The following is a 72,089-nucleotide window of genomic DNA, read 5'->3' as shown; positions in this document are numbered from 1 at the left end:
TACACAGGACTATCCAAAATATCTTAGAGCACTGTCCGAATGCTTCTTTAACTCAAGCCAGCTTAGTGGCGTGACCACTGCCTCAGCACTCAGTTGAAGGGCTCAACCACCACTGCTCAATAGCCTTTTCGTACTGCCCAGGTTGATCTTTCTCTGCTGCAGCTCCATGCTGTTCTCTTGGGTCGTATTCACTGTCATCAGAGAGATCAGAAGTGGCCTCTCCTCTTACTTCATGGGGAAGCTTTGGCTGCCATGAGGCCAGCTGTTAGTCTCCTCTTCTTTAGGAAGAACAGCCCAAGAGACCTCAGCCACTCCTAATACATCTTGCCTTCCAGGGGTTCAACAGCAGGTAAGCTGTTATTTTACTCATTTTTTTGTGTCTTTCCTCATTTTGGAGTTGTCTAATATCTTTGTTATTATGATTTGCATTGGTTTTGACATACTTTTTCTTTGCAAAGTGATCTTGTAAGGCATGCCACAGAATAGTTTTGGCTTAAAGATTTCGCATTATCAGAGCATCAGAGCACTGCCCTGAGCCTTGTAGCAGGTGCCAAACAAGCTATCCCACAGATAAAATGTGTTACACAGTACGTTCGCTGATCAAACTTTACAGTGTAATCAAAGCAGTAGGAGGCAATAGATTCAAATACTGCACTGATGAAATCACTGTAGATGGATTATTACTGTCTATATTTCTGCTATAGCACTGGCAATAAATATCTCTCCACCTTAACAAAATATAACTAGCCACATGAACTCTGCAGTCCAATGCTGCTTCTTATTATGAAGACTTAATTTGCTGGAGTGCCATAAATGCAAAGTAAGCTATGCTTTGAGCAGGTATGAGCACTAGCCCATAAACACCAAGAAGTCAAAAGATATTAAGTGAATACATTGCTGATTTTAGTGGAAAACAGGGTATTTTTCATGTAAAGAGAGGGAATTAATCGATTTGAGAGCTAGCAGTGCACAGAACAGCCAGTTCAGTAAAATGAAGTGGAAGGGGTCCTTGACATGCTAAGCAAACCTCAACCTGTAAAGCTCTCAGAGAACCACTGTTTGTTATTTTAGAAGCAGCAGGGCATTTTTTTACTATAATAATGGCTGGACATTCATTGCAGTGGAGCCATGGCAACACTGCTACAACATCCAGCAATAATATAGTCACTCATTTTACTGGGTTCTGAAACTATTCTCAAATATTTCAGAGCACTTGTAATTAGGTCACGATGATGAAAACACTTCCTCATATGAGGGTTTGTTATGGCTGGCATAAAATCAAATATTTAGTTATCTGTCTTCCATTATATACTGAAACATATGATATTTATGATGTAATGAAATATTCAGGCTTAATGTTGAGATGCTTATGTCTTAGCCTCAGAATTCAGTGAGCTCCTGAAAATGTACTCTGCATACACAAAATGTATATTTCATATAAAAAGATGCATTCTGAAATATTAATATCATTTCCCTGAACTCTCTACATTGTATTCTGCAGGATATGACATGTTTAAATGCACTCATTACATTGTGAGCTTTACCAGCTCTCACCAAAATGCACTGTGTCACTCAGCTTACTCACACAATCCATGGTTTGTCATTATGATTTCAGTCATTCTAGGTATTCTACATCTTTGCCAGTTTCCCATACACATGTGCTGATCTTCAACAAAAAGGTCTGCAGTGCGAGGTTCACCATGTGCCTGTTTCTGAAAGCTACTTGTCCCACCATACATGCACATATCTTGCCAAAAGTGGATTTTGTTCTAACAAAAATTTTACTGTTTATTTGTTTGATGAGGTTTTCCTTTTCCCTCCAGTTCATAGAAAAAAAAAACACAAAAAAAAACCCACATTGCTTTAGTGTACAATGAAAGCATATCAAACCAAGATAAAATGTTAAATAGCTTTTAGCCACAGCAATATGGCTACAGTAATATTTCTTATAATTTCTGCTTGAGAATACCTAGTTCTCTTGTTTAATGAAAAGAGAATTGGCTCTTTTATATGTAAAAACACCATTATCTGAAGTTCTTGTTTAGCGAGTAAAGAGATAAATCCTGCATATCTAAAAACCATTATAAAATTAAGAATTTATTAGGAGAGACATAAATATAAGTCAGGAACTGCAGAATTCTATCATATAATATCTGAACATGAACATTTCATTTGAATTGCTTCTTTGGCAATGAATTCAGTCTCCATGAGTTGATTCCACAGTTGGTTTTCAATGAGTCTGTTGTGTTGGTTTTTTTTCAAGGAAGTTCAATTTTATTTTTTTGTTTTCTGCAATTACTGTGGAGATTTCTATAGAATCATAGAATCATTAAGGCTGAAAAAGCTTTTAATATCATGTAGTCCAACCACCAACCCATTGCCACCATGCCCACTGAACCATGTCCCTAAGTGCTGCATGTACACATTTCTTGAATGCCTCCAGGGACGGTGACTCCACCGCTTCTGTGGGCAGCCTGTTCCAGTGCTTCACCCCTCTTTTAGAGGACAATTTTTTCCCAATATCCAACCCAAACCTCCCCTGGCGCAACTTGAGGCCATTACCTCTTGTTCTGTTACTAATCCACTACACTGCTAATACAGAAGACGTTATTAAATCACTTTCAAAAAAGTTTTTTACTCTCTTTTCAAAACAATTTTAACACTTTTCCAACATTACTAAAATGTAGTCCCTTTGGTTTCTTCTCGTTACATTAGCTCAGTCACAGGCAATCAGTTTTTTCTTGTGTTTTCTGATTCTGTTTCAAACAATGTGTGACATTAGCTTTCACTAGGAGAGACAAAAGAAGTGGAATGACTACTGACCATTAATTGTTACATTCCACCACATACAAGCATCATCAAACAATAAAGGAAGACAGCTATATTATGTATTTATTTTCCTCTGTATTACTTGTATATTGAACTATTTGCCTGAGACATTTCATATTTGAGTACACAGTAGCTTGCAGAATACAATGCACCAACTACGTGGTGGCTATATAAATATTTCAGTGTGTTCTGTTGCTTTTTATGTGAAGTATACACTTTCATTAGGTAATGTACATTTTTTCAATATACAGCGAATTCCTTTTGCTTTATGATTTTTCCCCTCTAGCAGTGTCCAGATTTTATTATATCATACATACATTTCAATATATAGTGTAAGAGCTTGCTAAATATTGAGATTCTCATGGAAACCATATGTATTTTATGATAACTTCATATAGCTGTCTGTAGGACCTTAAACTATGTACCTGCAATAGTTGGTGAGACCAGGTCCTAAGGTCAAGCACAATACTAATTACATGCCCTGAAATTATGCCTTACTAAAACAGAATAAATCTTGATCAGGTGAATGCTTTTTATAAATTCCCCAAGACTCCAAACACTTTTATGTATCTACTGTCTTTGAAAAGACAAAGCATGCTGATGACATCCATCAAAACTTAGACTCGGTCATCTGTTAAAGAAATCCCTCTCATACGGAGCCTGGCCAAGGCTACACTTTTTATCTTACTCTTTTTAATAGGCCAATATACAATGAACAGATTCTTCCCACTGGAAATTTGCAGACTCACTGTGTATCTACTTAGCTGTGCCATTCACAGGGCCTGCAAAATGGCAGCATGCTTGCATGTCACCATTTTAAAGCAGGACTGTCCTCACACCCAGCACTCATACAGGCAGACCTAATACATGCACACAGCATTGGTGGACTGGAGCAGGGGTTTTCACAGCTCAGCATGGGGATATTTTTCTTCCTAAAGAATATGTTTCTCAGTGTATGCAAGAAACTGATTGCATTTGCTGCAAGGAAAAATGCTTTCCATTGATACCCAGAGCCTGAAGTAAGAGAGAGTTCATTAGGTTCATTGTTTGATGAGATTTTCCTTTTCCCTCATAGAAAAAAAAATAAACATTGTTTTAGTTCATCATTAGTTCATCATTGCTAAGAGAGGAAGGCTTTGCCTCAGCCAAGGAGGTTCTGGTTAGACATCATACGAGGTGCTCAGAGCACAATGATTCTATTTATAAGACCGGGATTCTGTTCTGATTCTAATGCTGTCCACAAGCCTTTAGCAAAGGAAGTCCGAAAGCACAATATACATTAATTCACAACTCTTTGCTACTTTCTTCTTTCCATGATTTTATTAAACACGCACTCCTGGTTGAATTTAAATACATATATTTATCATCGGGGTCTCAGTTATCAAAGATGAGTCCATAGAACTGCTGAATACCATAATTTTCTTCTCTGACTCAAACACAAGAACAAACTTGCTCATGTCATGTGGCTTTATGACAGCATCTATGCATTCATTTATAGCTCCCATTTGGACACAGTGCCAATAGGATAAAAGCTCTGATCCTATGGAGTTTTGGGAAGGAGGACTAAGGTCAGTGTTAAGGGCCGAAATCTAAACAGCTATGTTCAAACCTTTTCTACTCTTAGTTCAGCGAGGTTCTACCAAAGATAAAGATCTAAACTCAAATCGTCTACAGGAATTCACTGAATTAGCATCAACTCTGTTGTGCTTTGTTGGAGAAGGGAGGAGTAAATGGCAGTGTTCTGCCTCTCACAGGGGTGAATCGCTCTTTTCAGGATTTATGCATGATATAAAACAGGTATTGTTGTTGCCGTGACCCTTTTGTGACACGTATTTCTGTATTATGCTCAGTTGTAAATGGCCTAGAAACTGAATAGACATTTACTATTTTATTCCTTTCTTAAGATGAGCTATTTTTAAGTACTTCTGACTAATATTAATATCCTCAGTAGAGGACAAAGTGGTAAGCTCCAGACCTAAGTCATTCTCTGTGGATTTGACTATGCGTTTTTGTTTTTAAAATCTGTGTGCTTTTTCTTACTGAAGGTTACATTAACATTACGCAGAGAAAGTCAATTAATTTAACAAATTATCAATTTGAGGAGTTTCTTGAACATGCAGTCAAGTGCACACAAAGCAGCTCTTTGTGATCCCACAGCTGGCCTGTCCTCAGTGCACAGATTCATTAATCATGTGCTCTGCATGTTATTGTCTGAGTTGCAGTGTCATTTGAGACAGGGAAAGCACTGGGAAAGAAATGTTGCTTGTGCTTTACACACCAGTACAGATAACAAATAAGCAGAGGGTTTTAAAAGACTATCACATCAGTGCTGTGAAGGTTTCACTTTATTCTTAAAATTGCTGTGGTTCACCCAATGGAAATTTCTTTCACATTGGTTTGTATATTTCTAGTCCAAAATTGTGCACACCTGGTGCGTTATATCCTGTTCAAGCATAAAAAACAACCCTGAAATCTCCTATAATAACAATCCCAAGAACAGATAGGCAAAGGTCTGCTCCTAGAGTTGGGTTATGACTGTAGGAAATCTAAAAAATGCCACTATAGTGCCTGTGATTCTGCTATAGTCAGGCTACACAACATGATCTCTACCCTTGGTGCAATACTGATGTGTGCATTGGACCTATTGTGCTCTATCCCTAAGTGGAGATTGAAATTTAGCCAGGCCAGAAGTACTTCTTTATAGAGATTTTTTAATATATCTGTGTTTGAATGGCCACTACTGGCTTCTAGCTAGGCCCCCGTTTTCCTATGTTGCATAAATGTATAAACAGATGGCTATGTGTAAAAATACAGTGTGAGCTATGCTTTCAAAGAGCCTTAGTAATTTGATATGAAGTGTGAGGAACCTGTTGGCCTAATCCAGGGATATCAGTTTCTTCAGGCAAGGACCTTCTCTGCATCACCAAGCAAGATGTCAGCACTTAAACAAGGGAGAGACAGTGGCTTAAAATGCTTCCCTTCAACTACATCCCTAGCACTCATCAGTCATTTGACCTGAGTACTTTGAAATGGACTGCTGTCTAATATATCCTGTCATAAATCCTTTATAGAGTTTTTCTCAGTTGTAATTCACATATTCCATATTTCACATGTTCCTTGATACCTTTTGCTCAATTGCCTATAACCACAAATAGGATAGATATAGGAAGGGTCATGTTTTCATCTATAAGAGGATGAGAAGCAGGTAGAAGTTTGAAGAAGAAGTAAAATTCGGAGATCTGAAGAGCAAAATGCAGTAAAGTATGCATTTTTTCAACTTAGTAATATTTAAATATTACATGAAGCATCTGCCATTAAAGATGGCGGATTTGGTTTCCTTCTACAAAAAAAGTTGGAAACAAAGAATAAACCAATGAAATAGAGACATTAGAAAATAAAATGCAAAGCAAAACTAAGAAAAAGGCCTCTAAGAAGGGCTTAAGGGAGATGTATGTTAGAGATGTGGATGGAAAGACCTCTCATTCCATGCAACCTTAGCAGTCTGATAGATATCCTCAGGGAAGGAATGTTAGAACTAGACTCCTTGATTTGGAAAGATCTAATAGTTATTTCAGTCAAGATGAACAGTGAGATCAAAAAGTAAAAAAAAAAGAGGTTCACAGAAGCACAGAATGGCCAGGGTTGGAAGGAACCTCAAGGATCATGAACAGCCAACCCCCTGCCACATGCAGGGCCACCAACCTCCACATTTAATACTTAATACTGCCTTTAATACTGCATTTAATACTTTAACACATTTAATACTGCCCAGGGCCCCATCCAACCTGGCCTTGAACACCTCCAGGGATGGGGCATCCACACAGGGTGTTTGGAATCAAGTGTTTTGTTGGGGTAAGAGGTGAGAGAGGGTCATTCAGCCGTCTAAGCTATGGAAGTAACTCTGTACCATTGGTTCAACCCTGACTTCAGCCTGGTACCTTGTCAGCAATTGACACAAATTCACAAATACTTTGTGCTGTTGATTTTGTTGCATTTGTACCACAGAATGTGTGAGGAAACAAAAAATGTGATTGTAGGTTGCAAATGTAGGATGCTTCTAGTAAAGCTGTGTGTTTAAAATATCAGCACATCATACACTTTTAGCACTGCCACTCCATCCCTAAAGGAGGAATAAATGCCTGCCACAAATGCCACAAATGCATGGACCTGTGTCGGAGTGCTACACTTTATCTGTCAGAAGAGCAGAGGAAGCATGAGTGAAAGCATGAAAGCTCCACAGATTACAGACATCCAAAAAGCTAGAGTTCTTCTTTTTCAAGGTTTGTTGATGGAATTAGAGCTGTAATCCCTGTTTTCACAAACATCATATTTGCCAGAGAAATCCAGTTACCAATTAGAACAAATTTTGTACCAGGAAACGAAATTTAGTAAATGTGAGCTGCTTTGTTACAGAATATTTGGATCATACTACATTTTCATTTTGAAATCTTTAAAATATTGAGTAGTAAGATATTTAGCTATTAAAGCTAAAAGTTAGAAAGCTTGAAATGAAAATGTTTCGTGTCAAGTGAAATTCAGTTTTCAGGATTTAACATTTGGCCATTGAACAGAAGCATGCATTTCATACAGTTAGAGATGTACAGAAAAAGTTTTTTATACAAAACGTTCTGTTGATCTTGTATGGAATTTCGAAAGACTACAGAGACTGAAATTTAGAAGAGATAGTAAACTTGTTTACGGTCCTTTTATAAAAATATATTGCTTCTTTTTTTTTCTCCATTCTCTTTCCACACAATGAGAAATACTACTTCGTGAGAAATGGTGCATGGTACTACTTACTTATGGTACAGTGGAACTACTTACCTGAGAAATGGTGCATAAGATATAGTGAATACAAAATGTGTACTTCTTGGAGAATGCAGTCTCTCCACATATTACTCGACAGAATGTACAAATCAAGAAATACACTAATGAAAGAAATGTTTTGTTTTTCCCTTTTATTTTAAAATGGTAGACAGTAGCAACAGTTCTTTACACACACAATTTCACAAAAAAATGGTTATATTCCTTAGTTGAGGAACCAAATGAAATCCTCTAAATGCTATATTCAAATTTCTTTAACTTTTTCACTCATCTGACAACTTCCATTTGTTTGTATGTCTAAATTACTTTTCAGCTGTTTGTAATCACTTGGAAGACAGGAAATGCATTCCCAAATATTTCAAGCCTCAAATTATGTGTATTCAAGACACAACAAGCCAGCTGGGAACAGTAGACACCTTTTCAACACAGCACCATGCCTACATTGTTGTATTCATGCAACTTTTCCTATGGATTCAGAAACACAGGGTAAACTGCTACAGAAATACTACTTAAAAAAGAAAAAATAGAAAAAAAAAAGAAGGCGTACATCAAAAACTTCAGTGCTTTAAGTTCTTTTTCAGGTTGGATATTAGCAAAAACCACTATCTGAAAGAGTGTTCAGGCACTGGAATGGGCTGCCATGGGATGTGCTGGAGTCACCGACCATGGAGGTGTTCAGGAAATGTTTAGATGTTGTACTGAGGGACATGATTTAGTGGGAAATATTGGTGATAGGTGGACGGTTGGACTGGATGATCTTGGGGGTTTCTTCCAACCTTGGTGATTCTGTGATTCTGTGATTCTAAGTAAATGGTATCCATTAAGTGTAATGTCTCTGAGCTAAATCCTGCAGCAAAGAAAATGTTAGTCATTGCTTTGCAATTTGCCAGTTGCTTCCAGATTGTTTTTCTCTTTCCATCACAGTCAAGTTAATCACTTTCAATAGGCCAACCCTGCAATGAAAAGTAAAAGCAACTTCCTTAGACAGTTCCTTTGAGTTTGTTTGCTTTCAAAGAACATTTTGCAGGCAGGAGGTACTGGAGAGTAATGATAGGAAGAAAAAAAAGGAGAGAGAATGTGTTAACAGTGGTTTTATCCCTCTGAAATGTGGTTTTACCACATTTTTCCCATTTTCCTTTACCCATACACAAAAAAAAAACCAAAACAAAAAAAACAAAAAACCCCACTTTTATTACATTTGGGGGGCAGTGGGATCTGAACTAAAATGCAGCAATGATATCAAAAAGCTGACCTGAGCTAGCATGAAATATTGTCCCCTCATTTTCCTTGATAGCAGTTACTAATTCTCAGAGTAAGGATACTGTCTAAACTGGGCTTTAGCATGGAAATAATGACTAAGTGATAGGGCATGTTCAGAAATACAATATACAAAACAAGAGAGAAAAAAGCACAGTGAGCTTAGCTCAGACTACAGAAACAGACCCAGGTCAGCTTGCTAACTGGTTTATTTTAGAATTTTAAATAATCATATTCATTATCCTCCAACTGCTTGAAAAAATATTTCATGGCCACAGATTACACATGGAGAGATTTGAGAGCAGTCAGCTGGTGAACACATTTCTTCTTGGGAAAACCCCAACATACATCAAAATAAAAAATGCAGACATAATTCTAGTGCTGAAAGCCTCCTCAGTTTTCATTGCATAATTATTGTTTTTTAAAAAATCAGACTTTAAAAGAGTCCTTGCCAAAAATAAAGTTTTATGGTAAAATAATGGGTTTTAAATTAGTCACAGGGAGCCCTGAGTATAACTGAGAATTTTCATGTTCACTATCATCTATACTCCTAATGTCTCAGACATCTGTAATATCTTTGGAAAGCTGTCATTATTATAAGGTTTTTACTACTTTATCTACTGAATCCAGCTTTTAAGATTATAGATGTGATGCAGTATTCTGACTTAAAAATACTGAAGAATGTGTGGTATATGTACAGTGATTTCCATGTAGATAAACATATTATCTCTGACGACACACGTGACATGCATAAATATACATACATGCATATATATAATTGAGGGTATCATTAACTAGTGGACACATTTGATTCAATTATACCTCTGAATTTAATTACAGTCTCCTGTGGACAGATCTGAATATGACTCAATCGTCCCAACTCAAAAACAAGAAATATTTTTGTTGATACAGAAAATTTAGTACAAAATGCCACAAAGCTATTAAGTACTAAATAAGTAAGATATGAAACATAGGGCATCTAGAGGCTTCAGAGGCTGCTGCTGGAGGGTAATTTTGTTTATTTCTACATTAAATGCATCATACTTGAGGCATAAATACACATGTTGTTCTTGAAATCAAGATGTATATATAGTTCCAAATAGCTTCTTGAATTATAGCAAGGCTGGGAATGTGAGCTTCATGGCTCAAGCACAGCTCTAATAAGAGAGATAAGAGCAAGTGATTAGTAGCCTTGCTTTCTTTTAGTCCATTTGACTGGGCTGTTTTGCTTTTCAGGGTAGCTCTTGCGCTTCTCTACTTACGCTCTTGCTCTCCCCATACCTATTGTGTTACTTCAGAGGCTGCAAAATGAAGGAGCAAACTCAGGCCTCCAGCCCCCTCTGTTCCTCTCAGTGTAATGCCGTACCAAGTCTTAAAATATGCAATCAGGTTTTAGCCCTTGCAACTTGCTTGGGATTTGTTCCATCTGAATTGCCTCTGTTTAGAGGCAATTGAAACTGTTACAGTTTTCAATATAAATAAAATGTGACTTCTTTGTGTGTGTGTAGAGGAGCTTTTTGGTCTTCCCTGGGGGAACTGCTGATAGGAGGAGGTCTGAGCACATCCTCTGAATTAGCCACAGCTGAAGAGGTTTCCAAACTGTTTATACTTGAGAACACTGGAAGACTCCAGTAGGAATAACTGTAAACCTACTCATTACAGTTTGCAGATCTCCTAGTGAGAGAATGGGTGAGTGAATAAGCATATGAAAACAACTGTGCTTTATCCTTTTTCTCACACATCTGCCATGATTTACTTGTGCCTTGGCAGACTGAGCAGCCTGCCTTAGTAAATCAGCAGCAGTCACCTTAGCCTCCTCCCAGAGGGTTCAGACTGAGGTATGTACAGGTTGGGATGATTCATGGAAATTTTTAAAGCCCCCTGAAGGATCTTTCTGTGACTTGATAAATGCACAGATGTGCCAGGTAGAAACCCTTGCATTTGGCAGAACTCTGCTGATGGATTTTACGCTAAACAAGCACGCCACATCAGCACAACGTTCTCCCCTATGGTCCTCCAGAGGCTTGATGCACATGCATGCACACAGAAGGGTCCTTGCCTATCCCACGATTCAGAAGCTGCAAAAAAGTGTCAGAAGAGAATCAGGACACATATATATATAGGATGTGAAGGGGGAGGTTGTTGCACAGACTTTGGTAAAAACCCTAATTTAGCATTTTCAGTGTACATCTAGGATAGGCTGGAGGGCAGAACCCATATACGATTCTGGATGAGAGTAAACTGAATAGGCAGCCAAAAGGGCCTTACTCCTGGAGTGCATCAGCCAGAGCAGTGCTAGCCAGTAGAGGAAAGGGATTGTCCCACTCTGCTCTACGGTGGTGCAGCACTGAGTTCTGTATGCACTTTTGGGTGCTGCAATATAAAACAACACATTGGATACTGTCATAATGACCATCACAGTGGCCTATGCACATCCCAGTGGACACCACTGCCCTGCCTTTATCTCTGGACTCTGTAAGTACAGGAGCACTGGCAGCTGGACCAGCACTTGCTGAGCTTAGGCCTTCTGGTGCCATACAAATGTGGACAGAAGAGGAGTCAAAGCAGGAAGGCAGGTGACAGCCCATGTGGGTGTGGGACAAGAGAGAGGCAATTCCATGAACATCAGGGGTGCCACACTACAAAGAGAAAATGTGGAAGTAGCACAATCATTCCTGACCTCCAGTGAATGATGAAGAATGCTGTGGGGTCGAGGCATGTTCACTATCGTGAATCGTCATGGGGCCAACTCATGCCTGTCAGCTACAGGACAGTGAGAAGCCCATGGAGGTGGATTCTCTAGAGAATGACATGGGGCCAAGGCATGTCTGCTACGAAGTACATGTGGTACCAGGGCGAGCTCATTGCCCAGAGACTGACATGGCACAGAAACTTGCCCACCATCAAGGGAATGGCATTGGACCAAATAATTCCTGACCTCTAGTGAATGACAGGGAGGAGCCCATGGATGTGAGCTCTCCACCAAATGCCAAGAGGCTTAGGCATGCCAAACACCTAGAGAATGGAGTGGATACCAGGCATGCCAATTGGTCACAGAACGATAAGAAGCACAGACATGGATATCATTCAAGAAATGACAAGAAGGATAGACATGGTCACCATTCTTTACCCAGTGATCTGAGGCACAGGTTTTAGCAACAACTCAGAGAAATTCATGGAACATAAGCATATTCATTGTAGAGACCAATATTCAGTGAACGGCGGGGAACCAAGCCATTTCTATCTCTAAAAGAGCAGCAAGAGGCCAAGTTGTGCTTGCTATTAAAAGAACAAAATTCTATAAAGAAAATTTCTGTGTTTTTATGCAGGTTAGCCTCTTGAGTTTGGAGATGTAGAGTGATCAGAAGAGGTTGAGCTTTTTGTCTTCTGTGTAAATCAACAATTTGATGATTAACCAAAGTTTGGCAGGTGAGATAACAAGCAGGGGAGACAAAACTGCACCCTCAAATAGTGTCTGATACCAGAGAAGGACAAAGACTTGTGGGTCTTTTTGTGGAGATGCAGCTATGCAAGAAAAAGTAGTAGACAATGAATTTCTCCTAAGTTTTTTCATTGATGTTTCCTCAGGTAATGTATCAATCCCCAGCTCTTGATAACGCACAATCATCTCTGAACTTGTGGGTTTTCAAAGCACCTTCCCAATTCCTTCATTTTGTATCTTTGCAAAAGGTATCATCTCCAAAGCTTTTTAAAATGATTGCATAAGGATTACTAAATTTAATATTAGAGAATGTTTAAAGAGGGGCTACAAAGATGGTGAAGGAGCCCTAGAGTTCAAGACATATGAGGAACAGCGGAGGTCTCTTGGTTTGTTCAGTCCAAAGAAGAGGAGGCTGAGGAGATGCCTCGTGGTGGCCTACAGCTGCCCCACAAGGAGAGTGCAGGGGCAGCACTGATCTCTTCTCCATGATGAAAATGACAGGATCTGAGGGAAAGGCATGGAGCTGTATCAGGGGAGGGTCAGCCTGCCTTTTAGGTTCTTCACAAGAGGGACACCAGGCTCTGGAACAATCTCCCTGGAGCAATGGTCGTGGAACTTACCTTGTTAAAATTCAAGAAGTATTTGGACAGTGCTCTCAGAGCATTTAAATTTTGTGTGGCCCTGTGTGGAGTCAGGAGTTGGACTCAATAATACTTTTGGGTCCCCTCCAGCTAGGGATATTCTTATGATTCTGTGATTCTGGGATGCTAATACAGTGTATATCCAGGCACAGTTTCTTTTCAGGAAAAAACAAATCAAGTTAGCAAAGAAAAAGAAGAAAAAATGAGAACTGAGGGTATTGATTTGCTAAAGATTGGCTTTACTTAGAGCCTGAGCCAGGATAACAGAACCACAGGACATGTCTGTATGTAAGGAGCAGCTATTCACAGTCCTTCTTGAGATGTATAGATTTAATGGCAGCTGTATCTCATTCTAAAACTGGCTTATGCTATGAGATACAGTATGTACAGTAAAAATAGCACTCTCCACACAGCAGGCTTCTATTATAGGATTAACCAATTGTGCTCACATTGTAAAAACCTGCTAGCAACTACGGAAAGCAAATCTCATCAAAGCAGCAAGGCAATGAAAGAAACTCACAAATGAAAGGCTAATGACCTAAAAATAAAATCCCAACCTGAATATATATTAGAAGATATTGCCTAAAAAGCTATGGCAGAAAACTGCAAGTTGTTCAATTAATCCCAGATAACAAAATTTGTGTTTCTTGTTCCTATATGTCCTTTGCTTCTGCATGTGGTAAAGCCTATAAGATTGTAAAATGGCGAGAGGACAGGTTGCATATAAAGTATGTTTATTAACAAATTCCCTTTTTAAATGAATCTTCAGGTAAAACAGAAGAGGCACGGATGATTCTGACTGACGTGAAAAAGTTATCTTAACATTATACAGTCTTCTGCCAGTTCCTGCAGGGACTGAAGTTTTATTCAGCCCATTTAGAATAAATAACAGAGAAACTGATGTTGTTCACTTCCAGAGCGAACAGAATTTTGTTCCCTTCATGTCCATGTCACTCATTTAATTACACTTCAGTAAGTACAAAAAAATTTGATCATTGCTTTCGGTTCAAATGTTCTGGTGCTATGTCCTGTGGTAGCATAGAGCACCAGGCAGAGAGTTCAGTGCAGAAGGAGAAATTCAGCAATTTCCAGCTCCTCGAACAAAGACTGTTGCCTAAAGTATTCTTTCTTGCCCCTTCTTATTTCCAGAATCTTCACATAAAGTCATCAGCATACGCTCTGTAAGATTGGATTTAATGCATTTCTAGAGCCTCTTATTAACCTTTCAGAAAAACTGACATTTCCTGATTTACCAGACAACTAAGTCTTATTTGATCACGGTAGACGGTCTCTTCTCAGATAATCACTCCTTTCTTCTCCCGTCAACCAGAGCAGACTGGGGCCTCTCCTCCCTTAGCTGTGATGAACTGCCCTCTTGACTGCCTGTGCACAGCACAAAAGCAGAGCTTGAGAAATGATGTTATGCAGCCCCACGGTCCAAAACTCCTGCAGGTAGGCTCTAACCCAGGCATAGGTAGATTGAGTAGTAGATAATTTTTTATTAAGGTACTGACAGAAATTCAGTCCTCCAGGATGTGTATCAGCCTAAGTAAAAACCACTGTTATTCTTGAGTTTCCATTCCTGCTGAGCCAGCACCTGTTTGCACTTTTCCCTCATTCTGGGCAAGAAAAGATTCTCACTTAGTGTGTAATAAAATGTCACTTTATTTCCACTGTAAGCCAAACACACTGACATCATTGGGTGTGTGCCTGGTTTATAGCTGAAGGATTTAGCCTTTCGTATTTACTCAGTTATCTAGATCCTCCCCCCTCCTTCATTTCTTTTCCCAGACAGGTCAAAACAGCAAGTCCCTCAGGTTAACTTTTAAGTAAGTACTTGTGAGACTGTCACATGCTCATAGATATATTTGATTTCTGAAAGATACCAGAAAGCAGGCCACTACTAAGACATTAATTTCTTTTGTAAAATTAGAAAGCATCTTTTTTTTTTTTTTTCCTAAATATTTGACCAACTCGTTCTGTAACTGTGAAAATAAAGTATTTGCAACAAACCAGATACCATAAAAGCAGTGAGTACCTATATAAAGCAATGTATCACTTGACAAAAAAAACTCCTAGAAAATAAAGGATGGTCTTTCGTGATTGATGTTGTGTTTCCTTCCCACAATCTAAGCTGGCTTTCAGAAACATAAATGCTAATTATTTTTCCCACACACATGAAGGACAAAACATATCATCAGGAATTCAAAAACTGACACAAAGTAATATCCCTTTATACTTGCTTGGAGACCACACATGGCTTTTTATGCAACTCATATGTTGGTTATTGGAAGGATGAATCATCTCATTCTATCCCCCATGACAATTTTAACTAAAAGAGTGTGTTCTGCTTTATATGTATCTATATATCTAGGCAGAGCTCTATATCAGTGTAGATACACACTGGTGTATAGCTGTATCTATCAGTATTTATATCTATAGTGCTACTATATGCAGATGTTTATAGGTTACTGCAAAACTAATGCCTCTTATTTATTCCCGTACAAAAAACTAGTTACAAAGAGCACAATAATGCTCCTTGACAGAGCAAATTCTCAGATAAAAAATGCTATTTCTCAACATGGTCACCACTGTCACCACTAGCCAGTTTGCATGGATGAGCTGATGGAGATGGTTTTCACTTTGTGTTGTGACAGCTAAACATGGCCATCTGGAACGTGGCTGATCCTTCACTTCACTGTCAGCACTGCTGAAACACATCACTTACTACCTCACTGTGAAAATACCCACTGTTTGGTCCCAGGAAGCATTCAGCAGCTCCAAAAGCAATGTCTCCAATTTTATTATGTTGCCCCAGGATATCAAAAGTGGATGTTGGTGGTATGGCAGTAGAGGCTGAACCTTCCCACTGTTCCAATACATGTTGTTGCCACGCAACAGATGGCAGCAGAGGGGCAGTCTGACAAAATGCCATCTGACTTGAAGTGCATTGGAAACAAAGTTATGTCACTGAACTCTTCCATGCAGAAATAATCATACCCATTGACATTCATTAAGGCTTGCTGAATGTTTATGGAGACCACACAGTGGATATGAGCACAGTGAGGTAGTGGGTGGTGTGTTTCAACAGTGGTATCTGTGATAGTGTGTCGCCTCCACTGGTACAGATTTTTATGAGCATGGCATGCAGGCTCTTGTTCATCTCTGGGGAAAATGCATAACTAAAGGTGGTGACTATGCTGAAAAAGAGTGCTTTGCAGCTAAGAATTTGCTCTATCAAATAGTGTTGTTGTGCTCTTTGTATCTGTTGTCATATCCATGGAAATAAACAAAAGGCATTAGTTTCAGAGTAGCCTATGTGACTAATGATAAGAGGTATCAATACCTATTGACTTTATACCTAGTATTACCAATGGATACTGGTATCTATCTCTAGGTATTGATGCTATTGACAAGAGTTGTTGTCAACACTTATTCATCTTGATACTCTTTGATAAGAGGCATCATTACTTCTAAAAAAGCTCTTAACAGGTATGCACACTGATTGATAACAGTAAGTCACGATGCCCTATAATACCAACTGATTCCAATAATTGTAATAATGGTAGACATCAGTATCTGTCAAAACTGATACCAATTAATAGGAATTTATACCTATCAATAATTTAAAATCAACACTGCCAGAATTGATACTGATATCTACAGGCATTAATATCAATAAATTTCAAAACCTAATGTTAGGCACCAAAGCTTTTCAATATCAGTACCTATCAGTGTCAGTATGCACAGACACCTACCATTATCAATACCAACCAGCACTGACAAGTGCCAGGAGGCACTGAGATCTACCAATATTGTAAACTATCGATAGGCATCACTACCCACCTATTTTGGTACCTATGAATAGGCATCAATATCATTAGCTATTGATACCTATCAGAACCCACCAAAATTAATATCAGTCAATAGACATCTACACCTATCACTTATTTTTACCCATCAAAAGGCACTGATATTTGTCAAAATCAAAAAGGAGCTACACCTAGTGATACTAACACCTATCTATATTAATAGGCATCAGTAGGTGTCTAATACCTATCATTTTCAATACCAGTTTTGATATAAATAAGGATTGATGCCTACTCATACGCAACATTTGATGTCAATAGCAATCAGTAGTTAAATCAGTACTTATTGATTTTCACATCAATTAGTAATTATATTGATATTATAGGTTTCCCTATCCCCATCAACAAGTATTTTTAGGTATCCATATCTTTCAGTACTGACGTCAATATCTATAGGCATCAGTATCTGTCACTATCAACATCTTAAAATGATGTTAGCCTGTTGAATTTTTGGGCTTGTTTAGGTTGAAGAAGAAAAGGTTTCAGAGAGACCTCACTGTGGTCTTCCAGTGCTTGAACAGAGCTCACAGTGAGGAGGGGGACTTACTTTTTACACTGATAGTGATAGGACAGAGGGAAATCTCTCTAAACTAGAAGAGGGAGATTTAAGTTAGATGTTAGGAAGAAATTTTTTACTCAGAGGGTTGTGAGGCATTGGAATAGGTTGCCCAGAGAGGTTTGTGGATGCCCCATCTCCGAAGGCATTCAAGGCCAGGTGGATGGGATCCTGAACAGCCTGATCTGGTGGCTGTTTACTTTGCCCATGGCAGAGAAGTGGATGATCTTTAAGGTCGCCTCCAACCTAAGCCATTCTATGATTTTTATAATCAATACCACAAAGTATACATACCTCTAAAAATACATTAATTAATGGCAGTGGAATTGCTCTTCATAGCATTGTAAAAAAATGTTTGCAGAGCTAAAGCAGGCACAGTGATTGTCCTGATGCTAAGAAACTGAATGGAGGATTTCTACCTACGAACCACAAGAGAAAGGGAAATAAGAACATACTTTATTTTTGAGACACAGCTATGTAAGATTGTAGGTACCAAGAATTCTCTGAGGAGCAGACCATTGCAAAATATGGATGCATCCTATTCAGTTGACCACTTTGAGCATTAACTTGAGCAGCAGGCACATGGTAATGTTAAAGGTTTATGTACAGCATTTAAGAACACGTGGGTTATGGCATGCTGTATGGTCCCCACTTTCACACCCCTTCACTATTTCAGATGAAGAACATTTAAATAGCACTGAAACAAGTAATTTACATGCAGATGCTGAGGTGTTGTTTCTTAATGAAACAGAGTCACACACATAAAAAAAATCCATGTAAAATTTGCTTGCTGATGTTTTGGATAGAAAGGAATTAACTTGCTACAATAATAAATAGTGAAACAAACTAATATCATCTCAGGATTGTATAAGCAGACTAGGGAATCTCCTTATGTTTATAAAACAGAAACTGTGCTTGTATTCATCCCATACTGACTCTTACATTCAATCAATTCATCTGAGGTAGAGAAACACACCATGCTAAGAATTCCTTCTGGGTGCTTCTGTTTGAAATGAAGGATTGATTTGCTCTAGAATCAAACAGTGCTTTTCTACAATACCACGATGGTAAAAAAATGATACAACAAGGAGACCACGGAGCACTCTCACTTGTCAAAGACAGCTTCAGTAAAGTATGTTGATAACGAAACAGAGTGTTGGACTAAAGTGATTTGATGGTTTGGTTCACATGGTGAAAAATAAATTATTGATACAGGCTACATTTCTAAGACATCTTAATGTAAAGATTTACTTGGCAAATGCCTCCTTGGAGATAACTCATGCATGAGTAGTGTGTATTTTCATTCTTGATTCACTAAAAGGATAATATTTTTACTGCAAATGCAGGAAAAATGTCTCAATAGATTAAACTGCATTTTATGTTTCTTAAAAGAAAGCAACAAATATACATCAGGAATCTTTTCCAGCTCACTTATCTACTTCATTAGAAATACTGTAGCTGGTGGTTCAGCTTTTCCAAAACCATACACTTCTATGTTATGAGCTGCTCTTAAGAAGAGAATAATAAACATAAAAGAGTACTGTCCAAACAACTTAAGCCTTAACTAGAAGTGCTGAGAACTGTGTAGATGTGACTATATTCTCCTGTTGACTAATATGTATAATGACAGAATTCTCCCCCATAAAAGTACTAGACAGAATATAATATATGGCTTTTGAGACTACGTATCTCAATCTATCAGCACTTTCCCACCCATTCTTACAGAATATGATCAATGTTTATGTATTTTCAGAAGACCTCCCTTACACATTGGATGGATTGTAAGGTGAGGGTGGGATTTCTAAAAAGTTCATAACAGATGCAGAGCAAGGCCAGCACTGGGGGTGTACAAACCACCCATCTTGGAGTACACACATCACAACTAGAAAGAAAGATCAGCTATGTAGTTCATTGCATGAACTCATGCCAACATGAGTTCTTCTAGACTTTGAGGTCTTTTGGCATCTGAAATTTTAATGCTGGACTCACACAGTTATCCAAGCTGGAGTAAGTTATATAAAGTGCAACTAGTTTCCGAAGTGAATCATAGAATGGCTTGGGTTGGAAAAGACCTCAAAGATCATCTAGTTCAACTGCCCTACAGGGGCAGGGTTGCCAGTCACTAAATCAGGCTGCCCACAGTCCCACCCAACCTGGCCTCCAGGGATGGGGGAACCACAGCTGCTCTGGGAAACCTGTTCCAATGCCTTATTACTCTCTGAGTAAAAAAATTCCTCATAAAATCTAATCTAAACCTCTGTTCTTTTAGTGTATTACCATTCCTCCTTGTCCTATCACAATCAGACCATTGATCTCCCTCTTGTTTATAAGCTCCCTTTAGGTGCTGGAAGGCTGTAATGAGGTCTCCCTGGAGTCGTCATCCTTTCTTCATAAGGGAGGTGCTCTGATGATGAGCCCTCTGATCATCTTCATGACCGTCCTCTTCTCCAACAGCTCTGCATCCTTCCTCTAGTGGGGCCCCAGACCTGGACACAATGCATGGGGCATCACAAGAGCAGAGTAGAGGGTGGCAATCACCTCCTTCTCCCTACTGGACACTCCTCGTTTGATGCAGCCCAGAACACACTTGGCTTTCTTGGCTGCAAATGCACACTTGCCGACTTATGTCAAGCTTTTCATACACCAGGACTCCCAAGTCCTTCTCCACTTGGCTGCTCTCAGTGAGTTCTCCCTGTCTGTACTCGTATCTGGGATCACCACAACCCAAGTACAACACCTGAATCTCATTATGTGCCCATGAGCCCAGTTTTCAAGCTTGGCTGGGTCCTTTTGGATGGCATCCATTCTTTCATACCAACTGCATGACTCAGTTTGGTGTCATCTGCAAGCTTGATCAGGGTGCACTCTATCCCACTGTCTATGTCATTATGAAGATGTTGAAGAGCACTGGTCACAAGACTAACCCATAAGTAACACCACTTGTGATCAGCCTCCACCTGTACACAGAGCCATTGATTACAGCACTCTCACTGTGACCATCCAGCCAGTTATTTATCTACCAAGTAATGTGCCCTTCAGATCCATCCCTCTCTAAGTGAACAGACATGAAGGAGGTAAGTACTACCATATTTAAACTATATTCAGGTTCCTAATCGCCAAATAATTTCTAAATAAGCAATTTAGAAATCAAAGCTATATAATCACATTTGAAACATTTATAGAATCATAGAATCATAGAATCACTAAGGTTGGAAAAGACCTAAAAGATCACCCAGTCCAACCGTTCACCTATTCCCAATAGCTCCTACTAAACCATGTCCCTCAACACAACATCCAGTCTTTCCTTGAACACCCCCAGGGTCGGTGATTCCACCACCTCCCTGGGCATCCATTCCAGTGCCTGACCACCCTTTCTGAAAAGTAATACTTCCTCATATCCAGCCTGAATCTCCCCTGCCGTAGCTTGAAACCATTCCCCCTGGTCCTATCTACTAATGACACGAGAGAAGAGGCCGACCCCCAGCTCACTACAACCTCCCTTCAGGAAGTTATAGAGAGCAATAAGGTCTCCCCTGAGCCTCCTCTTCTCCAGGCTGAACATTCCCAGCTCCTTCAGCCTCTCCTCATATGGCCTGTGTTCCAGACCCCTCACCAGCTTTGTTGCCCTTCTTTGAACACGTTCCAGGGCCTCAATATCTTTCTTGCAGTGAGGGGCCCAAAACTGGACACAGTACTCGAGGTGCGGCCTCACTAGTGCTGAATATAGGGGAACAATCACCTCTCTGCTCCTGCTTGCAACACTGTTTCTGATGCAAGCCAGGATGCCATTGGCCTTCTTGGCCACCTGGGCACACTGTCGGCTCATGTTCAGCCGAGCATCAGTCAATACCCCCAGGTCCATTTCCTCTACGCAGTCCTCCAGCCACACCGCCCCAAGCCTGTAGCGTCGCCTGGGGTTGTTGTGGCCGAAGTGCAGGACCCGGCATTTGGCCTTGTTGAAACTCATCCCATTGGCTCCAGCCCAGCTCTCCAGCCTGTCCAGATCCCTCTGTAGGGCCTCGCTACCCCCAGGCAGATCCACACTTCCAGCCAATTTGGTGTCATCTGCGAATTTACTGAGGGTGCACTCGATGCCCTCATCCAGGTCATCAATAAAGATATTGAAGAGGACAGGCCCCAGCACCGACCCCCGGGGAACACCACTCACGACCGGTCGCCAGCTGGATTTGACTCCATTCACCACCACTCTCTGTGCCCGGCCCTCCAGCCAGCTCCTTACCCAGCCAAGAGTGTACCCATCCAAGCCTCTGGCTGCCAGCTTCTGCAGGAGAATGCTGTGGGAGACAGTGTCAAAGGCTTTGCTGAAGTCTAGGTAGACCACATCAACAGCCTTTCCTTCATCCACCAGATGAGTCACTAGATCATAGAAGGAGATCAGGTTGGTCAAACAGGACCTGCCCTTCATGAACCCATGCTGGCTAGGCCTGATCCCCCGGTCACCCTGCACATGCCGCATGATCTCCCTCAAGACGATCTGCTCCATAACCTTCCCTGGCACCGAGGTCAGGCTGACAGGCCTGTAGTTCCCCGGATCCTCCTTACGACCTTTCTTATAAATGGGAGTCACGTTGGCAAGCCTCCAGTCTTCTGGGACCTCACCAGTCAACAAGGAGCGCTGACAGATGATGGAAAGCGGCTCGGCTATCACCTCCGCCAGTTCCCTCAGCACTCTCGGGTGGATCTCATCTGGCCCCATCGACTTGTGACAGTCCAGCTGGAGCAGTAGGTCTCTGACTGTTTCTTTCAGAATCACAGGGGGGTTAGTGTGCTCCCCAGCCGAGATTACCAGGTCAGAGAGAGGGGTATCCTGAGGATAACTGGTCTGACTTTTAAAGACAGACGTAAAGAAGGCATTCAGAACCTCCGCCTTTTCCTTATCCTCAGTGGTCACATTCCCAGCCTCATCCAGCAAAGAGTGGATATTCTCCTTTGTCCTCCTCTTACTGTTAATGTATTTATAAAAGAGTTTCTTATTCCTTTTCACACCAGTGGCTAGGTTAAATTCAAGCTGGGCTTTTGCCTTTCTGATTTCACCTCTACACATCCTAACAACTTCCCTGTATTCATTTTGAGTGGCCTGTCCCTCTTTCCACAGGCTTCACTATGTTCACTATGTTCACTATGAAGTAATTACCAACTGCTCATTACCAAATAAAGCAAAACATAATTTTAAACAAGTACTTAGCTACCTAATTGAATCTATCTAGATCTCTGTTCTATTCTCATGATTCTAATAATACATCAGAATTACACTGAAAGGGATAAGTAAACTTTTAAGGAACTTATCTTTCAGTGTACATGTAAGAATTGTTTTTCACCTTTGGAGGAAGCATTTCAAAGGGTTCTGTGAAAGCAGCCAAGAAAAATAGACCCGTTTTCAGAAATGTTGTATTTTGCTATACGCTATACAGCAGATGTACAACACACGTCTAAGATGTCCAGAAACAGCCAAGAGAGTTCTTGCTGTTAAAATATTGTGCATCTCTCCAAGAATTTCCATATAGGAAGAACCATCTTTTTGATCTTCTGCAAATTTCAGGAAAAATAGGCTGTTTAGTTTATGAGTCTGTTCTTAGTGGAATGGCTTGGCTGCTACAGAATGTAACACATGTGGGCCGTGCATGAGTTCCCCAGCCAGATACCATGTATGGGCAACCAAACGACAGGAGCCCAGGCGTTCACAGTGCACTAATCTCTTGGCCTATATGAAACCTTCCTCTTCAGGGGTGAGAAGCAATGAGACAAGTGTGTATGTTCTACCTGAGCCAAGGTTACAGAGTTATCGTCTACATAGGGCTGGAATGCCTTAATAGCAGTATTTCCTAAGCAACCTCTGACAATATTACTGAGAGTGCAGAAGCAGATTTGATTTGGTAATCCATATTTTCCCTACGTGGAAATGAACACAGACTAGTAAGTACATTGGCTTTTTCTAGATAAAAGATTTAAGACCATAGTATGAAAGTTGGGAGATTAATGCTTGCAGGAGTTCAAGGTACTACAAAAAATACTGTTCTTCAATTTTGGATGATTTGGGGTAATTTTGTTATTAGAGAAATAAAAGAAAAATGAGTATTAATGTTTTTTGTTAGCTTGGGTAGCTGGCAAATACTTTAACCTTTATGAACAAAATGCAAGTGAATGAAGGTGAGAAGTTGCTATAGGGCAAAAAGATGTTATTGGAGGGAGCAGACAACACGCTGTTTTATCAAGAGGTGGATCTCAGTGGACCCTCTAGTCATTCTGCTGTGCTGTTCCAGGCTCAGGGGGAAACCTGCCCTTTCTATTTCTTTTCTGTTTCTACACAGGCATCTCCTTTGCTAATATTATATATAAGCAGAGATGCTTATTTCATTCATTTTCTTTCTCAAAACGAAACAAAACAAAACCACAATGGAAAATACTTCGTTGCTGACAACCAATACGTTGTGGAGTACAAAATTAAACTACAAAGCTTCTTACGCCTAGATTAATTCTACTTAATTTTAAGCACACAAATGAGACATGCAATCTGGGCATAATGTCACCCTAGGTACTCTCTGTTGTCAAGACAAAGAGGACATTTCCAGAGGGCACATACATATTATGTGGTTTGAAATCACCCTCAGAAAGTGCCCACCTGGTTGATAGTAGAAGTAGACCAGCCATCCTCTGAATCTGTGTACCTTAATTAGGTGCCTGGAGTTATCTTAGCAGGAAGATGAGTAGGGGAATAGTGAATGCAAGGTAAATGGAAAACAAATCAGTAGCATAGTCAGTTTTGCTTTCTAGACTCCACAGGTCAGTTTAAAGTCACTAAGAGGAGTAAATAAAATTCATATTTTAAAGGTTCTGAAAAATAAATTGATAACATCCATTTACGTTACAACATTTAAAATAGGAGGGTCTGATAAATTGAGTTATTTTTTGCTTTCTTCCCTGCTTCATGTAATATCCTTAAAAGGACACATAGCTTTGCAAAGCTAGTAATTTAGTGTAGTGGCTGGATAACTGAAGCTACTAGTAGTGGAAGCAGAATTTTCACTTCTCTCTTTCTAAAATCATGCAAATGTTTATGCTTTATGATAATCGTTTTTGCCATGATGGAAAGATCACCAAAAATGATGGTTAATTATTCAAGTTAAGCCTTCGTAGTCTTCATTTTTCCATAGATCTTTATTTATGTTCCTTTTTAAGCTCTGTTATTAAAGAAAATAACTATTACCTTTCAAACACAGCTGGAGTAGTGGCGAGGGACAGGGGCTCTCTGTAGCATTCATTTTTAATAAGTCTTTCCACTCTTAAGCTATGACCTTATATTTATAAGATAAAAGTACATTTGAGACAGAGGGTCTCCCTGAGTTATTATTAACTTACTTAATTATTCTTCTTTCCTTAGTGCTGATATTTTAGAAGGCATTTGGAGGATTTATGTGAACACAGTCTGCAGTACTCAGAGCATGCATATCTCTATTGTATCTGCCTATTTCCCCTGGTTCACTGACATCTTCTAAATGCAATTTCCAAACTCTAACAATGTAATTCATTTCGTGCTACAGAGATGTAAAAATCACACATGATCCTAAGGGACCCTAGTCAGGGTCACATTTCATAAGCAAAACTTCAACCTGGCTGACACCGCTTCTGTCTCAACCACCCTTAGCCCACTCGTGCACAGTCCTATATGGGCTACTTTCTAAAGGCACCCAGCATTCACAGTGGTGGCTGCACATCATTGAAGCAGCAGCACATCTGCCCAGAGCAGCTGCCAGAGCAGGAGATCTGTGGCACTGAGCGCAGCCCAGACCTCAAACACCAGCTCTCCCTCTGGAGGACTTCTGGTCTGGGGCTGAGCAAGTAGGCTGCGGTGCTAGCCACAGGCCCCACAGCAGCCAGCATTTCTGGGATCCAGGCTGAGGGTCTCTCTTTGCAGCCTGCTTTTAACAGATTATTCATACACTGCCTGAGATTTTAAAAATCGTCTCTACTGAATGGGACCAAACCACTGCTACCACAAATGTAGATGCAAGTTAGATTGGTACAAATAGAGGGTGGCACTGAAATAACTGCTTTTCTGGCTACTGCAGTGGAAAGCAAATAAAGTTGTTGTATGATATTTGCACTTAGCTTGAGAAACTGGTATGGGTGCAGAAAAACAGAGCCAGCTTTTAATGGTCTGTCCTTTAAAAAAGCACATGCATAGGAACTCATGTGGGAATCATCTGCAATAATGATAGCAGCAATAGCTGTCTCTTTAAGTCTAATACTTATTCCAAAAACTCAGCCTGAAATTAGTCTGCTGCAGCCCAACACAATGCCATTACACTCAGGCTTCTAAATCCACAGAATTTTGTCAGAGGCAGACTGACAGACAGTAAATGCACAGAAACTGCACCAGACATCATCTGTGTGGTGAAAAGCATCTTTAATACTGAAATGTATTTCTTAAAGTGCACAAAAGCTCATATCTACAGAGACAAGCAAAGGCTCTCAGACAGTGGAAGTGACTATAGGTCACTTTCAGATCAGCAAGAAAATTTTGCTAAGGTAAACTTATATATAACATGCTACTACAGTCTTGGAATCAACTAAAGATTCCAAGAGAGAATAACTAAATTGGTTCACATTAAAGTTGGCCTGAAAATTCTTCCAGTTTGAACAGAAATGCCAGATTTTCCTGACTGTTGTTCATGATAGATGCCACACTGAGGTACCTAATGGAGCTCAGATGCAAATTATCTGAAAAAGTATACAGCAATCAGAGAGAAATGGGAAATTCAGATTAATTTGGTGTTTTCTAAGAAGCTATTATTCAAGACAAACAAACAAACAGAAAAACCTCACAACATAATCATTTCCACAAGTAACATGGAGACATTAAGCATGACATGACAGAGGTTATTCACGTTTCACTTGCACTTGGGAGTGCCAGTCTTGATAGCAAGAAACAGCCTCCCTGTGCAAGCTGCTAGTTGGCAAAGAGTTGCATTTACATGTTTTGTATGATAAAACTTTCACTTCTAAAACATTTTTATAGGGAAGATTTTTTTTTCCCAAATATTCCCAATTTCCCAAATATATGCTAGTTTTATTAAAGTTTTCTTAAATGAGCTTTCACTTTTACTGGTGTTTTCATCCTCTGTGTAAAGAGCATGTTTTTAAAAGTCCCTAAAAGACATTACTGACTTCTACGATTCTCTTCTCCTGATGGAGAACAGAAATCTCAACTTTTCTTGTGTTGGTTTCCTGTCCCCTATATTATAACGGGTGTGTGCATGCAGTTGCTAGCCTCTTCTCCTCTGAGGCTGCTTTGCCTCTCTGTTGTTAACTTGACTGCTGTTTTTTTAAATCAACAATTAAAATATTTATGTACACTGCAGTGGTTGTCTGGAGACCTTGGTTCCAAGCACTGGGAAAGACAGGCTGGGAAAGCTGCCCAAAAGAAGCTAACATGACCTCTTTCTCCAAGAAGCTAACTAACACCTAGTCTAAATGCCTTCAGTAAAGGGGACTCTGTATATTCCCAAGCTGCTGGACCCCTGACAAGGTCAAGCTCATATACAACATGTTGTCTCTGCTGTTCAAATTCAAGGCTGGCAATCTCTTACTTCGATGAAACTTGAACCCAAGAGATGCAAGAAAATAACAGTGGAGAGACTTCTAATTTATATCCCACTCTCAACTCACTGCAGAAAAATCAGGCCAACAGTGCAAAGGAGTCTGAGACTTGAAAATGAAACCTGGGCACAGATATTTATTTTTCTGTGGTGGTTTTAAGAGACTGAAAGAGTCTGTAATAGGTGTAAGCCAAGTACTGAGGCTGCTCAAGTTTTAATTGCAGTGAGAATGAGCTTGGATAAAAAGACACAGGAGGACTTCAGGACCTAGCCCCTTGCGGGGTGTTTAGGGGAGACTGGTTGTCAGCAATTGGGTCAAGCTAACAACTTCTGTCTACTTAAAATAAAGCCATTATTCTCAAACCCACAGCAGCGCCTGCTCCTGACGACTGCTGCAGTAACTGATTGAAACCAGAATTAGGCAAAAGCTTTTTTGGCCCCTGCTTCTAATTTAACTTCCTAGCCTTGCTATTTCTGGCTGTAAACATTTTTATTTCTTTGCTCTGAGAGACAGTTCAAAGCTTTCAGCTGATTGTGCCTAAGCAAGTTTTCTAGCCAGGAGCCTGTCCTGCCTCTTGAACTTGCAAATAATTGGTTCAGCCAGGGATTTTTTTTCATTATTGAACAACACTGGAGGAAATGCTCTGTAGGCATTTCTGGGATAATCATGGGCTAACCTGTCCCAGGATATTTAATCTATTAGATTGTGTTTAATATTTATATCATGATAAGATCCAGAGGCCCCACCAAGACCCCCAGTGAGATAGAAACTGTAGAAATGCAGATGTTTACATGGTCTCTTTTCCAAAAGCTAGCAATCTAAAAGCAACAAAGAAAATACATATTTAAATAAAAACCAATAAACTTGGTAAAGCCATTACTGCAGTGAATAATCTTATTTGCCTGTATCAGCCTTACTTTATTTATCTTACCAGTATATCCAGGTAGCGTTCAATCAGCACAGAAATAGGTATTTTTGTGCAGAACTCATAGGAAATCTTGCAAGATCACTTTTTGCTATACTTTTGGATAGCTGCAGTTAGTCCCTGTTAAAATGATTAGAGCTTTAGATGAATGAGATCACCTACCGAATAAAAGCACAGCCAAGCCACACTCATAACATGATCTCATGCAGGCTTGGCTTCAAGAATGCCCCCGAGAGTTTTCTACAATTGTTCATCCAATTGTTGTATGTAACCTCTGTTCAGAAAGGAAATGTGGCTGACAAAATCAACTGAAAAAGAGCTCACTAGTGCCAAGAAAAATATTAAGAAGTGTTTGTGCCTGAGTATTTTAATATATTTTCTTGTCTCATCACTAAAAGTGAATCCACTCATTTTAAACAAATATACATAGCACTAATTTTCAAATACGGGGGCCGTTCATTTATTTCAGAGGGGGTTCCGAGAAATGGCCTTAAATAAGCTGCTCATGAACATCTCCAGGACACAGCTCCAAATATAGCACATTCTCTCTCATTATGGCATCCACAGAGTGCAGCACTGCCTGAGCAGCTCCACCACCAACGGTTTTTGTCTCATCTACAAAGCAAGAAACCACAATCAGTCCTATTTTATCAACAGGCATGGAGGCACTGGGAGAAGAAAACACTCAACTTTCAAAGAGTATTTTGGTGCTAAAGAAGGCAGATGATTCCTTGTTGGATTTTCAGAATTCTTAATATCCAGAAGGCTGCAAGGATCTTTCTGACACTCACAGGGAAATCTTGCAGCAGAGATCTGAACCAGGCCACCAGATCCCCAGCCTAAGCCTCATAATCACAAGCTCATCTTTCTTCCCATTTCACTGCCATGGAGGTCACTGGATTCTCAGACATTACACAGCATTGACTTTCTGTCTCTTTGAAGAAGAACTTTGATCCTTGCAATTGGATGTCTTCTACCCCAGACAGCTCATTGCATTAGCCTGTCCCATTGCCAGCTCTGTGCAGAGGCTGAAGAGAAACCTCCCTGCACAAGACAGTGAAACATGAAGATGTGGTTAGGATGGAAATGCATAAGCGGTCAGAAAAATAAAAATAAAACAAAATACAGGGAAAAGGGAAAGAGAACAGTTACAAGCTTTGTGGCATGTATTCTGAAAGCTTTTCTGTGAGGATTAAAATAGATGGCATATATTGTAGGTATTATGTTACCAGCAATTAGCCCCACAAAGTGACATTACAACTTTAACTGGGACAGCAGGCAGACATGACACTACTGCCGGGATGCAAAAGACTTCATTTAGTACTGGATTTATAGAAAGTCAATCTGATTCTCTTCTATTGCATGAGTTGCAAATTACATTGACAAACTGGTACGTATACTCAGTGGTGGTGGGATCTACCACCTTGTTTGCACAACATACCATCCAATGATACTGTACCTCTTAAGCATACAATTTTCATTCTGAGGAACAGTTTTCTGCATAAAGATAGCCTCCCCACTCTCTCAAACGCAGACTTTCAGGATAACACACACTCTCCGAAGCTGCCTCTTGGTTTTCTGACTTTTTTTTGCTACCTTTCTGAAGACTGCTTTGCTCTTTATGCTTGTTAATGTAAACTGAGTGCTCCCACACTTTTTCAACATAGAGAAGCTACCTGATACCAACAGCATCTGACTCCTCAACCCAAAGGAGTATGAAGACACAGATACAAAACACTGACAAGAAAGGCCCACCACAGCCTGTTTTTGTCAGGCACAGTGCTGGCACAGGTGGCAGAAGGTAAATGTACATGTTTTAGTCACTGAGCAAGGAGATCTCAGAGCAGAGGCACAGAATGGGACTGGGCAATTTTATTTGCTACCAGAGAGTATGAAAGAAAATTCTTGCGCGCAGTTTCAGGAGTTGAATTCATATTTAACTTCACTTTTGCAGGACTGCCATTTTCAATTCTCTTTTCCTCCCTGTAAAGCCTGGGCCTGATTTTCAACTGATGTAATCTGGCACAGCTCCAGCAAAAGCAATGAAGTGCACAGGGGAAGAAGACAGTTTAGCCAGGGACCCTTGAGAAATTTCTGCTTTTAAGTGCTACCACAGACTGACATCCATGCAAAGCAAACAGGATGTCAAATTTTAAATGATTAAACAAGCCACATCCTGTACACTGCATTCTACTCAGCTGACCCAGGATGTAAAACATACTTGGACAGTACCTCTGCTTTGGTAGCACTGCTTTGCTTAAAGTTACAGCTGAAAATCCCTCCTGAGGGCAATCTATTCTATCTCACCTGTCCCTCACTACCTCAACAGGAAGGAAAGGGATGGGAGATGGAGCTCTGTCCTCTCAGCACAGCTTACAGCAGCTCAGAGGTTTGTGGACATTTTGTCTGGAGGCTGTGCCAGAGCTGTGGCAATAAGCATAAGCACTGAGTGGCTTCTACCCTTCAATGAACCGAGTCTCAGACAGATAAAAAGTAAGGAGCTGTCCTTCTAGGGAAAGAAAATTAATATTTAACTGAAATAGATGTAAGAAGTTTGCAAAGTCCTGCCATTTCAAAGACCTTTAAAGAGGCTGTTTACTGGTCTTCTGCTAGTTACCAGCTCTTCATTCATGGACAATCTGCTGTCAGGAGGCTTTTAAAATCCACCCAACCCATCTGAGCCAAACCCAGCTAATCAATAAGCAGAAATTATTTGGGAACAGCTTTTGTACTCAGGCTTACAAATCTACTTTTGATTATGCCTATGCCACATAGGACTAGTTTTGTTCCTAATTTTCTGCTCACCTTAATATTTGGAGATGCAGACGTGTGAAAAAACACTCCTGTTAATTAGTTACAAAGAGTAATGCTAGAATCTGCTGTCTGCAAATAAGTTCGTGAGTGTATGCATGCGTGTGGCTGTGTGTTGTGGGTTAATACCATGTACTGGTATGCTTTAAAGGTTATACATTAATATATGCTTTGCATATTCATTTTATGAGGGTGGAGGAGAAATGGCATTAATCAAAAGGTGTCTAAACCTGAGCAAGATGCAAGATGCACCAAGCAAGATGGGCTCTTCCCCAAGTTATAAATTTACCACAACACTGCAAGTACATGCTTAATTGTTTGCTTGCTTGTAGGACTGGCAGTACATGTTAACAGCTAGCTGTGTACAATAGCTCAGGCTGAAAGCCATCCATCTGATAATAAGAAGGCTGGCAGAAATACTTAGTTGATGATCCCCATCAATGAAGGGCCATCAATGAAGGGACTGCCTTGCTGGGAATTATGGCAGAACAGCCTAACAGCCATTATATCTCCTCCCTGATAGTTATAGGCAAAACAGAATAGGAAGGATGCAGAGAAAGGTCAAGTTTTGCTGAGTAAATGCTTATATTTGGCCACAGGCAACCCAAGGACTCAGACCAGATGTCAGTCACCAAGACCAAATGGAGAGAATTATCCCTAAGGAGACTTTCACTGTGAAGTCATGTGGGCTGGGAATAGCACGCCTAGTGCGAAGTCGTGCTGCTGGGTTATTCTTACGATGGGATGAGTTTCAGTAGGTCGTCTGCTGGTTCATCATGCTGGATTACCCTGTGTACTGTCCCATGAATTCATTTGTGGCAGACTGTGGGAGAATTTGCCTGTTCTCCCTTAGCCCTTGTGTGCAATTGCTCTCAGCTTGCCAGCACTGTAAATTAAACTTCTGGTAGAAAGACACAGATCCTACTCTGGAAGATGAATTCTTCCAGCTTGTTAATGGAAGTCAGATTTGGGGATAAAGAGCAAAAGGGAAAAAGGAGGCAGATGCAGGGTATGAAACTTGGTGGAAGGAATTTTGGCAGTGGGGTTTGCCTTAACAAGCAGCAGGGTGCCTTGCTGAGGAGATCACGCAGGCTGCCTGCAGGCCTGGAGTCATGGAGACAGCTGATGAGAGCTTGGGTTTTGCCAGACAATAGCATTGTAGTGCTCACACTGATGAAAACTCATTAGAAATGACGGGAAAAGTAACTTTCTGGAGAATTCCCCATGGGAGTAATTCCTTACCCCATATATGAAGACACCTGGGGAGAGATCTCTCTTGCTGTCAATGGTGCCACTAGATACCTGCTGCTCCTGTGAAATATTCCAGAGTGCCCATCACATAGTACCTCATGGAAGCCTTAGCTCCACAGCTGCTCTGGCATTCCACAAGACACTGCAGAGCTTATCCCAGTAAGAGCAAACAGTCCTGCCTATAAGCTCCTTCTCCAAGAACTGACAATCCTTCATGATGTTAAGGCCTAAAGTAGTAAAAATACTCACAGAACTGATCTATTTAAACAGAAGAGGAGTTGCCTGTGCAGGAAGAGTTCGGCATAGGTCTCAGATGGAGACATAGATACTGTGAGATAGCAATAACATGAGGGGTTTATATGTTACTCTCCACAGCTTTTAAATATGCACCATCAAAAGCCTCTTAGCCTGCATCAGGCACTGTATCATCAGCAGGCTGAGGTACTCTGCTCAGCTGTGCTGAGATGAATCTCGAGTGCTGGAAACATTCAATTAATTGACGTTAAATATTCCATTTAAATATAAGAAGAAACTACTTCTTTAAAGCGACGATAGTCAAATGCTGGAAGAAGTCTCCTAGATAAGTTGTAGAATCTCCATCCTTGGAGACTGAAAGCCCAATTAGATACAGCTCTAAGAAACTTGCATGTGGTGGGGTTGGATTAGACGGTCTCCAGAAGTCTCTTCTTTTCTTACTCATTCTGGGAGATGCTGTCCTTTGAATGAAGGACAACTATGCTAAAACAGCTTGTTTGATCACAAGACAATTGAACTACAGTGCACCAGGTTTTTTCTTTGTCATCTTTCCATATGAGTGCTTGAAATTGGAGTTAAATCAAGTTGGTGCATTACACTTGGTTGTTAGTGAGATACATAATACCTTGTCTATCATTTCAAACTGTCCTTGAACACTAAAATCAGCATGCTTTATGTCCACTGATATTATTGAACAATTCCTCAGCAAACTTTAAAGGTGGGCCTGGGTGAACCTAATGAGGTTTAACATAGCAAAGCACAAGGTTTTGCACTTTGGTCAGAGTAACTCCAGGTATGTATACAGACTGGGAGAAGAAAACCTTGAGAGCAGCCCAGCAAAGAAGGACTTGGGGGTCCTGGTGGATGAAAAACTGAACATGAACCAGCAGTGTGCTCTTGCAGCTCAGATGGCCAATGGTATTCTGGGCTCCATCAGAAGAGGGGTGGCCAGCAGGGACAGGGAAGTGATTGTCCCTTTCTACTCTACCCTTGTGAGGTCCCATCTGGAGTACTGCATCCAAGTACAGGAAAGATGTAGAGAGGGTTGTTGGAGAGGGTCCAGACGAGGGCCACAGAGATGATCAGAGGGCTGGAGCACCACCCCTACACAGACAGGCTGAGGGATCTGGGCTTGTTCAGCCTGGAGGAGAAAAGGCAGCCTTCCGGTATTTAAAAGGGCATTATAAAAAAAGAGGGGAATCAACTTTTTACAATGGTAGATGGTGATAGGACAAGGGGAAATGATTCTAAGCTCAAGGAAGGAAGGTTTAGATTGGTTGTCAGGGGGGAAGTTCTTTACAGAGAGAGTGGTGAGGTGCTGGAACAGCTGCCCAGAGAGGCTGTGGCATCCCCATCTCTGGAGGCTCTCAAGACTACGTTGGATGGGACTCTGGACAACCTGGTCTAGTACCAGATTTGGAGGTTGGTGGCCCTGCCTGTTCCAGGGCAGTTGGAACTAGATGATCCTTGGGGTCCCTTCCAACCCAAGCCATTCAGCAATTCTATGATTCTATGATTCTAAGTTAAAAGACAGTTTCAGACTATTCAGTTGCAGGCCAAAGACAGGATGTCCAAGACATTTCTGTAAAATAATTTCCTTCTGATGTAAAATACATTCTCTTTTTAATTTTTCCTCATGCAAATACCATTCCTTTCTTACTTATAAAATAAGTCCAAATATAAGCCAGTAGAATGAGAGCCTAATGTGCCCCAAGGTAAGTATCAACTTCTACCCATTATGGAAAGCTTTATGCAAGTCTGTAGAAAAATAAATGTCTCCTTAAGTGAATGTTTTCTAGAAACAAAATAAATACTTTTCAACACCTTCCACAGAGGGTAAAAAGCAAATAAAAATCCATGTCTGTAATATCCCAGATGCAATTCTGCATAATTCTGTAGAGGTTTCAACCCGAATGGCAGCTAAAATAAGCTGAAATAAGAACGGGGAGACTGCTCACCTATTACTGCCATGGGCAAAACAGACTCAGTATAGAAAGACTCATATAATGTATTGCCTATTACTAACAGGCTAGAGCAGTGAGGACTAAACGCAAACTAGAAGCAACTTCTCCTGTTCATTCTCCCCTAGCTTGTTCCCCAAGGAGAACTGGGTGTGGGGAACAGGCACTGCAGTCAGTCCATCATTCTTCATCTCTCCTGCTCCTCCATGGCCACTCTGCCTGTGCTCCTCCATGGCAGCATGTGGAGATGTTGCCATGTGAAGCCTCGATAACAGCAAAGGTTAAACTATCTCCTTATTCTTTTACTGTGCCTTCAGTTGTGCCCTCAGCACAGTGCTGCAGGTTGTTTATTTCTCCAAGGGAACTGCTGCCAAATGCACGCTGTGATTTGGCAAAGAGGGATGGGTGGAGAGGGACGGAGAAATGAACATTCTCTGTAAAATCCCTGTTCCCCCCAAAGTGTTATCCTAGCTGGTATTTTTAGTTTCGGATGCCAAGAGAAAGCAACGAGGCCGAGAAAAGAACAGCCTAACCCTAACCAACGACTCCTGTCCTCAGGAGCACATGGTGCCCTGCTTGCTTCAGAAACCATCGTTTCCACGAAGCTCTGAGAGAAGTGTTCTCATTGCACAGCGCAACTTGCAGTGGCAAAAGCCTCCAAGCCTCCCTTAGGGGCTGCGGTATTCAAAGAGTCTGCACTTCTCTTTGTGCTGGCGGCAAAGAGGGAAGATGGAAATGCAAATGAGGATGTGTTCTGTGACAAAGAAGACTAACTGCACCCAATGTCTGGTTTTTACGAGTGATTATTAGCATTTTTTTCTGCGCTTCCAAATGCAGAGCGCTTATTATTCACACAAATGAATGACAATAAGGTTTAGCACTTATTATTATATCATTCATTTCTAATACAAAGTGTGGAATATAGGATACAGGGAAATATTATGGGAAACCTTGCACTATTACCAGAAAAGAATATGAACGTTTTTCATATAGGACTGTAGAATAATGGCGACCATAATGAATTTAAAAAGCCACAGGTAGTGCACAAAGAACAATAAAACGCTCTGAAAGTAATAAATCCAGGTTATTAGAAGAAGAACAATGATGTAAATGGTTTCAAGTCCCATTTGGCTTGGAGCCTTTTCTTCAGCGGTTTGAATAAGAGATAGGCAAATACTGCAGAAGATTTTGTGTAAACGCTTGTTTAATGCCTTTAATGAATTCACTTAGCTTGTGTTTATTTTCCACCAATACTGTAGTGCAGTGGTTCCCAGTCTGCTTTTCATTTCTGTGTTATAGAAAGCCTGATGCCATGAAGGGGGAGGATGGATTGGTCCCAGGCCATACACCCCTGCTGCATTGTGCATTGTGGCAAGAAAGTTCATGAAGATCATTCATTTTAAACAAATATTGGCAGATGGTCAAAGAAATCCAATTCTGTACTTGTTCACATGAGAATTTGTACCATATGCTTTGAATATAGGAATAGCACTTATTTTGTCCAGGAAAAAGCTTGTATAATCACTGAGTGAGGGAATTAGAATACTCAGAAAAAAATAACATGATTCACAGATACCTGTTCTGATTGTAAATAATTTCAAATAAATACAAGAACACTGATATTTTCATAGGCTATTTTAGTAAGAAAAGACACAAAATATATTTCACAGCCAAGACAGTACAGCTACCTACATGTTATATTACATTTAAAGTTTTCTCTTTAATTATGCTTTGTGCAAGGACGGTTCCTAATATGCAGTGCCTGACGACTGTTCATTGGTGTCTATGGAAAGAGTTCAGCCCAGCTTCTAGAGGCACAATCTCCCAAAAACACACACAAAAAAAACAACACTGCAAACACAATCTGCACTTCCTGGCAATAAAGCAAGAAGCCACAGAGAGGCAACAAATCTTACTTAAATATTTGCTCCTCCACTTCACGTGGCTGTTAAATAATACACTGCTGAAATATCATCAGTGTTAAGTATAGTTTGGGAAGGAAGGGAATATTGGTTACAGTGTTCTTGCAGAATTTCAATACACCACCTTTAAATATGTATGTCGTTCATAAAGTCTACTGCCAGGCTGTGATGTCATAAATTCCTCCTTTTTCCTGAGGCAGGGCTGTCCAAATCAGTTTTAGATTTAGTAATGTTCAAATTCATTACCAAGCTTCATCCCACCACCTGTCCCATGGCTTCTTGCCCAACTAATTTCCTTTTGGAACCTCAGCTCTTCACTGCTCAGCGTGGTTAAGTTGTTGCTGCGAGAGGGATATTTCCACGGCTGGAAAGAAAATGGCAGTGAAGTTCCTATTAAAAAAGATCTTGCTGAAGCTGAGGGCACGGGAAAATGAACAACTAATGTCTAACCTACTATGTTGGCCAAGAGCCTGGTAAAAGAGCGACAGGAATATCCAGAAAGCAATAACTTAAACGATACAATTCCAACCAGGATTTTGGATGTAGAAACAGTAATAAAACTCACCCTTCCCATAAGCATACACAATCTGTCTACCACAGTGGCTAAAGAATGCCTTTTGTTTGTGTGCTGTTGTTATAAGAGCTATTTGTAGTATAAGCATGTATTTTGAAAGGCCACCAGTTCCTGCTGAAACACTGATTTCTCTAACATGTATAAATATAGAAATCCACCTCCTACTTTACAAAATAGTAACTGAATGAACTTCCCAAGTTGAAAGAACATTTTCATAAACTAATATCACATCTCATGATTACCAAGGCAGATCAGTCTATTTGGTAATTAACAAATGATAATATAGACAACTACATTCTATATCTAAAACTGACTTGTAAATTATCTCCAGCAGAAAAATTCCTGGACCTTACTTCATTCAAAAGTAAATCTGTGTACAAATCAGATACAAATCTTTATGTTTCTGTGATGCACAGGCTTGTGGAATTGGTCTATGCTCTGAAATGCTTATGACTAAGAACATGCACACACACAGTCATACAGGAATAAAAACAAAATTTTAGTATACCAGGCTGCAAAATTAAAGAAATGACAGATACAAATTCATTTTGAAAATGGCAGATTTAAGCTTTCCTGCCAGGTAGACAGGTGAATCACCAGATGACTAAAACATTTTAGAAATTCCATTTTCTGTGAGGTAAATATGTGTGTTTATATACATGTATGTATTATTTCTATTTGGGAAAACAAAACAACAATTAAAAATCCACACAAGTTACATCTTGAATGAAAAATGCTGCATTTGCTTCCCTCAAGGGCTGTGGAGAGAAGCATGTTAGTCACAGACTCTTCCAACCAGCCCTTCCCTCTTCTAGCCTCAGTCCATTCCAAACCAGCTGGTAGAATCCATCCCTCCCACACACTGTCTCTGCTGCTCTGTCTCTGTCTTAGTAATGGTTTTCCCAAGTCCTGCCTTCCCATCCCTGCTCCAGTCCATGAGATCTGGCCAGGACCACCGTCTGCATCTCAGTCCCATGTTCCTCACTCATCAAGTTATTTTTCCCTCCTTTCCCTTCCCACTACTAGTACTATTTGTCCATCCCTTTCAGACCGTATCATTTTCAGTTCTGGCTCTACTCTTCTCCTTCTTAAACCTTATGGCAACTTCTTCTATCTCCTTTTCCCACTTTGTATTTTTCCTGCCTCATCATCCATGACTCCCTCTAATCTTCTGCATCTCTTGTAATTTACATGTCCCTTAGCCCGTGGCTTCATTTCCTATCTCTTATTTCAGATCTACGTCCCACAGAACCAAATCATGGATGTTCTTTCTGTTCCTTTCCCTCACTCTTCCCAGCTTCTGCCCTCTGCAGTATCTCTATCACGCTGCAGCATTATCGTCACAAGGAAAATTCCAGTTATGCCCAGCTACCATTGGGCTATAGTTAATGTGGGTGGAAAACTGGGAAAATGCAATTTGCAGAAAATATCCAGAAAAGGCTGCTTCAATTTTATCCATTGAATTTCCAAAGACACTGGGAGACGTAGAATGGCTTTGCCCTGGTGGAAAGGGGTGGATGGGAGTTGGGAAGGTTCATTGATAGAGCTTTAAACTACGTACAGTGGGGAGTAGGGGTGTAACTGGGGTCATTAGTACAGAGCCTGTATGTAACGTGCCAGTGCTTGTAGGAGAGGGATGTGCTGGTAAGATCCCACAGTGTTGTGTCTTGGTGAAGGAAGAGAACGACTCACCCTTTTGTAGGAAAAACACAAGGGTTGGTTTGAGGTCGGTGGCTGTGGAAACACCTGAGCATGGTTATGAAAGTATTAGGACTACTGCCACTCAAAAGGAGGCCCAGCTGTGGTTGGACTCAATGGTCTCTAAGGTCTTTTCCAACCTGAGCAATTCTATGATTCTATGATACATGGAGTTGTGAAAAGGCAGATTAGCTCAAAATTCTGCTCCATACCATAATAATTGTTAAAGGAACTGATGACAGCAGTCACATGGGCAAAGCAGACAACATGATTTTTTTTGTCAGGGAAATGCCGGACGGTATTGTTTTTGGAGTAATAATTATAGCAAGTGATAATAATAGCCTTTTGGAGCCACTGAACACAGAACATTTGAGCCCACAAAGTGAAAATTTGACAAAGTTACTTAAAAAAAAAAAAAGATTGTTTTGCCATGGGGAGTGTTTGGCTTACCAGCTTGGACAATGATCATTATGTGTTTGTGGGTATGGGTTTTTTTGCATTCCTTTTTCACACTTTGCTCTATTTGTTTTAGCCCACGTTTCTTAGTATTACGTATCACAATACTATTGGCACAACAGTAGCATGATTAAAAGCTCTGCAGAGATCAGCCTTGCTGGCAAGCACGCCGTAATTCAGCCTGTGGGATGCTGTCCTGGCTCCTTCAAAATCACTAGGAACCATGCCACGGCCTCCTCATGGGGCCACACTTTATGCACTGGGGCTCAGCTACAGCAGGAATCAGATCGTTTCACTGGCATTCAGGAACATGCTGTCAGCTACTGCAACCAGAGGGTCCTTTTTTTTCTGTGATAATTAGGTTTGTGCTGGTGTTCTTCATGAGTCCCTCTTGGTATCCAGAGCTTTCTTCAGAGAATATGTGTTACTATTATACACGGTGTGCTCGTAGCCAGTAAAGCTACAGATTATGTTTCCTTTGCTTTGCCAAGAATAGCTAGTTACCCACTCCGCAAAGATGATAAAGCTGTAATTATGATGACTGATTCAGAAACTGTTCAGCTTTTAGAAGATCCTCCAGATTTTTTGACGGGAAGAGTCAACAAGAATTTTGTCTAGACATGCTGTTTGATTAAGGAACTGACTATGAGATCAATTATCAGTTACAACCGAGGCTCAATTCTACCATTGCAAATATAATCACCAGCAGACAGATCTGGCAGCTACAGTGCGTTCCTCTGCAACAATATAGCTGTATAAAATAATGATATTTTGGATTACCCAAGCAGCTGGACTACAATTCATAGCTGGAACTGAAGACAGTAATACACATTTAATTTAGAGCAAATCTGGCATCTCAAAGCGTACAAAGATCCTAGCTTTAAAGGTAACAAATATCTTGTCCCAGTGCCACTTATTTTTCTCCTAAAAGAAACATTTTTGGGATGCTGAACAACTTTATCAAATGTGCCCAAGAGACGTTGCAGCCAAAGTCTTAGTAAAAAAGCAATGAGGATAATATTTATTCACAACAGGTGAGACCTTCCTGCAGGCAATTCCTTATGTTTCCCCACATCTCTATTTCTTCACAAACCAAGGCCGAGGAATGTCCTGAAGCTAATAACCTTGTAGACAGAGTTGATTAGTTCTATGCGTGGCAGCCCTGGCTACCTGGATCAGTCTGCCTTTGTATTTTATTTTATTTTTATAAGTATGGAAACTTTAGATGCTGGAAATATTTTGGGCTAGCCTCAACTGAAACTTTAATTATTCTGAGGAATTAATTAGATCATTTATAAAGTTACTTTGATCAATCAGCTGGGATAATGAACTTGATAAGGACCAGTTAAACACTGCTGATTTTAGAATGTCATCATCAAGAAGTCAACGCGTTTAAATGATAAAGCCAGCACCTCCTGGGAGATGTCTGCCTACATCAACAAGCACAGCAACAGGATCACTGTGGAAAAAGCAAAAGGTCCCAAATCCATTTGCAGCTGCTTGGATAAAGTATTCCTGGTATAAAGCCAATGGAGTCAGCTACTCCTGCAGTCACTACAGTACAGTGCTTTTGATAGGTGAGCTATGCCACAGACACAGCTGCTTTCTCTTATGCTGAGACCAAAACAGCTGTGGCTTCAGTACTGGGGAAACCACCAGAAAGCAGATTTGTCTCATCATTATTTAAATCCCAGGAAGGATGACAAGAGCAAAGTAAATGGTAAAGTGAGCAACACGCTTCAAAACATTGGCCAGGCACTGGCAAGAAACCACACTATTGTACCACATGGAGAACTTCCCTGGATGAGGTGGGATGACAATTCGGTGTCTGCAGTTCCATTTGCCCTGGCAGCACATGTGAATCTGTTATATGCACGGGAATTTTTAAAGCAGCAGTTGCAAAGAGGATGAAATAGGTGTCTAAAACTGATGTAAATACAAAGGACGTTGCAAAGTGTAATGGTATAAAGTTAGCAAGGCAGTGATGTGAAAGGAACGAGAAAGAAACAGGGAAAATATTATGCAGCTCTGTAGGTCCTCTGTGCCCTTGAGTTTAAAAGAAATTATTTGGAGTTGGAGCCAGTAGCTTACAATGAAAATGAGATAAGAAATAAAAATTGCTTATTTTGAGCAACATTCACGGGCATGCAGCTTAAGGCTCAGCATTTTCACTTTCTTGTAGAGCTTCTGATGTTTTCACAGTGGTGCAGATATGCCATGTATTTTCATCTGTGCTTTTCCTATTGTATTTCAACTTCATTAGAAACTGAGTTATGCTCAAATGGAATTTAAAGCAATGGAAATGTGTCTAGACAGGATTTCACTAAATGGATTAACTCAATGGGACTTTCAGATAGTGAGACAGCATTTTGCGAGCTCCCACAAGGAAGCAGGAAGGGTTATTTTTGTTGGAGTTCACCAGTCTTCTATTTCAGTAAATATACAATACTCAGAACATCTTTGCAAGTGAATACTGAAGTTGGTAAGAAAATATACTTGTTTTTTTTTTTTCTTCCCTGCTTGTGAAGGAAATTTTGATGTGGAATTAAGATTTTTGCTCTCATTTCCTTATCTATATTCTTTGCAATAAATAAATAAATGAATAAATAAAATCCATCTTCAGACAGTTGGATGAATCCAGCTCTAAATTATTTGATTGTCTGCTATATGTACTTTCAAAATGTCAGAGCTAGGCTTATAATGAACCTCTTGTGAGAATCTTGTTCAGGTCCACAGGAAACTTCCCCTCTTCTTTTTCAGTCTTAAAGGTTTAATGTCCTTCTAAGGAGGGCTTTTCAAGCTCTCTTTAACATTCATAATGATAGATGGATATCTACCAAATAGACTCAGTGTGATTGAAATAGTTCTATAAGCTTAGAGATTTTGACAATGTTATCGGGAAAAATAGGATTTGCTTAAGTGAAAAAATCTTGAGAAACTGCATTTAAAAAACAGCCATATAGGGAAAATCAGACAAACTGAAGAGATTTGAAGCAGAATGAACAGCCACAGGAAGACTAGTGACCTGTTTGAAGAAGAAGAGCATATTTTTCCTTGTTTCTCTAAAGAACGGAACACAAGATAGGATTTCCATTGGATTTACTTGAAACTGGACCTTGAGATGACCAGTGAGCAGGAGTACACTCTTTATATAAATGATGTCAAGCATGCTATACACCATTCTACACTGGAACATGGAAGACTGCGTTTCTGTCCTACTCCATGCACACAATGTGGATAGGAAAAGGCAAAGACAAAGAAGCAGAAGTGCTTTGGAGCCTTCTGCTGTCATTTCAGGAGGGATCTCTGTGCATACCTCCTCTATGAGAGAGGGTACTGATTGTCAGGCTGATCCTGATCTCCACTTTGACTTCAGCAGGCAGCACAGACCAGATCTGCACACCTCTGATGAGTAATTCCACATATTCATTTAACATCTGCCCCTGACTTTCTTTCCCCCTGCTACCCAAGTTGCTTGAGTTATGCTAAATCTTGTTAAATCTCTTTTTGTTATCCTTAATTATATAGTTGTCAATCTTAAAGCACACAAAAGAGAGAAATTTGAAAACATTCTAGGATTTGTATTATACTGTTGAATGAACTGTTATTTTTCCTATTGCACAGGAGAGACAGCTTTAAATGAACTTTTCACAGACAAAAAAAGTGGGTGAGACTTTAACAAGAAAGAAAAAAAATGGCAGGTATATAATTATGTAGTATTTCAAGTCATTAAATAGAGCTCAGATGTATGTATATGACTAGCACCTATTTAATTCTGAGCAGATCTTTGATTATTACCTCTACTTTTGTTACCTTCCTTCCTTACTGTCAGACTTCGCCCCCTCCCCAGCCTGGCTAAAAATAATAACAATAAAATAATTCAGGACCCTTGTTATGCTAAGTTTGTGGGAAGAACTGGAACATCATGCCTTCATTTTACCAGCCAATATGGCACATACGCCTGGGCTGAAAGAATTGCTGCTTCAAGGTGTTCATCAGAGAGTCTGAGGCCTTTGCCAAACTCACACCATCACCAAACACATGCAAAGAGCTCTTTTCTTTGAACAGTTACCCACTGCTAACCACACATCTCTGGACACTCGCACTGGAATTCAGGACTTGGCCACATGACTGAGTTACAACTCAATTATAGCAGCTTAACAAGCTTCAGCCTGTCAACAGGACCTGACAAAATTGTCCAGCCCTTACCGTTCTGTTGCAACACATTCGTTTAAGTCATCGTGAGGTACTTATAGAGCTGATTACCAGCACTCAGCTGACAAATGGTGACTGTTCCACAGTAACTTGAGACTTTCGCTCCAGTTAATCAAGGGGAAAGAAACTGTAGGGTATGCAATAGCAAAACACAGAGTGTAGCCTTCCATTGCTGCTGATGAAGAAAGTGACAACTGAAGAAAAAAAAATCTCATTTAGTCTGTTCTGCTGAAATCATACCTGCGTAGTATCTGCTGATATGGTGGCTTTGGTTCTACCATGAGGAATACAGTCTGCCACAGAAAGAGCACACGAACAGAAAAGTGCACAGCAGAGCCACAGAGAAACTAGACTAAATCCAGTCATGCTGTTGGATCAACATCACTGCTCAGTGAGCAAAGCCATGGCAAGAAGTGGCAATGGCTTTGAAAAGAGACAAAGCACAGAATGACAGAGAGGTGGTAAGGACCCGACGTCATCAGTTCTGGAGAAAGCAATTAAGTTAACAGAAATACTATTTCTAATATTTGCATTGGTATTTCCAGCACTTAGACCTAGTCCATCCAGAGACAAAACACTAATGAGAACTTAAACCCAGACGGGAAACCCTCAATGCTAATATTTTTCCTCCTTGTACACATAGGTTTTCATTGTGTGAATGCTGTTGAAATGAGGCATCTAATCCTTTCATATGTATATTAGTCTCCCTAAAGACACAACACCTACTGTTAACAAAATGTGCAGGATGGAAGGTGCCAGTAAAAACTGTAACATGTAGTATTAAAGTTGCTCTCTTTTTCTCTCCTTTCTTTCTCTTTTTTTTTTTTTAATGCTGGAGGGTATATTGAGAGATTTTAACCAGTTTCCTTGCAACCCTTTCTTTCCCTTTTTCCCTTGGGCTCATATCTAGAGACCTTTATAATGATGCTGTGATTTCTCGAGGTCCATAAAAAGCAGACCTTTGTTCAGCAGGAGATTTCATGAGATGATTTAGTGTTACCCTCAGCAAATCCTTTCCTACCTCTGGGACAGCTTTTTAAATGGCATCATAGCTTTCATAATTATAAACTTCCTTCTGGTAGCTGCTAATTTTTTTCACTCTTTGAATACCCATTCTTGAGACTTTGATTTCCTGCTCCAAGAGTGTGTTTGTTGCGGGATAGGTAATCTATTTAAAACCATTCCCATTATCAAAGAGAGAGAGTAAATAAACCATAATTCTTGTGAGAGAGCTGTCATCTAGAAGTCTTGCGCAGAGTCTTATCAGATTTTAAAAGTAACATTTCTGAGAAACAAAGAACAAAGATGACCTAGAGTAAATATATAAAGCCCTGCAAGTGTTTCAGAGAGGCAGAAACAGAGCCCATAAGCAGACAGCACAGGTGGCAGGTTGTACTTTGCATCTATGTCCTAGAGACCACAACTTCCCAAAATTTATCCTAGTTTTCCAGCCACTTTCCAGCAGGCAAGAATTGACATATCATCTCTCCTGGCCTCAGTGTCTAACCCAAATATTAGCCTTGAATGATTTTCCAGTTTAGAACTGGTGAGAGTTACAGCATCATTGTGGTTACCCACCACTTTCTGTTTACATGACTGTCTTAAGTCGTTGCTTTCTAGAACTATAGGTTCCCATGTTATCTCTGCAAGGCTCTTTCAAACTTAGCACAAAGTCCAGGTGTCCCCAGGTACACATAAACCACTGCAACTTAAACAATTTTAAAGCTCCTTTTTTCTCTCTTTCTAGGATGTTGTGCTCTCCACGCCTGCAGTTGCATTCATCCACACTACGTCCCTTCCCAGATAACATCCGGACAAATTTGGAACATGGTCCTGAGGCACTCTGCAAGTGTCTTTGCTATGAAAGAATCACAAGCCTCACCGTTTCGTGTAGCTCACTCAAACGCTGTGAGAAGACAAGCAAACCAGTTAACCAAGTGTGTCACCATGTACATTTATACCACTGCATTAAGATTCACAGAATCATTCACAAAGTGTATATAAACAACAAGCTTAGTTAAGGTTTGCCTAATCCCACCTGGGACATTTTGTGAGGCACTGTGCTTTGCATTTAGATTTCATTTCAGCCATCAGCTTTCAAACCAGGAACCACTCTAGTCTCCTCTCTCTGCTCAGTTGCTCTAATTAATGTAGACATACATACATGTATATAGGTAGATAATATGGAGCAGTACAATGTATGTATGTATGTACAGAATATATGCATAGTATGTGCATATATCACGTTTCCTTACAATGTACTGGAGCAAACACATAGTTTATTCTGTATCTCTGAAACAAATCATGATTTCAGGCTTTTCATGGTAAGGAAGAGGAATATTGGTATGTTTAACCAAGTCTACTGTCTAGTTCACCTTGTTATTCCTAATAGCCTCTCAGCACATAATGCTGTGCTCCCTAGAAAAAAAACATAGCAAACAGACTTTGGAAAAGAACAGTGAGTAGTCCAATCATCTATCTATATAGGGTATAAAAGCTCTGCCTAAGAAATCATAATGAATGTATGGATCCATTGTCAAAAGACAGAAAAAAAACCAAAAAAAAACCCCAGATTTTTACAGTTTTATATTCTCCCAGTGGAAATACTGAGCTGATTGAGCACGATCTTCTAAAAATAAAATTGAATAAATCCCACTGGTGTTATTACAGACAGACTCCAACTTCTGTAACGAAACTGCTGGCTCCTTAGTTCCCCGTATTTCATGATCTTTCTCTCAGTGGGTGAGAAATCCCATGCTCACACTGACGCCTCCCCTGTTCCCAACTGTCTCAGCATATGCAAATGAAACGATGTACTCAAGCTTACAGTGCTCTTCATAGGGAGCAGCATTTCGGATGGGACACCACGGGCCACGTCCTTTGATTTCTTTTGACACAGTGGGCAGAAAGCCTTGTGAATTTGCCAGTCGTTTTCATTTAGAGAACACCTTGAGCTACCAAAACTGTTTGCGTACCTGAAACCTGCCTGATGTCTCATTTCACATTTGCAATGCAGATGGGGCCACAATTTTGGACACTCACCTTGCTTAAGGCAAGTTTATCCTTCAGCAGCATTTTGCCATGGAAATAAAGAGTCTTACTCTTATCAAAATTACAGAGGTAGAACTAAGACGTAAAACTCTGACATGACCAGGCAAAGACAAACCTAAACATGACAAAGCTGAGTGCAGAATGAAGCTATTCATACTTTATATACTAAGACCTACTACCTGAGAAAGTTAAACTTCTTTCTCCCTAAACCTTTTCCCACTGCTTGTTGATTCCACAAGGAAACATGGTGTAAAAAAGTCTTGACTATTTTTCATTTGACCTCACTAATTACCATCATAGCTCTATCAAAATGGTCTAATTTGAGTGAAAAGCAGGCAAAGTAGCAAAGGAGCTTTTGGGAAGATTTAAACAATCTTTCAAAACGATTTTAAAAAGTCATTTAAAAAGTCATCTTCAATTTGCAGATTTAACACTTATGACCTTATGAAAAATTGATCTGTTTGCTTATACAGAACATATTAGGCAGAATATTAATATACTTACAAGATTGGGCATGCAGAAAATAGCTTTAAAATTAGATTTGTCGATAAATACTTTGAGAATAAGAAGAGTGCTTAGGTGTCCTGGTGGACATCAGTCACATTTCTATCCACAAATGAAGGGTAGTGAAAGTCACTGTCAAATACATTAATTCAAAATTAAGGGCTCTGTTGTAGTGGCAAACTATAGTGATATTCGAAAGGAGGCTTTAAGCAATCTCTCCTGAAGTTCTGTGGCACAGCTGAAGAAGGAACTGCTTGAAGACCCCTTGGTTCCTCTGGAGTTCTCCTTATATCCAACCTAAATCTACTCTCTTTAAGTGTGAAGCCATCTCCCCTTGTCCTATCCCTACAGAACTCCTGGGGGTCTATTAACCTCTCCTGGTCTTTCAAGCTGTATCACAGGAGGCTGTGACTGGGAAATTAAAAAATGTCAACAAAGAGTTTACATCTCTTGGGAAAATCCCTTGCAGGGATTGGGAGCACAGACAGTGCTCTCCTCAGTCCTCCAAGCTGGAGACTGGGATACAGGCAGGAGGACAGACCTGTTGGTTGCACAGATGATGTCATGCCCAGGGCTTTGGATTCCATCACTTAGGACACAGCTTTGATTGACAAGGAATGCTGGTGTTGGATGAGACACAATTGACCAGGAGGGACAAGAATATACTAGGCAGCGAAGTAGCTGGGTTCATCACCAGGGCTTTAAACTCATTTGGTGGAGGAAGGGGATGTACTGCTGAGTGACAAAGACAAGGAACACTCTCACTTTAGGAAGAAGTAGGAGAAAACTTCAGAATTGTCCCAGAAGATTTTGGGAAGGCTCCTCCAGGAAGGTAATCTGACCGATACCCCATCTGAAGTGCCTCTATACTAATGCACACTGCAAGGGACATAAAGCAAGAGGAGATGGAAACCGTGGTGCAATTAGAAAATTATGACCAAATTGCCATCACAGCATGTGGTGGGACAAATCACACAACTGGAGTGTGTGTGCCTTTGACTGAGGCAGGCTACAAGCTTTGTAGAAGGGATAGGCAAAGTAGGAGGGTGGGGGAGTTGTCCTTTGTGTTAAGAAGTGTATAGACTGTGAAGAAGTGCATCTGAGAAACAGCTGACACCAGGTTGAGAGCTTGTGAGTTCACATTAGGGACTGGACCAATAGAGGACATCTGGTGGTCAGGGTCTACTATGAGCTGATCATAGAATCATAGAATCATAGAATCACCAAGGTTGGAAAAGACCTAAAAGATCACCCAGTCCAACCGTTCACCTATTCCCAGTAGCTCCTACTAAACCACGTCCCTCAACACAACATCCAGTCTTTCCTTGAACACCCCCAGGGTCAGTGACTCCACCACCTCCCTGGGCAGTCTATTCCAGTGCCTGACCACCCTTTCTGAAAAGTAATACTTCCTAATGATCATTCAAGTAGAAGCCTTCTTGCTTCAGGTACAAGAGATCTCATGCTCAAAGGCTCTCATCCTGGTTGGGGATTTCAACCACCCAAGTATCTGATGGGAAAACAACAGGGCAGGCTGCAAGCAATCCAGAAGACTCCTGATGTCTGCTGATAATAATTTCCTGATCCAAGTATTGAACAGAACAACCAGAAGTGAAGTATTACTAGACCTGGTACTCACCAGTGCAGAGGAAATCACTAAAGAGGTTAAGAATGGAGGTAGCCTGTGACTTAGTGACAGTGCCCTGGTCGAGTTTGTAATCTCAAGGAATGTGAGCCTGGCGAAGAGAAGTGTCAGGGTCCCGAACTTCAGGAGGGTGAACTTTGGGTTGAGTTTAAAGAGATACTGGATGAGATCACCTAGGAAAGTGTCCTTAGGGACAAAGGAACAGAAGAGATCTGTTAGCACTTTAAGGATGCCTTTCTGAGAACACAAGAGCACTCTGTTCTCCAGCAGAAGAAAGAAAGCAGAGGAGGCAGGAAGGAGGCTGAGCAAGGACCTGCTGGTCAAACTAAGGGAAAAGAAGGGAAAGCATAAGCTGTGAAAGTAGAGATGGGTGGACTAGGAAGAATATAATGATGCAATCTAGATGTTCAGAAAGGGGATCAAGAAAGCCAAGGTGCAGGTGAAATTAAACCTGGTGAGAGTTGTGAAAAATGACACAAAGGGATTGTTTAGATAAATCAGTCAGTAGAGACTGGCAAAGGAGAGTGTACCCCCTCTGATAAATGAGAAGGGAAAACTGGCTTCCTCAGACATGAGGAAGGGGCTGAGGTACTCAATAAGTTCTTTACTTTGGTCTTCACTGACAGTCTGACTTCCCATGCCTCTTGTGTCCCTGAACCTCTATTCAAGGGTCAGGGGAGCAAAATCTCTCACTGTAAGAGCAGAGCGAGTCCAAGACCAACTCATAATTTGTACAAGTCTATGGGACCAGATGGCATGCATCCTAGAGTTCTGAAGGAACTGGCTGATGTGCTTGCCAAGCTGCTCTTCATCATCTTTGAAAAACTGTGACTATGAGGTGAAGTCCCCAGTGATGGGAAGACATCAATCCCATTTTTAAGAAAGGGAGAAAGGAAGACCTGGGGAACTACAGGCCAGCGAGCTTCACCTCTGTGCCTGGGAGTATCATAGAGCAGATCCTTTTGGAAGAGATGTTAAGACATGTGCAAGATGAGGAGGTGATCCAAGATAGCCAAAATGATTTCACTAACAGCCGATCATGCCTGACCAATCTGGTGACTTTCTATGATACAGTGATGGCATCAGTAGACAAAGGAAGGGCAACAGATGTCATCTGCCCGTACTTCTAGAAGGCCTTTGATATGATTCCACACCTCATTCTCATATCTAAATTGGAGAGACAGCAATTGGAAGGCTGAGCTATTTGGTGGATAAAATTTTGTTGGATGGTCACAGCCAGAGTTTGTGGTCAATGGCTCTACGTCCAGGTGGAGGCTAATCGCAAGTTATGTGCCACAGGGGTCTGTCTGGGGTCCGGTGCTCTTCAACATCTTCATCAATGACGTAGACAGTGGGATTGAGTGCACTGTCAACAAGATTTCTGATGACAACAAGCTGACTGGTGCAGTTGACACAATAAAAGAAAGGGACACCATCCAGAGGGACTTGGACAGGCTTGAAAAGTGAGGCCATGTGAAGTTATGGATGCCCCATCCTGAAGGTGATCAAGGATATGTTGGATGAGGCCCTGGGCAACCTGATCCAGTGATTGGTAACCCTGCCTATGGCAAGGAGGATGGAACAAAATGATCCTTAATGTCCCCTTCAACCACAGCCTTGATTCCTTCAGTGACAGAGAAATGTCTCTGTGTATTCTGCCAGGAAGCTCTAACCAAGTCACAGTGGCTCAGCTCTTGTTTAAAATGACTGGAACATGAAACTCAGGTAGTCTGCCTAAGAGAACTGCTAAAGTTAGGAAAACAAAAGTGAAGTCCTCGTAGCTCCCAAAGCAAGCTCAAAGTACTTGAAAAGTGAAAATAAAAATAAAAGATCATGACACGCCATAGACTTTTAAGTAGGCATTATTCAAGGCATTCCCTGGCATCAATCATATTTACCTGGTAATTAACTGCACAAGCCCATCAGAAAGCAAAGAGGACAATGCTGCCCATAGCATTAACTTCTTTCTGCTCAAAAGTAGGGTTGTCACACTCCAGGCAAATTGCATCTGGTCCTTCAGCCCTACGTACTAGCACACACATAGCTGTACCAACTGCTGCTCGCAACCAGATAAAGTGTAAATTGATCCCCACACAGACCAGGCCCCCAGTATCCATGTTAGGAGAGAAATGTCAGTTTCACATTGAGGTAATGACTTTTCATGTTGGACAAAATTCTGAGGGGTTCACACAGTCTTTTCTAAGGAAAATCTCAATCCTGAGATCACTAGAAATTTTAACTAAGAGGTTGATTTGCTTTGCCATATGCAGGAATGTCATGGTTTTATGATTTTTGGTTATATTATTGGTATTCCACATCATAACATCATGTTAAAGTGAGTTAAAGAATTAATGTTCCAGTTCCAGAATGTACCTGTCCCAGAAGAGAAGAGCTACATCCTCTCATTTTGTATGATTTGTTAGCTCCAGTTCTAATTGTTTTGTATTATATTGTATTATAGTGTGTTATCTTGCATTCCCATATCTTATTTAGTAAATTAGTTTGTTTCTCCTCAGATCATTGCCACTGTTTTATTTTTAGGCCCATCTCTCTAACCTTTTCCTTTTTTTTCCCTTTTCCCTTTTAGGGCACTGTGGATGCCTCTGCCCCGCTAGTCAAGGAACCAGCAGAAACCAGCCCGTAAACCATTGACAAGGTAGCATAGAATCCACTATCTCTTGAAAGCCTAATTGAAATATATTACCTCCCATTGGTTCTGTTCTTGTTTCCATCTAATTCACAGACCTTAACGATAGTTTTCATATGTTACACTTTAAAGGACTGACAAATCTTACCTCTGGTAAGAAGGAGTTTAATTTAAAGCAGGATAAAGCAGCGTTGCAGAGCTGAGCTAAAAGAAGTGGCAATTAAAATGCATCTGCTATGATGAAATGAACTTTATTAAATATGTTAATGATGATACTGGAAGTCATGCACGATGTTTTATTCCTTATGCATGGACTAACAGCAAAAATAATAAAAACTCCTTGACAAAAATATGAAATGTGACATTTGTAAGCCTGACAGAACTATGATATTGCAGGCATTTTAATACAATGACAAGAAGAAAAAAAGAAAGATATCCCTCCTCGATTGCCTACGTGTCATTTGAATGAATTTAGCCTAAATTTGCTTTTTCTTCTGTTAAAGGTCATTCTTTTGTGAAGTGATTTTTATAATTGTTGTCATTCTAGATCAGTTATGTCAAATTTAGGGTAGATTAATTTTGAGACAATCACTCTATTAGATGATTAGTTGATTCATGTAATAACTCAGGCACTCATTCAGAGGACTGCTCTCCTGTATGGAGAACATACAAATTAAGCAGAGCTTTCTGTCTTTATGTGTGTAGATATCTGTATTGATCCTTACTCAAAAGTCTTTAATTTGAGCAACAGATATCACTCTAGCAAATCATTCTGTACTCAGATTGTTCTCCACAGATTTTTACTATTGTTGTGCACCAGAAACAAGGCTTTCTTTGAATTGTTCTGGCAAGGACAAATGTTTCCACAAGGTTGACATGGTCAGCTGGTCCTCGGAGCCTGATTTCCTATTTAAGTATTTAACCCACAATGCAGCAAATAGGAACTCCAGGAAGACACATCAAGAAGCCAAACAAAATTAAATCAGTTCTATTCCTGCCCAGCGTGTGCTTGGCTGAGTATTACTTTGTACAGCAACTTGGTGTTCAGCATGAAATTTAAAATTGTTTTCTGACAATATTTTTGCTAGATCTGAGAACAAATAGTGTCACAATCCTACCCTCAGCTCTTCTGTCAGCTCACCAGGACTTCCAGATAGGCATTTAATCTTTCTGGGGCTCAATTTATTCAGTACCATTTTTGACTGTGTGACTGTCTGCCTGTGCCCAGAGTTATCTGTGCTAAACCTTGAAAATCTCAGCCCCTGCAAGGTCTCATATCTCTTCTAGATTAACTCCACCCATGGTTGGTTGCCATCTGGTAATCTGCCCACTGCCTTAATTGCACTGCAGTCAGGCTTCCAAGATGAATACAGTGGGAAGTCTTTGCAAAATTAACATTTCTTTTCCATATGCAAAATGTGGAAAATGTATCTACTCCAGTTTGAAACTTCCCAGTGAGATTTGTCAGTTTTTACCTGATTTCAAAGAAAAATCCATTGGAATGGAAAGGTAGAAAATAATGTAGTATGTTTTTGAGAGGCTTTAACTGCTGTCAGCATGTAGAGATGTAGAATCTCTGTGGTGGCTGCTAATATGGTATTCCTTAATGCTGTCTATATCTATCTTGAAAGATGAATCAAGTGATACTTGAAGCAGTTTGATGCTTAAAAAAAAAGAAAAAAAAGAAGACATTTAAGAACACAGGCATCCTGATTTTGAGCATTTTACCATCAAACTGCAATGGACACTGGATTAGTTCTTAAATGAGTTAGGACCTCAGTTCAGTGAACAACTTGAGCTGCAAATCAACAAGTAATCTCACCAAAGTGAGCAACACCTCTCTACACCCGCTGTTATGCCCTAAGCCAGGCACTTAATTACACCCCATCAGGCTACATTGCAACTTGCCTTGGCTCTCAATGCTGTGTCCAGGCTTTCTATCAGCAATCACCATCAATCAGGCCAATCCAATGTATGACTTCAAGCTAATCTTATGAGGTTAGAGGCTTATTTAATACAAATTCTGTTATTCTTCCCACTTTTGGTTTCTGAGCATTGTGAGAGCATTTCAGTCATGGGTTGTTTGGTTTTTTTTTTTTCTTTTTTTTTTGAACTTCTTTCCAGTAACCACAAGGGTTCAAATCTCACTGTTTTTATTGGTGGTATTCATGAAGTGAAAACTAGGGTTCCCATGCCATTGCTGAGTTCTAAAGGCTGGAGATTATAAGAAAAAGAAGTAAATGCCAAAAATCTTGTGATGAGATGATGTGAGCTGACAATACAGATGTGATTACCCTGGAAGCAAGAGAGCTATCCCTGTGAAACTGGTATGAGATCAAATCCCAATCATTCATTAGGGATTGCATATTTTCTTACCCACTGTTTATAATGGAGCTACCACAAAACTGCCCTCTAGATGCAGGAGGGCTGTTTCTGACATTTTGGACAGCTGTATTTTTAAATACATTTCTTGCTTTCCTTCCCTCTGCAACCTACATTGCCCATTTCCTACATTTACTTCATGAAAACTGAAAAGTTATCAAAACTTCACCTTTTTGCCTTTCCATAACCACATTTTTTCATCAAACCCATAAATTCAAGGCACATCCCTCCTGACCACGAGAAGCTTTCTTGACATGCAGATTGTGTTAATTCCCCCTTTTTAGGTAGCCTTAACAATGTTAAAATGCTGCCACCTTCTGTTAGACGCTTGTGTTGCTAATAGGTTGCAAAAAAAAAAAAAAAAACAACACATTCTTCTATTTCCTTCAGGCTTGTAAGTTGATTTATACTGATCCTCAGCTGCATTGGTACAATATATAACATGACAGGTTAAATGCAGTGCCTGCCAAAAAGTCTTGATAGGCTCAGCTTTCGTGCAGCGGCACTTGAAAAGACCATTACTACTGCCATCCAGCTAAAGTATGCTCAATATTTTTGACAGTGAATTATCTGAACAGCAGTTTATCTCAATGTTCACTTGGTGCTATATAGCAATTTAAGGATTCAAAAGACAGAAGTGGAAAAAAAAGCAAAATCTCCTATTGTTCAAAGTGAAGAAAGTTGGAATGAGTTTTTCTGTGAATTTTAAAACAGTTGGGTATTTACTCTCAAATGCATTTCAGGGCTCACTGACAGGCAGATAATTAGCATAGGTTTAGATTGCATTCAATTTTTGTCATTTGTCCTCAAGATCTCAGGGTTTCAGAAACCCAGCTATGGGCTGCATTCTTGTTTGGAGATGGTTTGTGTATCTTCTCTGGCACTTTAAAATCATGTCAGTGAGTAGAAGTTGTACTGAGATTCCCATCTTCCTTTCTGGAAGGCCTATGTCCTGCCCACTGGGTCACTTCAGAAGATAAAAAATCAATAGCTTTGTGGCTGCTGTGGTGATAGGGCTCACAGAACCCCTTGCCAAGAGAGCGTTGTTCCCACTAACTCACTGTTTACAGCCTTTTGCTCAGTGGAGCACGATGCATTTTTCCCTGCTCTGTTCCTGCAGACCAGAAGCTGTCTCTGGGTGCACTGCCAAGACCCTCCTGACATCATTCTCAAATTTAAGTCTAGAGCTTTGATGACAGGAAGATCCTTCTGCTTACTTATGTGATCATGCAGCTAAGTAAACTTTCCTGCCTGAAATGCATTTATTAAGGAGATAAGGATTTGAGTTGATTTTCAAACTCCTGTAAATTCCAGCAAATCATTTTGGCTGCAGAGAAAGGAATTAAGATAACCAGTAAATCATCAGCTTATTTTGGAATTATTCTGAACCTATGGTGTTGATTTGCAACTCCACAATTGTTTGCTGCAATCTTGGTTATAAAATACTGTTAAAACTTCAGAAAGAAAATGTTGGCTTTCAGGTTAAACTGAACTCTCTTAATTTGATCCCACATTGTTTCACTTTTCTGAAACTCCAGCTGAACCAAAAACATTCTGTTGTTTACTTCTGAGCACTGAAAAGTCCTTTAGCCAGAGGTTACCAGTGATTAGTGGCTTAAGGGCAAAAATACAGAAATAAAAATGTCCCGAGCAAATAATATGATATTCACAATATCATGCTTTGCTCTCTCTCTTTGGTATGCCATGGCCAAGAATAATGTTAGGAGGTGCCACAAACATCATACTGCTTGAAAGCCATACACTGGGGACAGTGGTCTCAACTAGAAAGGGTCTGCGGACTTGTAGTGCTCCCAAAGCAGCTTCTAAGAGATTTCTAAAATACAAATAAGAAAGCAAACCTCATGTCGGTTGGGCTTAAATTATTCAGGCAGGATCTGCACCTCTTTATTTAGTAATCTGTAAAAGAAAAGAAGTTGGAGATTTGCTGGCCTGAGCTGTTATGTTTAGATAGATGCCAATCACTTTGATATTTAAGCCAACAAAGTCCAGCCTCATTCTGTGTGCTTCTTGTGGAAGGAAAATATTTCAAGTGAACTCTACCAGAGTATCTTTATCCTTTCTTCAATTCACTTTGGTTTTATTTTCCTGTACAGCAAGGTATTAACATCAAAAGTGAAACACACCAAGATTTCATGTATTGGTAGTATTGCTGTGAGCCACAGTGGAAGCACACCACAGGGACCAAAATAAGAGTGTATGATGTGAAACTCTGCTGTACAGAATGATATTCCTACATGTGAAGCACCTGAATTATTAAGGCCTATGTTAGTATTAATGTATTCAGTGTGAACCAGGAGGGAGACCTGACAGCAGAGAACTCAAGAGAAAGCAAAATCTTCTGATGACTGTTTACAATATTGTGTCAACAGAGGCAAAAGGGCTTATTTGAGTCCAGGAGAAGAAAAAGAGAAAGAAAAAAAGAAAAAAGAAAAAAAGAGAAGGAAGGGAAGGGGAAGGAAAGGGGAAGGGAAAGGGGAGGGAAGGGGAAGGGAAGGGGAAGGAGGAAAATAAAGAAGTGAGGCATGTTTCTTAACCTTAAGAAATATTGTCCTGCTATGAGGATTGGAAAATGTAAAGAATTCTGTCAATCTGACCCAATTCACTAGACTTCTAGTATATTGGTTTAAAAAAAAATTCAGTGACCACTGTTATTTGGATGTAAAAGCGTCTTGACAGCCATGAGTAGCCAGGATAAAGTAGGTCGCACTTTCTCCTGCTGTCTGAAGGCAGTGGCAATGCCTTGAGGGTCACTGGAGCAGAGGAGACTCTTTCTGTTGTCAATACGTGCAAGCACAGGCTGGAGACCTGACTCAGTCATTTCTGCCTTACATTGTAATTACAAATTCAGTGTTTCTTAGAGGAAACAGCGAATGCTTCACCTCAAACCAAATTAAATTTTAAAAATGTTATTTGACACAAGTCTTTCTGCAAGCTCCTATTTCTGTAAATGAGTGGAAGAAGTTCACACCCATGTCAACAAGAACAAAATTTTCTAGTCAGTGCTATCATATCAGCTTCACCTTCCAAAATTTTAGCTATCTTATTACTTGTAAGAAAGGAGTGTAATACTTTAAAGTTACTGCGACCTACAGAACTGCTCCAAAACACAATGTAAAAATCATGTGAGACATACCCTGTTTTTTTTAGAGAAATACTGTTATTAGCTGCTGTCAGAAGGATCACAATCTTCCTCATTCCCAAACCAGTTGTGATACAGTTCCCTCTCCACATTACAAGCAATAAGACTGTTGAAGCAAGAAGGGCTTTGTGTTCACACCGAGTCCAGGTCCCAGCCTCTGGCTGCTTTAAGGTCACCCCATCTCCATCACCCTATCTCTGCCACCCTGCAAGCATGCACCCAGGGGCTCCTGTTTTGACAACAGCATTGAACACTTCCACAGGCAGATCCTCCTCTTGTGGCTTAAAGGTGTGACCTGGTAGTTGAGATCAATACCTTGTCACTTCATTCTTCTGCTGCTCCTTTATCCTGCAGTGAATTGAGTTTTCCACGTTATTTGTTGTGCTCTTTCTCTTTTCTTAGAGTAGTATTTGTAGCTCATTCTGTCACCTTTCATGCACGAGGTTTTTCTTGCTGACACAGCAGCCATTAGGTACAGTTTAGCTCTTCTAACTCTGTATATCACTTCATTACAAGAGACTTCTTAGAAATCGACCTTCGCACTCTGAATAAAAACTGAACCTGGCCTTTGATTTCTGGAAGGTGTTGGGCTACGGGATGTCAAAGAATCACAGCAATGAGCTGCTACGTGATCCGCAGCTGGCTTTGCTGGGTGCCTTAAGCAATATTGGCTCTGTTTTCTCATTTCCCACTTGGACCCACTTTCAGTAGTGCATTTCTCAGACGCTGGAGCATGTTGCTAGAGTGTAAACACTGTAATATCAAAATCAGCTGCTCCTCCATCTGTAACTAGCATTTAAACTTCCCATGCTCTGTACACAGGAAAAAGAAACATTAACAGATGAGAGGGGCATCATTAGCAGTGCACTGCTTATAAGATCCTCCTGTCCATTCCAGCTGGAGGAGAGCACTGTCCCAGTGGAAGCTTACTTCCTGCACCCATGGCTTTTGAAGGTGTCAGCCCCCCATGTTATTATTTCAAGTTTGGTTGCATTAAATGGGCACACACTGTGCTGAGAATTAATACTCAGGGAAAATATAAATCATCGTGGCTTCAAAAGTACATGACACTGCTTGACACTAAGTTTAGCTGTGAGTACATGTGAGCCTTTCCTGTGGCTACCACTGCACACTGCATGGGCAGAGGGACAGAGAAGCCATGGACATGACCCAGGCAGCTCCTAGTCCTAACAGGTTGCTTTTAGATGTCAACCTATTTATCATCCAGTGCATAATCTGCAAACAGGGGGTACCAGTCCTCTGCTTTCCTTGCTTTAAAAAGAAAGTTTAATTTTTTCATATTGATGAAGCATCGGGTTTTGAGGAAAGTCATAAAAGTAGGTAAAGCTAATACCTAAACGCTCTCTCTATACAAAATTACATGGTGAAGAACAGCAAATGCTACCCAGGACAAAATACTGCCCATTTTGACAGAAAAGAACTTCAAAAATTAAGTTATACACAATATTTTAATTTTTTTTTTTTTTTACATGTCTATGATAGGAAGAGAGAGAGAGAAATGCTTATTTTTCTGCTTGCAAAATTTAAGCGCATTAAAACATTATGAGAAGCTCTTTCATTATTTCCCATATAAACTCTTTGAATAATTTCATTTGCACAAATTTTACAAAATAGGATAATATCCTACTAAAACACTCACTTGAAAATTATTGTATTTGTTAGTATTTCTCAATTTAATAAAACAGAGGAGGTTCTTCCAAAATTGGTACTGAAATATCTACAACTTTTGTTCAAAAACTTGGAGAGAACAAACAAAACAAAAAAAACCTCCTTGAAGGCTGCATTCAGTTATGCTAATGCTTCCCTTCATCCACTGTAAAAAGCAAAAGGATGCCAATACAGAAGCATATGTACTTGGCTGTAAGCTGTAATTCAGAGATCCCTATCTACCAGGTTGAACTGCAAGTACCTGAGCTGCTTATTTGAACAGCAGTAAGGTAAATACAAAAGCAATAAGATAAAATACTGTTAGCTTTCCCCTACTTTCACCCTATCTTTTATTGAACAGTACTTTTCATTTTCTATTAAGGTCAACTGGGCAGACTTTTTGAATCCCCTATATGTTGAAATGTAAATAAAATAAAGCAAATGGGAGGGAGATGGGAAGAGACAACTGGTCCTGATGAATACAAGTTTACACTCCATGGCAGACCCAACAAGAACATCCCACAAGCAGGCTGGGGCACCAAGGGGGTGTTTGTAGCTTCCCCAGACATCACTTGGTTTCCAGCACGGCACCAAGCTTCAGCACTCTGCTTTTGCCAGGCAGCAGCCCACTGCTCCGTGGCTCAGCTCAGCGTCCCCAGGACCCTAGCAACGGGGATGCTCTCTTCCTCCAAGGAGAAGAAAGCAAGGAGGGGCAGCCACCCACCCCTACACACTTCCCCATCTTCCCAAGAAGCTGATGGGGGACTGCTGCCAGCCTTCGCATTAGAAGTTACAGAAAAGGTGAGTTTGTCTCATTTGACTATCGCCGTCAGGCAGCGTTTGCAATTAGTCCACTTCGACCTTATTCAGGCTTTGGATGCCTTTCAGTGGCGAAAAAGGGAACACTTGAGCTCCATTGAATTGGAGCGTGGCATCTGCTGCGCGCTGGGGGGAGAGGCTGGGGGTCAGCGCTTGATTTTGATAAAGCGTGCCAGATTAATTGTCTTCAGTAATCCTGTTTGTCATGGTAGATGTGCAGAGGAGTCTTTGTGGCACAGGCTGACATATGGGCTGGCCGGCTGCTCGCCTATTCAGTCCCTCCCCACACATGCTCTTCACAGTTGGCCTAGTTCCCAGAGCCTTGTTCTCCGGGGAAGCGGGCCTCCTGCACCTATTCAGCCGGCCCCCCCGTGCCACAAACAGGCTCCCTAATCTGCAGGCCTGTCTGGGCTATTCAAAGCAATTGCATTATTCAGAGAGATGGAGAAAGAGGCTGAGGAGGGTGGGGGAAGCGCAAGAGGGAGAGGGAGCAGTGCGATTTTGGAAAGAAAGAAGCAGCCCGGTACTTCAGGCAGAGCTCTTCAGGAGGCTGATTATAGTCCCTCTCCAAATCTGAAATTATACCCTGCCTCATTTGTAAAACAGATGCTAATAAGAGGTAATTTGGACCCTGCTGATTATTAACTTCAATGGAGGCGCTCTTTTTTTCCCCTGTGTTTTTGTTAGGAATTCTTGGATTGTCCCTCACACGCTGCTCTGAAGAAGAGGATGGGACAAGAGGACAAAGGAAACTCTTCAAATAATACAGGAGCAGGATGAATGTGGCCCTGGAGAGGATCAGCGACCATCCAGCCAGGCAATGGAGTCTGGAACTGCTGATGGCACTGATGGCATCAGTCTGGAACTGATGGCCCGAGGGCCCCTGAACACACAGCCTGCCTGCACTGCCCAGGCTGTGACACGGAGCACATAGCACAGCCATCTTACGGCCTGCTTCCCCAGGGAGGGAGATGGATCTAAGCTGATGGGAAAAGGAAGCAGAAAGAAGTGGTGAGAATGAGCAGTTCCTGGGTTTCTTGAGAGCCATTTGATTATGCATTTAACTATGTGGCCATTAATGTTATTTTACAAGCGTTCTTAGGATGCACAGTATTCATGCATGAATGGGAGCACCTACAAGGAAATGTTGACAGTTCAGTATGTCAGCCAATACATTGACTTCTACGGGCCATAACCTGAGCTACTTCAAAGCCTTCACTGCCTTGACAAGTGCCACAGAGGAATCCTCTACAAGTGTGTATATCAAGTAATAGGGAAAAAAAATAATAAAAAAATAAAAATTAAAAAAAAAAAAATGAAAAGAGAGAGCATCCAATATTCTATGTATGTTTTGTCCATGCACCTTGCGCTTAGAATCATAGAATCATAGAATTGCTCAGGTTGGAAAAGACCTTAAAGATCATTGAGTCCAACCACAACCTAACCATACTACCCTCACTCTAACAACCCTCTGCTAAATCATGGCCCTGAGCACCACATCCAAATGGTTTTTAAACACATCCAGGGATGGCGACTCAACCACCTTCCTGGGCAGCCTATTGCAGTGCTCAACCCTTTCTGTAAGAAGTGTTTCCTGATATCCAACCTAAACTTACCCTGGTACAACTCGTGGCCATTTCCCTTCGTCCTGTCACCAGTGAGAAGAGACCAGCCCTGCTCTGCTGTAAGCACCTTTCAGATATTGGGAGAGAGCAATCAGGTTTCCCCTCAGCCTCATGCTAAACAGCCCCAGTTCCTTCAGTCTCTCCTCATAGGGCATATTCTCCAAGCCCTTCACAAGCCTTGGTTACTGTTCAGACAAGAAACAGAAACAGGCAAATGAATTCTGCTGTAAGACATGTCCTGCAAGCTAAAGTACTGTGTCCTGCTCATAATTTCCCCTGAGCTGGAGTACACATACACCAGTTAGTCTTTGTGCCAAAAAATGTGGTGTTACAAAACTTAATGCACATGTGCTGTATGGTCTTCTGATACATCTTACAGTCTTCTGGTTGTGTTTTGTATTTCAACCCGTATTTGCAGGACTACACAAACTTTTCCTACTGCAGGCAGCAACTTGAGGATTAACATTTGGAATACTGCCTTGCAAGAAAACCATGACATACAGGAACCTAACAGTATGTCAGACAAGAGGTGTAGCTCACAAGATTACACTATGCTTATAAGTTTAGTAGTGCTTATAAATTTAACAATGAAGAACAATCTGAAGAATTTCAGACAGGCTCAAAGGTCTTCCTTTCGTTTATTACCCTAACTTTAGTTCTTTATGCCACTCCTGAAATGTCTTCAAGACAATCTTGGATTTTTCTTCAGTCCCTGTCTCCTCATGATCCCCAGCAGTTCCTCTGAACACTGCCATCCGCTATCAGCTGCTTCCAGTTTAATGTTGCCTTAACATTAAGGAAGTCAGGATTTATTTCCCCCACCACGATACTTAACACTCAGAAGTCACCTACGCTGATGCCAATTGCCAACAAAGTATTGCTTTGCTGTTGTTTTCATATCTGCCCTGGAGATCAAATATAAGACTGCACTGTAAATATAGCATCTCACACATTTTAAGAGGGAAAATCATCTGGTTAGGAAATTAATGAAGGGAAAAGTTATTCTCAAGCCAAACCCCGACAAAATGCCTTCTCTCTAGCAAAAACATTGTGAATATTTGTTTGGATACTATCTTTGCTATTTTTGCTGCTGCTCTCACTAAATTTCATTTCCCCTACTCCTTCACTTAATGAAGCAGATATTGTACTATGAAAGAAACATAAAACAACTAACATTTACTGGGTGTCTGATTCTAGGTTGGTGTGTGGTGTGAAAGTGAGTTGTAAAGGGGAATATCCTCTGCTCAGGCAAGATTTTTCCTACTGTTCTTGGTAGGTGATTGGGTCAAAATCAAAATGTTGATTCCTGAAGCTGCTCTTTCAAAATAACCAAGTGTTTTAATAAAGCAAACTGGAATTTCCATGGGGCTGGCAAGGCAAGAGCACATATCAGTTATGATTGCAAAATCATACTAGAAAAACCTTTGAGGACTTTGAGCTGTTGTTGGGCATGAGTGAAAGAGAATTGTGACATGCTCAAGTAAGTAAACTCATCTTTAAATAGAGCATAATCCTTGTAGAGGAAGGATAGCTGAGTTGGCATTTCTCTTACAGACATACAAATCTTCATCCTTTTATGGTTAGGTGAAAAAATGTATTTTTATAAATATGTATTTGATTGGTGAAAGTATCTGCACAGATACTGTTTTATTTATTTGTTTGTTTCCCAAAAGCAGAGCCAGAGGGATTTTATATGTGGAAGCCAGTACATGTGGCAGGAGGATAAATTTCATAGATTTCAATATTTACCAGTTGCCTCAGGTGTTTTTTAATTCCCTAGGACACTGAAATAGTTTCAGCTATCCTTGAAAAATGACCTGGTCTCAGATAAAGATAAAAGGAAACATTAAAAAAGATTTGTCAGAATCCTCTAGCAGCTGAGAAATGACTAAAGCCTCAATAGCTAGTTTTAATCTTTCAGACTAACAAGACCATCCAGGAGATAACATTTTACATGCCTGTCATATTATTTCTCCATAGAGCTTGAGAAGAATCATAGAAGTTACTTACCAGTAAATAATTCAAATGGAATTGCAACCATTTGGTAGACTTGATCAAGGAACTGTATAGTTTACAGCATACCTTAAGAATTCCTTAAGAAAGATGAAGACTTTTTCCTCCAGTATGTCAGTCAGTAAGTTGGTCATTTGCAGGTTGTAGCAATGAAAAGGAGCTTCCAGTATCAGCTGTGCTTGATTCACTTACCTTTGCCCTTTCCCCTTCTTTTATCTCGCCACTGACTAACATTTCTGAGGAGGGAAACACCTTGCTTTAGCCATAGTTGAAAGGAATTCAGTATTTGTTAAGAACTTAATGCACAGGCATGTATTGTCTAAAGATTAAAATGAAGTAAAATCAATGAGACATTTTGAATGAATTTAGTAAAATCCTTTGTTATACCTTCAAAAATGCCCACCATGCATTTTGGTGGAAACCAAGAGCAAAATCCTGACTTAGCATGTGGCCTTAGTATGTGGTACAGTGATATAGTACAGCGGAAAAGAGGATGAATGCATCAGTGCCTCCTAATGTGCAAATTAAAGTTGAATCTGCTTCATTAACAGGCATGAAGATGCTTTTCTGAATTGCTTTTCACTGGCATTAAGAAATTCTTGGAAGAATGTAAGTATAGAGGAGATCACCCCTCAAAACAAACTTGTTCTTAGTGGAGAAGAAATGTGTTCATATTCCCAGTGTCTTAACAATACTGTGCTCCTTCTGTTATCTCTTGCAAAGTTAACTTCTTGTTTCTACAGGGAATAAACAAAGTTCCTGATTCCTCATGGTTACTCAGTCAAACCATCTACCACAACCATTCAAAAAAAAAAAAAAAGTAGTTCAAGAGAGCCACATAATACATGTACACATTCATTGGCTTATGGCACAACCTGCAGTGAATTAAAAGCTGTAAGATAAAAGCAGCAACAAGTCACTGAAAAGACCTGGAAAATCAAAACAATGCTGCAGCCTCGTGACAACTGTAGCAGTGGCATCTTATCAGGATTAGTCATTTGCATCTGAAAGTCCCCAGTGAAGACACACGTAGCCCACTCTATTAAAAATGGATTATACATTTTATATCTTCATGAAAGAATTATAGGTGTGTACATTAATTATATATATTGTACATATTTTCACAATAAATAAATGTGTAGTGGCCCAATTCTTAATTAGTATCAATCCATATCCTTATGAGTAGTCAAGAGATTTACTACTGTCTTGTTATAGGAGCACTCACCACCACACTTTTACTTTGTAGACTGAATATATTTCTGTAACTTACCGTACCACACTTGTAAGGTCTTGTACTGACATGGAAAATGAAACAAGGAAAGCTGAAAGGGGACAATGAGGAGAGAAAAAGAACTTTGTGCTAAGTAGGGAATGCCCTTTTATTTCTACCACTACCAAGATCACTGAGTATCAGAGAAGCAACTTAATCACATTGTATTGTTTTTGATTTCTGCTAATGCCTCCTTTTTAAAGACAAAGGCATTTATCAGGAGTGAGAGCAAGCCCAACAGTATAAGAACAAGAAATGGAGTTGTTCTTGCTCTTGCTCTTGCTCTTCAAGCCTCCTACTTGCTCTCTGTAGCAAGTTTTACATGACACAGAGGCAAAGACTAAAAAAATAATGTCACAAAGTAAATGTCAGTCCAGTGTTTGACGTCTTCCTGTTAATATCACTGTGATGGACAAAAGGACTTCTTTTGGGTTGGAATAACATGAAAGTCTAATAAACACCTATCTAGATCACATTTTTAGAGTGCCCAGCACAACTGAAAGGAACAGTCATCTCCAGAAGGCAATTTGTCCTATTCCATGATGCCTGATTTCAGCTTTAATCTCTAGAATAACATTTTCCATTATTAGATATAGGGGGAGGCAAAATGAGTGATGTTCAAATGATTACATTTTGGGTATGTAAAGCCTTCCTTTAGTAGTATCAGTGGCAATTTTTTTTATAGGAAAATCTTTGAGAAATGGCTATCACACACTTCTGTTGTGTTGTGGAAGCATAATACTCTTTTTACTTTATAAAAAGAACATAATTCTTCCCAACAAGAACTTGATATTTTCATAGATTATACAGTTTTTACCATTGATAATTTTTTGTTTGTTTGTTTTTTTTGTTTATCCCAGAGGTAATAATACATTTCATAGAATGGCTTGAGTTGGGAGAGTCCTCAGAAAGTACCAGTTAGTTTCAACACCACTGCCACAGGAAGAGACAACTCTCACCACACCAGGTTGCTCAAAGCCTCATCCAGACTGACCTTGAACACCTCGAGGGTTGAGACATCCACAGCTTCTCTGTGCAACCTGTTCCAGTGCCTCACCACTCTCACAGTAAAGTCCTCTAAGTCATAGTAGTTAATTATTTATTGCCAAATTATACTCGTACGAGAAACACTCCAATGCATGTAGATTCTGTCTGAGCTAAAGGGGGATCATGTATAGAAAAAAAATATCCTAGCAATGGTAAAGGAATCTGAAAGCATGCATTTTCAGACATTTCTGCAAAGATTCCCTTTTAGCCCCTAATCCTATTCATTCTGGTTTCTCTAATTCCCTTCCCCCATCTCTCCAAAGCTTGCAACCAGTGTTATCATTTCTGTGTTTGGAAATGAGTAGGCAAAGAGTCCTGCTTCTCAGAAATCCCCTTGCAATGAGCTGGCTCCCTCCATCTCCTTGTATTGCCCTCCCACAGCCACCCCTCTCTCCCTGCACTGCGCACAATGTCCTAGTGACAGGTGGCTGCTGGTTTCTGTAATTCTGGGTACAGCTTCAGTCAGATCCAGTGGCCTGTAAAAAACAAAAAAAACCTTAAGCTTATGAAGAGAAAAAGCGCTGGCTGTGAAAGTGCTGAGGCAGGCTGGTACGGGATCTCAGCACAAAAAGCATTTAGCACAAAAAGCCAAACCCAAATGAAAAGAGCTGTTGCCATGATCATCACGAGGTCCTCTGCTGCACAGATGTCTGAACTGAGCTGAAACTGATGAGTCTTTTATGGGGAGCCCCCTCCCCTGTAGATACCCATGGCAAGACTCAGCTGCCTGGCTGAATTAATATTATTTCAAGGGACACAGTATATGTGACAGACATCTGACACTCAGTGAGTTAAGCTCACATGAGACTGACTGACAGAATTCCTTTTTTTTTTTTTTTTTCTAGTTACAACAGAAAGCTGATTAGGAAGTTTCCAGGAATGGATAGGATTCAGGTGCTCTGTGGTAGCAGTAGGAGCAGCATCTTAACAAGCTAATTGCTTTTAGTGTACTTAAGCAGGAATCAGCTAACAAAGGAGGCCCTGCAGCTCAGTACCTAGATACTCAATGTTTTACCACCTCACTCGTATTGATTTGCCATTCCAATTAAATAGAAATGGGAGACTCTTAACTGTGGGTTAACGTGTTTGTTCTGTGATCTGCACATAGCATTTTACCCATTTAATTTGTCATATGCCTGTGAATTTATTACAGTCTCTTCCCACATATTACAAAATGCCTATAAATTATAAACCGGATGTGAGGTTGCAACACATCTTAGAAAGAGCTCAGCATCTTTTGGTCCTCTGCAACGCACAGCTGATGTTTATTTTCCAGTAAGACTGAAGCACACATCTGTTTTCATTGTCTTGTTTTTAAGCACAGAACACATATTTTGTTACATCAGTGCACCTGTACAACACCTGTTAGTTTTTCTGAAAGCAGTAGACATAGAAACCAAATGGGGGTGATGGAAGCTGAGCTCTCAGCATCTCACACACCTTGGCTATAAGCAAGGGAAGTACATGAAAGAGAGCTGCCTCTAGTTACTGAAGGTGCTGCAGTTTGAGGAAGACAACTTTGAAGAAACACTGAACAGGAAAACATAAAAATCCCACTGTATGTGTATTAAAATGGAAAGCCTACAGGGTTTTTACTTTAAGCATCTGCCTTCCAACTTTGATATAAAAATTCTGCTCCTTAATAAATATTTAGCACTTTAGGACACATAGCTCACTGGAAAGAAGCCAAACCAAACTCCTTATTCTTCAAAAGAATGAATTAGCAAACGAAAAGCAAGCTTTTCCAACCCCTTTTATATGGCTGCAATCACTTAACATAGAACTTGGAAGTTGAAGGTCAATTCACTAATCTACTGACTCCATCACTGAAAGGTGAAATTAATTCAGGAACTGCCAGCTCTAGCACTGCATTCAGTTATAGCATCTTGAAAAAATTTATGTGATAGTCCTCTTTGTCAGCATATCTATTCTCCTTTCTGAGCCAAACAGCACATCAACAAAACAAAAATGCACTTTACTAGCTGATAGGTTAGCTGACTATCTTTTTTGCCTGAACTATTCCCTGCTTGATCTTCAGCAGATGATGAGGAATATAAATCAGTGTGTACATGCAGAGGTGGCATGCTGTTTACACAGCAGGCTTATATTATCATAGTAATCATATATGGGTAATAAATAAAACTGTAGTGAGTAACTAAAGATATGCTCCATTCAATGAAGGTTTTGTCGTTAAACAGTTATCAAGAGCCAGACACAATATGCAGCACTCTTGTAAACTGCACCAAAGCACTCAGGCTTGACAAAGTTAAATCTGCAAATATAAAGCATTTCTCAGTTGTACCAGAACTGGCCAGGCTCAAAACTTGAAAGAGTGTCATATAATCCCTGAAAAAGTTACTTGCCATCTACATTGCTTCTAATAAAGCTGCATAACCTTGCAAACACGTGCTGCATTTACAGACAGGGACAAGGAAAGCCCTTATGACACTTGGTCCACCCAGCCAAGACCATAGACTTTACTGGAAAGGCAGTGTGAAAACATGGGAGCAGTTGGAAAACGAGATCAAGACATCTGGCCCAGTTCTAAAGGGTAGGGTCAGTTTTTCACCACTGGCTTACTCCAAAGAGTGTCTTCAAATTGGTGAGACTGCTGATGTTGGTTCAGTATGGTTTGAGCTCGTGTTTAATACATTGTGCAAGTCAAGCTGTTGTGTCCTGTAGCAGTTACTTTCTGAAACTCCTTAGTTAGTCTCAGGCAGTATATTCCTCAAAGAGCTTAATGTAGAAGGGAGAGTAGAAGCCCAGGCAAGAACCTAGGAGAAATACAGTCGAGTCAGTTCAGCAAATAGAAGAAAGTGATAACTCCGTACTTTCATCCTCAAATACAAAAACTGTGATGTTTCAGCCCACTTCCTCTTCTAATTTGGCCGTTGCAACAGAAAGACCTCTAACATACAGTGGCTTTTGATTCACTGCAGAGGTTTTGTCACTGCTTAGATTTCTCCTGTGCAAATAATGCTTGAAAACATTGGGCCAAATTTACCCCTGGATTAACTCCACTGACGTCAATGTAATTACACTAGGAATTAATTTGCCTCACTGATATCATTTGCTGGATCCTATATCTACTTCCAACATGCAATTAGAATCCAATTTCCTCAATCTACTATACTGGAGATAGGCAGCTTCAGCTTCTTCTCAGAGATACCAGGCTAAAAAGTTGTTATTTCCTGTCACTGGCAACTGCACCCACAAAACAGCAAACAGATTTAGGCTCAGGGGTTTTGCACTGCTTAGGCAGCAGGCACCTGCTTATTAGCACTGCAAGTTTAAACCTGGACTAAGTGATCTGCAGTCTTAGCTTATCATCCTTTATTCCCCTATGTAGGTTTTGTTTTATTCCACCAGACAACATGCAGCAAAACAAATGATTTGCTGTGAATTTACTGCAGAGATCTACATATAGTAAACATGTAGTATGAGTATATGTATGTAGTACAGTAGTGCCATTGCTTAGAGAATATTGACTTTCTGTATGCCACTACAAAGGATTACTGAATCAGACAATATTAAGCAATTATTTATTATACTAGCTTTTAAGAGTGAATCATTTGTCTCAACTAGATCTGAGTATAGGTGAGCTACATACAAGCTCTTTTAAGAGAGTACTGTGTTTCTATCTAAATATTGTCTCTATCTATCTATTGTATCAAACTCAATAATTTGTTTGTACACAAAAAATGTACACATCACATTAAGAAATCTGTAAAATAGTACAAAAATGGCAGAAAAAAAAGGGTGTTTTTTTTAGTCATTATTGAGGAGGCCCATGAAGACAGACAGCATTTTCCATCTGTTGCAGCAGTTGCCAGATCTAGCTGCTTTCCTGGTGGAATCTCTGCTGAACACAGCAAAATACCCCTGGTGTTAACTGTAGGAGGAGCTAGAATGGAGCTTTTGCTCATTACCTCATGGCAGTTCTTGTATTTGCTTGCTAAAAGTGAAAAAATTAAGCAAACTAGAACTATTTTTCATCAAAAAAGTATTCCAAGTTCATTGCCTATGAGTCCCATGCATAAAGGTGCAGCAATCAAAAGTACTTAATACTACAAAAAATAATAGTATGCACATCTCCCTGAGAGTAAAGCCTTCTATTTATTTCCTTGGAAACTACAACAGATACGAAGAGCACAGGAACACTATTTGATAGAGCAAATTTTCAGCTACAAAACACTATTTTTCAACTCAGTCACCACCATTAGCCAGTTTGTGCTGATCAGCTGATTGTGACGCTCCATTTCATGGTGTGACAGCTGTGCATGGCCATCAGAACAGGGCTTGTCCTTTGTGTCACCATTGCCACTGCTGAAATGCGCTACCCACTGGCTCACTGTACTCACATCCACTGTTTGGACTCCATAAATGTTTATCAAGTGCCAATGAATGTCAATGGGTGCAATTTTTTTTTCCATAGAGGAATTCAGTGACACACCTTTGCTTCATATGCACTTCCATGTCAGATGCCACTTTGTCAGACTGTCCCTCTGCTGCCATTTGTCACACAGCAACAACATGTTATTGAATATTTGTGAGAAGGTCCAACTTCTACTGCCATACCAATGACATCTGCCACCGGGCCAACATAATAAAGTAGGAGATACTCTTTTCAGAGCAACCCTTGTAATAGACGTGTTAAATTCAAGTCACTGGCATGCTACCTTCTGCAAATTTCCCATGAGTGCAGGATCCACGCTGAGACCTGGATCCACAGGGAAGGGTAGACGTCAAGAGAGCAGCTGCGTTCAAGCAAACACAAGACGTCCCACCTCATGTATCAAAAAGCCCAGTGGCACTGCGAAGGCACAGCTTGTGGTATAAGTTATATAAATGCTCCCGGGTATGTGAGGGAGAAATATTTACTCCTGCTCGAAAATTCTTGGCTTATCTAGGCTTATTCACCTTCAGCTATCCTGTGGCCTTACTTTTCAGTTTTATTTCTACTTCCTTTAAACACAGGAAAAGGCAGAGAGGTTTCCTGATCTAAGAAGCTGAAGAGAAAGCATATTCCCAAAAATCTCTCTTGCCTGGATCTCCGCCGAGGTTCAATGTGCATATAGATAAGAAAAAATGAAAGAAAAGCACGTGAGAGCAATCTAAATGGATATAATTTTCTTTATACATGATATGCCTATTTTTCCAGGCATCAAACCAGAGTTCAGATAACTCCTTCTCTTTCTTTTCCAGGTCTTTATTCCAGCTGTAAACATGCTTCACATGGGGAAGCATGGCTGGCACCAGGCCTAATCATGAAACAATTTATATAAAGTTTGGACCTAAGCAGTCTCACGGAGGATAGCCTACTTAACCATCACAGAGGCCAGAACTGAAGCAAAATCTTTTGGCTGGCAGTTTCTGGAGTTTACTCCAGGTCTCTGGCTACAATGTATTCATTAATTTGTGTGCTGGAAAGAGCTCTGTGGATAACAAAAAGTATCAGCACAGGGAGTTTTCAGGGCTTGCTTTCTAGCACAAAGCTACAAATGACACTAGGAAAATCATACAGGATCAAATCCACTTTCTCTGTCAAATAGGCTCTTAACCCATGAAAACTCCCTGGGAATTGAGATTGCCACCACACGGCGGTGAAAAAAAACAACCTCTGTAAGCAGAAAGTCATGACATTCTCCCCTGCCTCCTCCTCCTCTCCATAATGCCTTTTTGAGCAGCCTGTAAAAAAGGAGACTTCCTGAGTCCTCCAGCTCCTGAAAAGTTTTTGCAGACACCGTCTGCCTAAATTCCTTTTTGTGTCTTAAGGGAAGAACAACAAATATATCTCCTGTTCTAATTCTGGTGCTCATTTCTTCATATGAAAGCCCTGTAGAGTCCTGCAGAAAAGATTGCTGGAACATATTGGGAAGGTAATGAATTGGGGAACTGGTTTACTTACCCCAAGCAGCAGGAGTAAATTGCTTGACTGAAAGACAGAAAGCTCCAGGAAGTGACCAGGGCAATCTCAAAGGCGTTTGTAGATGAATTGATTTTTACACCATAGAGAAGGCAGATATGTATTTTTTAACAGCATCAGAGCTTAGGGCAGATTTTGAACCATTTTACTGTTAATGTACATTATATGAAGAGCAAGAGGTTGTAAGGATGATAACTAAGTTAAGAGCTGAATAAAAACACATCAGCAGAAAGCCTTCCTGAACTGAGATACCTTGCAGTAACCTTCTACAAATTTTTTACTAAAATTAGTCACTGATGTCTCACCACCTAATATTTAGCAATTGTTTCTCAGTGTTAATCATTTGTAAAACTCTCCAGAGTATTGCTGAAATGTGTGTAAATCAAGCTAGTTTTTGTTGTACAAAACACATTAGAATTTAGCAAATCTTACCAGTAATTACTCTGCCTCCCAGTGAGATGCATGGATATGTTCCACTTTAACTATAGTTGACATTTGTTGAGTGCTTTGGAGATTCTGGTGATGGGGGCAAGAAGCATAAGGTTGGGGTCATTGCTTAAGGGCAGCTCCAGTGCATGCTATTTCTTTGATCACAAATTTACGCTTTGAGAGAACATAAAGGAGTCTATTCTCCTCTTGATACACATATCCAAGTGTCACTGATGCTGGAAGACTCAGATTACTCATCACAGGTTTGCACTGTAGTCCTTTTCATATTTCATATTAATTGGCTGGAGCATCACATTAGGCTGCTTTGATGCGAACACTTAAAACAAAGAATCTGTATTCCAGCCCAGCTCCTGACTCCTTCCATGCAAGCCCTGCCTTCTGTCAACATTGTGCCTGAGAGTGGAATGAAGGATTTTCCTCTGCTCTCTACATTGAGAAAGCATCTATCACTCGCACTTCATGTTCAAAAGCTACCCATGCTCTTGGCATCATGAGCTGTAAAGAGAGTAAGGCAGTCAAAGACAGAGTTTGTATTAATATTTTAACTGATAATCTTGGTTTTTACAAAGATGAATGCTCTGAGACGGGTTTCTGCAGTTCTATAGCAGGAGAAAATACTGCTGAGGCTACAAACAGAAAAACTGCATGCAAGCCTTAGAATTCATTTTGTAGACTTTTTGTCTGTTAAGTAAGCCAGAAGTAATGCCAATAGAAAGGTGAGATTTTTTCCTAAAATGATGGGCTATCGAAGGCTTCTCATACAATCAGTGTCTGTGGG

This window comes from Lagopus leucura, unplaced genomic scaffold (genome assembly GCF_019238085.1).
Source record: "Lagopus leucura isolate 7727_CA_CO unplaced genomic scaffold, USGS_WTPT01 Super-Scaffold_100002, whole genome shotgun sequence".
NCBI lineage: Eukaryota > Metazoa > Chordata > Aves > Galliformes > Phasianidae > Lagopus > Lagopus leucura.
The sequence above is the reverse complement of the archived record's forward strand: the minus strand, read 5'-3'. Positions refer to the sequence as shown.